Here is a 72,089-nt window from a genome sequence, read left to right as displayed (position 1 = left end):
TCTTTAAAACTAGCATGCAATCACTTTTAGGCCATACAAACTTAGTGTTTACCAAGATTATCTCACAAAAATCAATTTCCTTTCTTATTAACACAAAATTCGAACCTAAACTTAGCATGCAATAAAAATTTCATTCCTTTTTAATCTAATAACAATCCATCATCATTTTAAACAAGTTAACTCAAACCCACAACTTTTAAAGATTAACACCATTCGGGTTTTTCAAAAAAAAACAAAACATGCAACTTGATATCCTTAATCTTTAAATCACAAATCAACCTATATTTCAACATCAAATCAATAACTCATGCATTTCAATACAATCAACTTGATTTCCTAATATAGTAAGGGCCATTCGGCCTTTTAATCAAAACACCACATGCAAACACAAATACTTGATTTTAAGGTTCTAGAGCTCAGTTTTTAACATCATAGCTCACCACCGTTTCACCGGAGTTCATCACCGGTGGCAGTGGCATCTCGTGGTACCCTCATTCGAGGGTGTCCAACCACGAAGCCCCCGATTTCGTCAATTACGCAAGATCAACTAACATGCACATCTTTTCTATCATTGGTTTACAAAGAATCAAGCTTAACAAGATGACATCAATCAACAACAAGAAGGACCATGTGGTTCTCGGGTGAACACACACACCGAGCACACACAACATACACACATCGACATGCAAGCTTAATCACACACATGCACACGAATTAAAGCTCTTGTATGGAATAAGGATGAAGATTCATGGAGTGTTTCAAGGAATTAGAGAGGGGGAGGCAATATACCAAGATAAATCAAAGAGAGAGAGTTGCCGAGAGAGAGATAGAGAGTGAGAGTGAGAGAGAGTTCGGGAGAGAAAGAGAGAAAAGAAAGAAGAGAAAGTGAGTGCACAAAAGAAAGAAAAGAAAAGAAAGTGGGTTATATATACCACTTAGAAACAAGGGCAATCTGGTAATTTACTAACTCTCTTTTAACTCACTCATTTTTTTTCTTTTTACTCAAATACAACAAAATTCAAATATAAAATATATCTCTCTCGAAAAGTCGAGAATTATTGAAAATGACAATTTTAACACGTAGGTCTCAAAATTAGCTTTTTATCCATTACTCATAATGAATAATTTTTGAGCGAACGGTTGATTTTATATGAATTTTGCAAACTTGCTTTAATAAATACATTTTTCTCATAAAATCAATTTAAAAATGCAAAGATCAACAATTAAATTCACTCATCATTTTTAAAAAGTCTCTAGGACCTTTACGAAGATAACAGAACAAATCCCATGTTTTTATCTTACTCGAATGATTTTATAAAAATGCACGAAGGTTAATTAAACCTTTACTTAAATCACGTAATTCCTTTAAAATTCATAAAATTGACACAGAACACGCAGTCATGCATACAGTCAAGCAATCACACATATACAGTCACATAATGACTCAGGTCTGATCATAAAATTCATCCTTCCTTATTCTTTATCCTCTTTTACGCGTACCGGGTCACGTTCAGCCTGACGGCCCGACGCTCAGCGTTTTGATTACGCTTCTCAATATCTTTACCAATCAACACGTCACTTAGGACGAAATACTTTATTTACTCATTCATTCATTCATTCAATCACATAATTCATATTTTATATTCTTTAACTCCATATTAGGACGGGTTCCGTTCTACCTGACGGCCCGACACCACGGCTTATCTTTTAAGCTGACTCTTTGAATTGGAACGTTTTTATCCACGCTCCTAAACTCTAGTATACAGATAAGACAAATAATCATCACTTAATCACATAATTATAATCACATCACATAACACACTCTTTATTTACTTAATTACGACGCAAAATTCCTCAGTCGTCACAATCTACCCTCTTTAAAAGGATTCTGTCCCCAGAATCTAATCTAAGCAAACAGATGGGGATACTTTTCTTTCATTTCGCTTTCTAAATCCCAAGTCGATTCCTCGACTAGTGGATTTCTCCACAACACTCTGACTAGAGGTACAACTTTATTTCTAAGCGTCCTTTCTTTTCGATCCAAAATTCACACTGGTTGTTCCACATAGGACAAATCTGGTTGGATTTCCACTGGTTCCAACTCGATATCATGGCTCGCCTCAGCATTATATTTCTTCAGAAGAGATACATGAAACACATTGTGCCGATGTTGCATTTGCGGCGGCAGCGCCAATTCATATGCCACTTTACCGACTTGTCGCAATACTTCAAATGGTCCAATGTACCTTGGACTCAGCTTTCCTTTCTTTCCAAATCGAGTTAAGCCTTTCCAAGGAGATATCTTCAACAAGACTTTGTCTCCAGTTTCGAATTGCACATCTTTTCGTTCTTGATTCGCGTACTTTGCTTGTCGGTCTTGAGCTGCAATTAATCTCTTTCGTATCATTTCAACATTTTCTTTCATTTGCTGAACTAGCTCTGGGCCAATTAACTCGCGCTCACCAACTTCGTCCCAATAAGTAGGGGATCTACATTTTCTTCCATACAACGCTTTATAAGGCGGCATGCCAATACTCGCGTGATAACTATTGTTATAGGAAAACTCAATTAAGGGCAAATGATCGTCCCAATTTCCTTTGAAATCTATTGCACAGGTTCGCAACATGTCTTCAATCGTCTGGATTATCCTTTCACTTTGTCCGTCTGTCTGCGGATGATATGCCGTACTCATTTTCAATTTCGTTCCCAAATGATCATGGAATTGTCGCCAAAATCTCGAATTAAACCTTGGATCTCTATTAGACACGATAGATACAGGAACTCCATGACGCATCACGATCTCATCCAGATACAATTTGACCAACTTCTCTAATGAAAACCTTTCGTTTATCGGCAAGAAATGTGCTGACTTTGTCAACCGATCGATTACCACCCAAATCGCATCATGATTTGACTTGGTTTTAGGTAATCCTACCACCAAATGCATTGCGATATGTTCCCATTTCCATTTAGGTATGTCCAGTGGCTGAAGCAATCCGCTTGGCTTTTGATGTTCCGCTTTAACTCTTTGGCACGTGTAATGTAATAACCCCAAATTTTGGAAATTTTTGAAACCCTTATGAATAGTAATTTTGCAGATTATGCTGAATAAGAAAACTTTTCATGCCACACTATGTAGGGGTTCTTTTATGGATATTCTGAGATTTTATTGGTACTCTATGTGATATATAAGTGTATGGAAAGATCGTCAGAATCCAAATCTGAACACTTTGATTTTTCCCGGAAATCCACTAGATACGGAAAGAATTGAGTATAAGGTAACAGGATAAAAAGGATTTAAATTAAAGGATTATAAGAGAGGATCATAAAAGGATTACAATGTATTGAGAAAGGTTAAGGAAACCCAAGTAATAAGATCCCGGGTATGATTCCTCAAACGAGAAACGAGAACGAAAGTTAAGCGAACCGTATAACAGATCAGCGGTCATTAGGCAAACAATTAGGAAGTTAATCAAGGAGGTTAGGGATGATGAGGTCATCCAACCAATAAGAAGAGGGCAAGTAAGGGATGATGACATCACAAGGTGACATAAGCATGACATAGGGGGGAAGGAGGTGTGGATGAATGATAACCACACAAAGTTCAAGGTTAATAAGGTAATTAACCAAAATCTAATCAAAAACAACCAAGCTAAGCTAAACAAATCACAAACACAAAATCATTTCATTTCTTCAACCATTGCTCTAGGCTTTTCTCTCCATTTCAAGAAGAAGAATTTCAAAATTCAAGTTCCAAGCTTCCTTAATTGGTAAGATAATTATCTAGTACTCCTTATGCATAGATATAGCTATCCTATAAGTTTAAGCCTCAAATCATTCACAATCTTCTCCAAGAAATCAATGAAGAAGATAATGAATAGTGATTTCAAGATTTTTAACATGATTTTCTTTGTTTTCCCTTTAAGATCCAAGCATCCCTAAGATATCTCAAGGCTTCTTAAGGCTTCCTAGCTACTCAAATCACTTCAAGGAAGGTATAACATCTCCAAACCCTAACTTTACTTTGTATATTAGGATGTTTTTGATTGTTATGGTAAAAGAGAAGCTTGATGCTTGTATGTTTAGAGTTTGGGAGGGAGTTGTAGTGAATTGGATGTTGAAATCTTGTTGATTAGTTAAAAGACTTAAGTATAGTTTTAAATTCAAGTTTAAGATAAGTAAAAATTGTTAATGTTGAGTTGTTGGGGCTGTTATGATGTAGTATGGATGGAGTTTTGATTGGGTTGTGATTGTGGATTGATTGTGGGTTGAATTGGAGTGTTTTAAATTTGGGAAATCGCGTAAACATAGTCGTCATAATGTCCGATTTACTTTAGGCTGTTTTGTTCTTAACATTAGGACCCGAGAACTCCCTGCTAGGTTTTGACCATTTCCATGATTAGATATTTCATGTTACGAGCTTCGTTTTGATATGTGGTTCGTTTGATTCCGATGTACGGTTTAGGAGAAACGGCCATTTTAAGTAACGACATTTCGCGAACGAACCATTACCCCTCGCCTTACTTTGAAACATAGGTTAAAGACCTTAAAGGACTAATTGGAGTATGAAACATTTAATTAAAGTGTAATAGGCAGTTGGTAAGACACTCGTGATAGAATCGCCTTAAAAATCGTAATGGTTAATTTATTAAAAATGGTGGAACCGAGGGTACTCGAGTGACTTAAGTGAATCGTTAAGCGCAAAGCGAGCGTTAGAGTCCAAATTAGTTAAAGTATAGATTTATAAGTGACTTTGGTTTAATTCTAACTTATATGTTGTTTATAGGTTACCAGACTCGTCCCAAGCCATTTGTAACCCCCAGTTGCTCAGACAAGTTTTCAACCCGTTATACTGTTGTTGTGATGTAAATATATGTACATGCATTATCTTGTGATAAGTGCATGTTTGTTAGTAGCAAATCTTGCGATATATTGGAGCATGTGATATGGTATATATGCATGTCTGTTTCGTAATCTTGTTATATATTGTTGATACAATTGCTTATAATTGCATAATACCTATGCTAGAGATAAGCAGTAGTTGCGTATACCCTTAGTATAGGGGACCTAAAGGTGAACATTTTCTAAAACCGGGAGTCGATGTTCCCGAGTATATTATATATATGTTTTTATATATATATATTAATATAGTTTTCAAAACTATTAATCGAATAAGTTTTATTCGATAACTTTATTTTATTTAATGAATATTACTTTGAATATTCATTCGAGGACTTATGACTCGCTTTATTTTATTTAATGAATATTATTTTGAATATTCATTTGAGGACTTATGACTCCGCTTATCTATTAAATAATATTCTTTATTTTATTAAAGAATAATATTTCGATAATCAAACTTATTTTCGATTATTCAAATAAAGATCGTACTTTCGTATAAGTATATCTTTGGTTATTTATTATTCATTTCAAGTATAAGTTTTTAAAACTTTTACTTCAATTGTTTTTATAAGGATTATCCTTATGGGAATATTATTTAAATAATAATATTCTGATATTTTTCTAATATATTGGGACTGATTTATTTTATTAAATCAGCATTACTCCAAACATTCTTAAAAATGTTTTCAAGTCTTAAAAATAATTTTTAAAGGTTAGAGCGGATCCCAAAACTCATTTTTATATTTAAGATCTTCCTTTCAAGGGGATTTAAATACTCGCTCAAAACCTGAGGGATCCGGCTCTGTGGTGTATTTTATATTCGCAACGTGGTTGCTGTTTTGAGACAACAATTTGATTACTTGCCCAATGTTCGGGAAGTAAGTCCATCTAATTGAGTCGGCGTAAGCGACAGGCCGGGGTACGGTCTATGAAGGTGTAAGTGGCTGGGTAACAGTCCATCCACGCGTGAGTGGCCGGGTAACGGTCTAGCGCGAGGTCCGAATGCGACCAGGGTGATGACCGGCGAGGAATTCATCCATCTACAGTAGAAAAGGTTACTTATTGGTATCTTTGCCTGATCAACAAGATATCGGGTTTATGCCAAAATTCTTTTCTTTCCAAATTCATTGGACATTACAACTCTGTTCATACTTTACATGACAGAGGTTTTCAGGAAATGTATGAGAGATATATATGGATATATATATATATATCGGGACTTAATGAAGTATCTCGTAACTTCATTTCTTTTGAATGATATTTCAAAGATTGAATCTATTCAAATCTTACCTTGTAGTCTCATCTATGTGATGAACTTTTGAAACTGATTATAACTTGAACGGTGGTAGTTCAAGTAGTATTTGGAAAAGATATAAGTATATTGGAGTATCTTGCAACTTCATCTTTTCAACTTATATCTAGTTAATGATTATCTTATGCATGACAAAGATTTTCAGAAAAACGTTGAGACAAGGTTAGATATATGAGATCACCTTGCAACGATATTTTTATACAAGTTATAAACTGGAACTCTATGTATATTATGCATGGAAGAGGATTCTAAGATTTTGAAAAGTATATATACTTATATACTGAATATTTTGCGACTTGGTCGCGTTAAGATATCAAACTTGGTTCATTTCTTCTTGACCAAGACTTTCATGAGTACTATGAGAATGCTCATATATTGTTAATTATTATACATATTATTTCGGTGGGCGTGTTGCTCACCCTTGCTTTCTTCTTTCATCACACAACAACAGATAGACAAGATGAACAGGATCAAGCTCCCAATTCGCAAGTGAATAGGAAACGTTCCGCAGTTTCCTGTAGGCGTTGATGTCGTTGTAGCTGAGGTAGGATCTACCAATAGGCTAGGCTTTCAACTTTTGATGTACCAGACTTATGTATATTTATGAATTGTAATAATAGCAAGGAAAATGTAAATTTATTCAGAAATCCTTTTAAGGTGTAATGGCAAATAATTGTGGAATAAAATGACTCATGTTATTTTTGGATATTCATCTCTGAGACTATAACTTGTGGTGTGTGTGTTTATTGTGGGGTCACAGTACGGAGTAGTTGATTGTTTATTAAGATTGGGTGTTATTAAGGGAAATGGAACTCGTGACAACCCGGATCCCCGACCCCGGATTTGGGGGTGTTACAGAAATGCAAAGCCAAGCGTTATAAACCTCAGAGATGATGTGACGTTAAGATAATAAGGTCACTAAGATAATAAGAACTCTTGCCAAGTTCATAGTCGGGCTACCTAACGTAGTACTGACAGTTAAAACCCTTATGGGAACCCTTTTAAATATCGTGATAGAAGCATAGTTCGTTATCGTATATGGTAGCGGGACTCCGAACCCTGAGGTTGAGGAGCAACAATGCGATGATGTTTTATTATTTATTGGAGATCAGATTATGGATCCGATAGAGCGTCCTAACGCGAGATTGGATGATGTTCATATTAAGGATGTAGCGGTTGAGGATGTTGTCCTAGAAGGGATAGTTGCTGAGGAGGATCCCATGGAGGATCCTGACAAGAATGAATAAAGGACCACTGATGAATTGATGACCATGGTTAGGTCGACTACCAGAGGTAGGATTGGTCGGTCACTACCGGAGGTTCGTTCAAGTTTGTAAAGATAGTAGCCCCTTTTAATGCGGCTTACTCGTAAGACTGAGAAGTTTGAATGGATAGAGAAATGCGAGAACAACTTTCAAGAACTGAAGCAAAGATTGGTGATGGCCCCTATGTTGGCATTGCCGGATGGAAAAAGGAGATTTTGTGATTTGTATTGATGCTTCGCATAAGGAATTAGGGTGCTTCTTATACAGCACATCAAGGTAATCGCGTACGCGTCAAGACAATTAAGGGAATATAAAATTCGATATCTCCACCCATGAGCTTGGGCTCGTGGCAATAGTTTTGTCCTAAAGATTGGAGGCACTACTTGTATGGAGAGAAGTGCGAGATTTACACAATCCATAAGTGCTCTAGTGCATTTTCACGCAGGAAGAGCTCAATATGCGCCAGAGGAGGTGATTAGAGCTAATCAAGGATTACGATTATGGGATTCTTTATCATCCAGGGAAAGCCAAAATGGTGGCTAATGCCCTTAGTGTAAAGGAGAGACTCAAGATGATAATGTCTTTGGGAGAGTTGATAAGAGATTTTGAGAAAATGGAAATAGAAGTAAAGGTAACCGGAGCCGGTACCGAAAAGCTGTTTGAGATTGCAATACAGACCGAATTATGGAAAAGAACATATTGTGCCAGAAAAAGTGATGAATGAATGCAGAGAGCCAACAAATAGATATGAGATTAATACCGAGAAAGATGATAAGGGAATAATGAGGTATTCCTACAGAATTTGGGTTCCAAATGTTCAAGAGCTTAAAGATGAGATCTTAGATGAAAGCTAGTTTGAGGAATAAGATTTATAGCAAACCCTGAACGTGATAGTCACGGAGGTCGCCATCAAGATAGAAGGAACCCATAACATAATGGAGTGGAAAATGAGGATTTAAAATATGTAGGATGACCCCGATTATGGGGAGAATGAAGGAATGTTCAGACTATGGAAACGGGAGTCGAGTAAGGAAAGGGGACCCGAGACGGTACTCCTATACGACAATTCATGGACCTGTCTAAACAGAACTTATACTTTTATTCCCAACCACCACCTTGAGGAAACAATGCGGTGAGAAATTCTTTCAGGTTCTTTAAGTCGCTAAGCTCTTAGAGTTCCAAGGAACAAGCTGACCCAGTCGAGTCAAGAGCTTGGCTAAAGGAAATATAGGAATCATTTGAGATTCTAAATGAGTTACGAATCATGAAAGACTGTTTTTGTCACTTACCCTCCTAAGAGAGAGGCCACCCGCAGGTGAAAGGCCAAGGAAGGCACGGAACAAGAGATTATGATAAACTGATTTAAGTTCAGCCAATTGTTTCAGGAAAGTACTTCCCAAGGTTATGGAGATAGTGTAAAAGCTTTAGAGCCAGAACAAAGGCAGACGAGTATGATGAATTATGAATCTAAGTTGTAAAAGTTATCAAGATTCGTTCTGAGGACACGAATCCAGAATGGCGGGATATTTGAAATCAATGCTTATGTTGTGTTGGTTCATGAAATAATGATAAGAGAAAGGAAAATAAAAAGAAACTGAAGTGGAAAGGAATATAAAGGCAATAGAGTTTGAGGTATGATAAGGGAATTGGGTATGAGGAAACCCTAAAGACTCGTAGCAATAGAAATAGAAAAGTATGTATTCATCAGGATGAGGGTGATTCACCATGAGTTAAAATTGATGGTTGAAGGCATAAGAGATACATATATTCTATCCCCTGTAAGTTGGGAGGATTCGAGGAAACCTTGAGATAATTCGAAGGATAAATAATGAGACGCGGATAGACTGAGGAGACAAGGAAGTAAGAAATTAGGAAAATTGGATGAAGGAAGTGACCTTCAAGAATGTGAAGTGTAAGACCGGTGGCTCGATACCCAGAAAGGGAGACGCCAGGTATGAAAGATATCCCAACATTGAGGTGACTGCTGAGATAAACAACAAAAGTAAATAAGGAATTATTAAGAAGAGGTTCACGATGAACACGACCAATATCTTCCAGAACATCCTTGTTATCATTACCAAATTAGGCAAGAAAAGCGGATAACCGTTGTTATCTTTTGGAGGCCATATTGATTGACCTCATTTTGAATACAGATGTTATTGTGAAATTAGGCATATACTATCGAGGTGGGAATGATTGAATAAGACACCCTTATCAGGGATATATGACTTGATTTATCCATGGAAGGATGCATGTACCTTTTTAAAGGTGGAATTAAGGATAGAACATCGGTAACTTAAAACGAATCCTAGGGGAATGCATAAAGGTTGGCATTTCACCCTTAATAGGGATAGTATGAGTTTTGACAGTATAAATTGGAAAGGATTAAGGTAATAAAAACCTTTAAGAATCAGTGGAGAAATTTTTTCAGAAGTATATAGACAATGATTCTGGTATTAATAAATGGTATCTTGATATGCCCTGTATCTAGGGAATACAGGAGGAACGATTCAAGGATAACCTTAGAGGTTTTACAAGGAGAAAGGTAATATTCAAAATTCTTAAGAAGAGAAATGTTGATAAAGAAAATATGACGTAATTAAAATGATGCCAAGTGGGGCACGTATTAAACCACGAGAAAGTATGGATCGAACCAGTAATGGTCGAAATTGTTTAGGGCAATTAGGACTTAAGATAGAAGATGTTCTAAGTATGATTGAGAGTCAGTCGTGACAGTGATTAACCTCTAAAGACTGAGGCAATAACTTATGAAAAAATGGTGATATTTTTTTTTACTCATCAGATTTTAAGGAAAACATCTTCACATAAGCTGTGATTGAAATGAGGTAGAAAATTTATTTGGAGGTGGTTAAAATGACATTGACTGTAAGGAAATTTTACTATCAGGAAAGGCCAAAGAGGTGGCCGACACTTTAAAGGTAAGAGGATAATTATAGGCGCTTGTGCCAAAGGAATACAGTGATGATGGTTAAAGCTATGAAGGTTGTATTATGGTTTGGAAGATTGACATTCCTTCTGATGACTGTGCAATACCCAACCGTAATAGTAGTTGGTAAAGGTTTAATTATGTAATCGCCATGAGCGGGCTATCTATCTCAGAAGATACTATCTTGAGATAAGCCAGGACCATGTTTCAAAAAGGACTAGACGAACCCTTGAGTTAAGTCTTCTATTTAAGGCATACGATTAAGAATGGTATTAACCTGCTATCGTTGCTTTGACTGAAACTCTTCTGCAATTTTATCTACTTCATGTCATGAAAGTACGTCAGAGTTTGGAGTGTTCTTCATGAATTATGATTGGTGATTATGTTAACTCCTTAGAAGTATTCTATACGACATGTATGGACTCCGTATGGTTAGATATTAAGATTTCATGGAAAGTGAATGATGACAGTAGGTCAGTGGTGGACCATAGTAATGCAGCAATGATTCTGTGAGTAAAGAGCTGATTACAACCGTGAGAGTTGTATTGGAATGGATGTCGAGATTGAGTACCACTAATCGGGTCGTGGTAGTGTATAAGTTATCATTGATAGACTAATTAAGTAGAGTATCTACCTATTGAATATTTATTCCCTCTTATGAAAAGAGAGTATAAGGAAGGTTGCGGTGCAAGCATAGAATTCTAGTAACGATGATGTCTAGAATGAGATCCCAGATTCGATTTTCGATATCGAGGGAGTTTCAAAGGTGATTGTGTATAAGCTCGAGGAAGAGCAAGGGTCCATAGAATGATGGACTGAATAACAAAAATATTTAAGCATGTGAAATGCGATGTTATAATACTTGATGTTGATATAAATACATTTATGTTTTGTTCTCCTATGACAAACCTCTATAGTTCAGAGGTAGATTCCAAGCCAGATATTTTATGGCAATATTTTTACATATATACAATTCTCTTCAGTTCGTTCTTTTCTCTTCTTTTCATTTCATGTAAGCTGAGAAGAACAACCCTTCCAAAAGGGGAGGTATTGCCGAATGACTATCTATCTGTGTGATAGAAGCCTAGTAGGATACCACATGTCGTTTAATTGCTTGTCAAGTGCTAAAGGTTGGCCACCTTCTGTACTAACGATGCAATATAACAAGTGTTCATGATCATAGTGATCTCTCAACAAATTCCTTTACTTCTATATGATTGATCAAACTTTGGAAATAGAAATAGCTGAAAAAGGAGTGGTAAAGTTATGGTGGTATTCGGAATGGAAACACATTCGTGATACTAAGGTTGACGTGGTTATTAAAAGGTTATAGAACGCTAACGAGCAAAAGTATAACCAGTATAATATTAGGAACGGAAGGTAGTAGCGATTATGAACTGGAAAAGAATGGGTATTAAGAAGCAAAAGCTCTAATGCTAAAAGCTATAATAAGATTCTGTGCAATAGACTTGAAAGAATTTGGAATGATCACTTAACATGGATTGAGTTTTTTTACGACAATAGATCATATGTCAGTATTGAGATATCGCCTTATGAGATCCTTGAGGGAAGACAATGTCGATCTCCCTTATGTTAGGATGAAGTTGTAGAGCGCAAGATGCTCGGACCCGCAGTAGCCCAAAGGGCCAGGGATATAATAGATCTAATCAGAGGACGTCTAGTAGTAACCCAAGATGGACATAAGAGGTATGTTGATTTGACTCGAAAGGACAAAGAGTATGAAATAGGGGACCTAGTAATGTTATAGGTATCCCTTGGAAATGATTGATGAGGTTCGGAAAGAAAGGAAAGCTAAGTCCACAAATTGTTGGACCCTTGGATATATTAAGACATTTTGGGAAGTTAGCATATGAGCTAGCCCTACCCCCGAACATGTAGCAAGTCATAACGTGTTCCACGTATCAATGTTAAGGAAGTATAATTCGGATGCCAGACAAATAGGGGCATATGAGCGCATAGGCATGCAACCAGACGTAACCTATATGGAGCAACTAGAAAGGGTTATAGATCGAAAAGGAACAAGTGCTTAGGAGAAAGGTTATCAAACTAGGCAGAGTTTGGTGGTAGGACCACAATGTGGGAAAATTTACTCGAGAGTTAGAAAGTGCAATGCTAAGAGAGTATCCCTATTCATTTTCTATCTGATTCCGGTACGGAATCCTTTTGAGGGGAGACTGTAATAACCCCAATTTTTGGAAATTTTTGAAACCCTTATGAATAGTGATTTTGCAGATTATGCTGAATAAGAAAACTTTTCATGCCACACTATGTAGGGGTTCTTTTATGGATATTCTGAGATTTTATTGGTACTCTATGTGATATATAAGTGTATGTAAAGATCGTCAGAATCCAAATCTGAACACTTTGATTTTTCCCGGAAATCCACTAGATACGGAAAGAATTGAGTATAAGGTAACAGGATAAAAAGGATTTAAATTAAAGGATTATAAGAGAGGATCATAAAAGGATTATAATGTATTGAGAAAGGTTAAGGAAACCCAAGTAATAAGATCCCGGGTATGATTCCTCAAACGAGAAACGAGAACGAAAGTTAAGCGAACCGTATAACAGATCAGCGGTCATTAGGCAAACAATTAGGAAGTTAATCAAGGAGGTTAGGGATGATGAGGTCATCCAACCAATAAGAAGAGGGCAAGTAAGGGATGATGACATCACAAGGTGACATAAGCATGACATAGGAGGGAAGGAGGTGTGGATGAATGATAACCACACAAAGTTCAAGGTTAATAAGGTAATTAACCAAAATCTAATCAAAAACAACCAAGCTAAGATAAACAAATCACAAACACAAAATCATTTCATTTCTTCAACCATTGCTCTCGGCTTTTCTCTCCATTTCAAGAAGAAGAATTTCAAAATTCAAGTTCCAAGCTTCCTTAATTGGTAAGATAATTATCTAGTACTCCTTATGCATAGATATAGCTATTCTATAAGCTTAAGCCTCAAATCATTCACAATCTTCTCCAAGAAATCAATGAAGAAGATAATGAATAGTGATTTCAAGATTTTTAACATGATTTTCTTTGTTTTTCCTTTAAGATCCAAGCATCCCTAAGATATCTCAAGGCTTCTTAAGGCTTCCTAGCTACTCAAATCACTTGAAGGAAGGTATAACATCTCCAAACCCTAACTTTACTTTGTATATTAGGATGGTTTTGATTGTTATGGTAAAAGAGAAGCTTGATGCTTGTATGTTTAGAGTTTGGGAGGGAGTTGTAGTGAATTGGATGTTGAAATCTTGTTAATTAGTTAAAAGACTTAAGTATAGTTTTAAATTCAAGTTTAAGATAAGTAAAAATTGTTAATGTTGAGTTGTTGGGGCTGTTATGATGTAGTATGGATGGAGTTTTGATTGGGTTGTGATTGTGGATTGATTGTGGGTTGAATTGGAGTGTTTTAAATTTGGGAAATCGCGTAAACATAGTCGTCGTAATGTCCGATTTACTTTAGGCTATTTTGTTCTTAACATTAGGACCCGAGAACTCCCTGCTAGGTTTTGACCATTGCCATGATTATATAGTTCATGTTACGAGCTTCGTTTTGATATGTGGTTCGTTTGATTCTGATGTACGGTTTAGGAGAAACGGCCGTTTTAAGTAACGACGTTTCGCGAACGAACCATTACCCCTCGCCTTACTTTGAAACATAGGTTAAACACCTTAAAGGACTAATTGGAGTATGAAACATTTAATTAAAGTCTAATAGGCAGTTGGTAAGACACTCGCGAAAGAATCGCCTTAAAACTCGTAATGGTTAATTTATTAAAAATGGTGGAGCCGAGGGTACTCGAGTGACTTAAGTGAATCGTTAAGCGCAAAGCGAGCGTTAGAGTCTAAATTGGTTAAAGTATAGATTTATAAGTGACTTTGCTTTAATTCCAACTTATATATTGTTTATAGGTTACCAGACTCGTCCCAAGCCATTTGTAACCCCCAGTTGCTCAGGCAAGTTTTCTACCCGTTATACTGTTGTTGTGATGTAAATATATATATATATGCATTATCTTGTGATAAGTGCATGTTTGTTAGTAGCAAATCTTGCGATATATTGGAGCATGTGATATGGTATATATGTATGTCTGTTTCGTAATCTTGTTATATATTGTTGATACAATTGCTTATAATTGCATAATACCTATGCTAGAGATAAGCAGTAGTTGCGTATACCCTTAGTATAGGGGACCTAAAGGTGAACATTTTCTAAAACCGGGAGTCGATGTTCCCGAGTATATATATATATATGTTTATATATATATATATATTAATATAGTTTTCAAAACTATTAATCGAATAAGTTTTATTCGATAACTTTATTTTATTTAATGAATATTACTTTGAATATTCATTCGAGGACTTATGACTCGCTTTATTTTATTTAATTAATATTATTTTGAATATTCATTTAAGGACTTATGACTCCGCTTATCTATTAAATAATATTCTTTATTTTATTAAAGAATAATGTTTCGATAATCAAACTTATTTTCGATTATTCAAATAAAGATCGTACTTTCGTATAAGTATATCTTTGGTTATTTATTATTCATTTCAAGTATGAGTTTTTAAAACTTTTACTTCAATTGTTTTTATAAGGATTATCCTTATGGGAATATTATTTAAATAATAATATTCTGATATTTTTCTAATATATTGGGACTGGTTTATTTTATTAAATCGGCATTACTCCAAACATTCTTAAAAATGTTTTCGAGTCTTCAAAATGTTTTTTAAAGGTTAGAGCGGATCCCAAAACTCATTTTTATATTTAAGATCTTCCTTTCAAGGGGATTTAAATACTCGCTCAAAACCTGAGGGATCCGGCTCTGTGGTGTATTTTATATTCGCAACGTGGTTGCTGTTTTGAGACAACAATTTGATTACTTGCCCAATGTTCGGGAAGTAAGTCCATCTAATTGAGTCGGCATAAGCGACAGGCCGGGGTACGGTCTATGAAGGTGTAAGTGGCTGGGTAACAGTCCATCCACGCGTGAGTGGCCGGGTAACGGTCTAGCGCGAGATCCGAATGCGACCAGGGTGATGATCGGCGAGGAATTCATCCATCTACAGTAGAAAAGGTTACTTATTGGTATCTTTGCCTGATCAGCAAGATATCGGGTTTATGCCAAAATTCTTTTCTTTCCAAATTCATTGGATATTACAACTCTGTTCATACTTTACATGACAGAGGTTTTCAGGAAATGTATGAGAGAGATATATATGGATATATATATCGGGACTTAATGAAGTATCTCGTAACTTCATTTCTTTTGAATGATATTTCAAAGATTGAATCTATTCAAATCTTACCTTGTAGTCTCATCTATGTGATGAACTTTTGAAACTGATTATAACTTGAACGTTGGTAGTTCAAGTAGAATTTTGAAAAGATATAAGTATATTGGAGTATCTTGCAACTTCATCTTTTCAACTTATATCTAGTTAATGATTATCTTATGCATGACAAAGATTTTCAGAAAAACGTTGAGACAAGGTTAGATATATGAGATCACCTTGCAACGATATTTTTATACAAGTTATAAACTGGAACTCTATGTATATTATGCATGGAAGAGGATTCTAAGATTTTGAAAAGTATATATACTTATATACTGAATATTTTGCGACTTGGTCGCGTTAAGATATCAAACTTGGTTCATTTCTTCTTGACCAAGACTTTCATGAGTACTATGAGAATGCTCATATATTGTTAATTATTATACATATTATTTCGGTGGGCGTGTTGCTCACCCTTGCTTTCTTCTTTCATTACACAACAACAAATAGACAAGATGAACAGGATCAAGCTCCCAATTCGCGAGCGAATAGGAAATGTTCCGCAGTTTCCTGTAGGCGTTGATGCCATTGTAGCTAAGGTAGGATCTACCAATAGGCTAGGCTTTCAACTTTTGATGTACCAGACTTATGTATATTTATGAATTGTAATAATGGCAAGGAAAATGTAAATTTATTCAGAAATCCTTTTAAGGTGTAATGGCAAATAATTATGGAATAAAATGACTCGTGTTATTTTTGGATATTCATCTCTGAGACTATAACTTGTGGTGTGTGTGTTTATTGTGGGGTCACAGTACGGAGTAGTTGATTATTTATTAAGATTGGGTGTTATTAAGGGAAATGGAACTCGTGACAACCCGGATCCCCGACCCCGGATTTGGGGGTGTTACATGTAACATTTACTTATCCATTCCGCAATTTCATTTTTCATGTTTGGCCACCAATAATTTCCTTTTAAATCCTGGTACATCTTCGTGCTTCCAGGGTGAATTGAAAATCTCGAGTAATGCGCTTCTTGCAAAATCTCATGCTTTAGTTCTACGACATTAGATATCCAAATACGTGAGTTAACACGGTATATCCCTTTTCCATCCTTTTGAGCTTTAATTTCTTCTCCCGTCAACTTATCCTTTTCGCGACTCATCATTTGCTCACAGCATCGAATCTTTTCCAAAATTTCATGTTGAAACAGCATTGCATAAATAGCTTCACCTCCACATTCTGGAGTCTGCACCTCTATTTCCATCTTGTCAAAGTCCTTGATTAATTCTTCCGATGACGTTAACAGATTCAATCTTTCCTTTCGACTCAAGGCATCAGCTACCACATTGGCCTTTCCAGGATGATAGTTTATCGCACAATCATAATCTTTGATCAATTCCAACCACCTTCTTTGTCGTATATTCAATTTTTTCTGAGTAAAGATATACTTTAAGCTCTTATGGTCCGTATAAATCTTGCACTTTTCCCCGTATAAATAATGCCTCCAAATCTTAAGGGCAAACACAATTGCTGCCAATTCCAAATCGTGCGTTGGATACTTCTGCTCATGCGGCTTAAGTTGCCTTGACACATATGCTATTACTTTCCTGTGTTGCATTAACATGCATCCAAGTCCTTTATATGAAGCATCACTGAATATCACAAATTCCCCTTTATGATCTGGTAATACCAACACTGGGGCGGTTACCAGTCTCTTCTTTAACTCCTGAAAATTTTCCTCGCACTTTTCTGTCCAAACAAACCTCTCGTTCTTCTTCGTCGACTTTGTCAACGGAACAATATTCTTTGAGAAATCTTGCACAAATCTTCTATAGCATCCGGCTAATTTCAGAAAACTTCTAACTTCCGTCAGAGTCTTTGGTCTTTCCCAATTCATTACAGCTTCTATCTTGGCTGGGTCCACTTTAATTCCTTCTTTATTAACTACATGACCAAGAAATTGCACTTCCTTTAGCCAAAATTCACACTTTGAAAACTTCGCATACAGCTTCTCTTTTCGCAGAATATCCAAGGAAACTCTCAAATGCTCCTTATAATCTTCTTCCGTCTTGGAGTAAATCAGTATATTGTCGATAAACACAATAACGAACTTATCCAAATACTGCTTGAACACTCTGTTCCTAAGATCCATAAATGCAGCTGGCGCATTCGTTAAGCCAAATGCCATTACCAAAAACTCATAATGTCCGTATCTCGTTCGAAAGGCTGTCTTGGGTATATCTTCCGCTTTAATCTTTAACTGATGATACCCAGATCTTAAATCAATCTTTGAGAAACACAAAGCTCCTTTTAATTGGTCAAACAAGTCATCGATCCACGATAGAGGATACTTATTCTTGATTTTCAACTTATTCTGCTCACGGTAATCGATGCACAATCGCATACTTCCATCCTTTTTCTTTATAAACAACATCGGTGCGCCCCATGGGGATACACTCGGTCGGATTACTCCTTTGTCCAACAACTCTTGCAACTGAGCTGCCAATTCCTTCATTTCGACCGGCGCCATGCGATAGGGAGCTTTTGACACTGGTTCCGTACCAGGAGCCAAGTCAATCGTAAACTCGATCTCTCTATCTGGAGGTAGTCCAGGCAATTCATCAGGAAATACATCCGGAAAATCTCTTACTACCGGAATATCATCGATCTTTACAGATTCTTTCTCAATATCCATGACATGAGCCAAATAAACTTCGCATCCTTGATGTATTAATCTTCTTGCCTCAATAGCCGTTAGAAATTTCTTCTCTTGCCTCTTTCCTTTAAATATCACTTCCTCACCATCCTCGGTTCTTAACTTTACCTTCTTACTTTTACATTCTATTTGCACCTCATGGTTTGACAACCAATCCATTCCTAGTATAACCTCAAATTCTCCTAACTGAAAAGGAATTAAGTCAGCAGAAAAGTGCCGACCTTCTATAGACACATCACAATCGGGATAAATCTTATTAATAACAACTTTCTCTTGATTTGCTACCTCTATAATCAAATTAGGCTCTAGAGGGTACGCAACACAATTTAACTTATCAAGAATACTTTCAGAGATAAAAGATCTAGTTGCTCCAGAATCCATCAAAACTTTTACTTTTACTGAGTTTATAACAAGCATACCTGCTACCACGTCCACCTCTTGCACCGCATCTTTCATTGTCATGTTAAAGGTTCTAGCTCTGGGTTGAGCTGATGGTGCTGGGAGAGACGGCAGTCCAGCAATTCTGAGAACATTAGCCTTCTACACAGGCTTCTTGCAATTTCTGGCCATATGGCCCACTTTGCCACGCTTGAAACAAGCCAAATCAGGTTTCCTTACTCCATTTGAACATTCTGAAGAATAATGCCCCTTCTGGTTGCACTTAAAACATGTTATGTCCAGCTTATTACACCTCCCCGGGTGTCTCTTTCCACAGTTCATGCATTCTTGCATCTGGGGCCTGCTATCCTTTCCCGGTTGTCCAGCTTTCTGGAAACGGTTCTTTTGAGCTCTATTCCCGGGTCTAAACTTCTGGAACTTTTGGTTCTGACCTCCACCATTCTTCCCAAACTTCCCTCTGAACTTTGAGCTTCCTTGCTCTTGCTCAGAGCTTTCAAACTTCCTCTTTCTTCCTTCATTTTCTCTTCGAGCAGCTTCCCGCTCACCTTCCACTATCATTGCTTTCTGAACCAAGGCAGCATAGTTCTTAATCTCCAACATTTCTATCTGACTCCTAATCCACAGCTTGAGTCCCTGCTGGAACCTCTTAGCCTTCTTCACTTCAGTATTCACGTACTCAGGTACGAACCTTGCCAATTCTGAAAACTTTACCTCATATTCTGCTACTGACATTTCCTCCTGTCTAAGATCCAGAAATTTCATCTCCAACTGATCTTGCATGTAACTTGGCAAATACTTTTCCAGAAACATCTCAATGAACTTCTCCCAAGATAAGTCTTTGCCTTCCAACAATGCCTTAGAAGACTCCCACCAGAAACTTGCTTCATCTTTCAGATAATAACTCGCGTACTGAGCTTTCTTATCATCCTTAACTTCGGCTAATTCAAAAGCTTTTTTCATCTCTCTCAACCACGACTGCGCTTTAATTGGGTCTGGCAAACCTAAGAACTCTGGGGGATGAACGGATTGAAAGTGCTTGAAATTTCCAACTTTTGGGGCCACAGGTTGTTGCAAAAGCTGAGCAAATCTACTCATCATGGTGGTTTCTGGGTTTATTTCTGGGTCTTGGGTGGGAATTTCTTCTTCTTGGTGATCTGGTGAGTTGGCCATTTCTTACAAACCTGATTGAGCAATTATTTAGCAATACGATAGCATGGCATGTATATATTTAACAACAGTTTCTATGAAATCTGTTTTGTGGGTTTTAAGTTTTACCCAATTTGCACATGCAATCCTATTACTACATAATTCTCATATCAGTGTTGTTTTATCATGGCACGGAATAGGGTTTTATGATCTTTAAACATGGTTATACGAAAACATGGTTGTATTAAAACATGGCATTGAGAACAGTTTATAAGATAATCAAGGTGCACAATGGAATTATTTAAACAAAGGTTACATAGAAAATATTTTGGATATTAAGGTTCTGAAACAAGGTACAATAAATAGCAGGGTTAAACAGAGGAAAAACTGGAAAACATCCCCCTATCTACCCCTAACTTCCAACTACTACTACTACACTGGTCTGAAATACAACAAGATAAATGAAAAAGGGATCCCGGCATCTGACCAAGTATCCCAAAGCCTACCGGTGCTGAAAACAACAATCTACGGGCTCAACCAACAGTCCCGTCTAATCATCTAGAATCTCTCTCAACACAACCAACATCCAACGAATGATCTTATGCAGCCTCCGGGCCTCGACATCAGCATCACTAGTGGATGGTCCCTCATCCAATCTCCTCCTGGCAACCTGCTCCACCAACTGAATCCTAGCTCTCCACTCCTCCATCACCACTGAAGTCAACTGCCTAGAATCCCGAATCAACCTATCTACCAAAGCTCCCAACTCAAGAATGCGGGAGTACACAAAGTCTCGATCATGGGCTAACTTGCCACCAACACTGACATGAACAGTCTTAGGCATCTCCGACTCTGGCTCAGGGGCAGGGGTCTCTGAATCAGGCCTCAAGGGTAAAATCTGCATGGGGATTTCACTACTCTCAGAAGGGTCCTCCTCTGGGTCTGAACTAACATACACAGGCTCCTCTGGAGAGGGTAGAATAGGGTCCACAGGGGTACCAGTCAAACTAATCTCTGAGTCTGAGTCACTACCACTACTAGGATCCTGAGAGAAAATATAAAACAGCAACCAAGAAATAATGTTAGGATTAAATAAAGCTTCCAGCTAACTCACACCCTAACTCTAGTTTCCGCTTTACTAATCAACAATTTCCTTAGACTATACCTAATAGTCTAACTCAACTCTATATGAGTCGAACTCTCTCGCGATATAGATATATTCCCAAAATACCCCTTTTTTTAAAACATAACTTGTCTCAGGGACTAGATTGTGGCGCCCTCCAAACCCGGGTCAGAAGTTTGGGGTCCACACAAACACCTTAATTATAACCTGCTTATAACAATAATAAAGATAATAATAATATATGCAATGACCCTACTTACCGATCACCACGGACCGCAACAGGTTAAAGTATGCACACAAGCCAAACACACTATATATTATAAACCGTTCAAATCCCAACTATTTCAAATTCAAACTGAGTATTAAACATTATTACAAACTTTTACAAACTTAAAGTATTCCAAAAGAAGCCTACTAGCTCAGCTTTCTCAACATGAACCCCTAGCTCTCGCGCTGGACTGGGGATCCTCTTTACCAACTGGTTCCTTTTTAACTGGAAAGAATATAAACAACATCGCACGAATGAGTTAACTAGCTCAGCAAGTCACAATGACAAAACTGAGAATAATGATCATCAGGTGAATATGTTTATGATATCAAGTGAACAATGGATTATGATTTAGAATTGGATATTATACTTTTAATTTAAAAATCAAGGTTAGGCTGCTGATCAGTCACGCACTAACCCCGAGCAAGGCACACAGCATTGCCCTAACTACTGGATCCAAGGCACACATTGGCCTAACTTGACCATTATATGGTCTGACCACGAATCTGGTCCACAATTTTATAAAAATAATCCAATTCTAACATAATAACAGAATATGCAATAATAAACAATAACCGAAATCATTAACAACAATAAATGTTTAACAATGAAAGGGTTTCAATCCTTGTAAAGATCAACAAGGTACTTTCAAAGCTTGAATGCTAGGTAATGAAAGAATTGGATAACAAAGGAAACAACGTTTCAGGGTTTCAAGGATTTGGTCTTTCAAAGCATAAAATATTATGGATTGAGTATATAGTAATTCAGTTCAGTGTCTGGTATTTAGTTTGTATGTATTTGTGGAGTAGTATCGTAGATTTGTGGTTCTTGTTTGGGTATACAATAATCAATGGATTAGAAAGAATATGGTTCATAGCTCAAGAACAATAACTGAAATCAGGATTTAGGTTTCTGTGCTTCAAAGCACTTGCAATGTCAACAAGACTATCAAGAATTACAATATCTCGAGAAAGTTCAGAACATTTGCCTGATATTAGCTTACTATCCTGCACTTGCTTTCAATCTCAATCGTCTTACTCCTCAACTACCTGTTTCCCTTTCCTACGTCTTGCCTCTTCTGCTCACATATCATAAGCATCTATCAATCATCAACTCACAGGATTCTATTCAACACATACTTCTATGTACCCTTCGTTTTACCCAAATCCAATTAACGGATTGAAATCTATGCAATAACCAAGTAAACACCGAATATATAGACCGATAGTCAAACAACAGGTCACGTATAACACATAATACATCACGTAATCAATGACATATCATCTATAAAGAAGTCTCAGGTCATAAATATGCTTTCGGGTATTTAAAATGATTTTTAAAACATTTTTCGGAATTAAAACGGGTCATTGGATCAATTTCGGAATAATAAACAGGGTTCGGTTGGCCCATTCTGGCTCCGAAATAATTTTAGAATAATTATCGAGCCTTGGAAATAATTTAAAATAATATTTTAAAGCTCGAAACTATTTTTCAGAATTTTTTTAAATCATTTTTAAATAATTAAATCTAATTAAATAACTAATTAAAATCAATTAATAATTAATTAAATCAGTTAATCAATTAATTTTCGAATTAATTGACCAATTAATCAATTATAAATTAACTAATTAATTCAGATTTATTTGTGAATTAAAAATAATTTTCGGAATTAAAATAATAATTTTCAGAATTTTCAGAAATTAAAAATGAATTTTTTTATAATAAAAATAAATAGGAAATATGATTTTTAAACATTTTATAAACATGAATCCTATTTTTGAAAACTTTGCAAACTACAGGGACTAAACTTCACCATCTTCAAAAATACAGGGACTAAACTGCAATTTTGCAGTTTCAGTCGCCGGAAAATCGGGGGTGGCCGGAGAAGACGATCCCGGCGTCCTCACCCCACCAACACCTCCAGATCAACACTACACAACACCAGGAACTTGTTCATGCATTCAAAACATTCTAATTATCCCTGTTCTGGCCGGAAATTGGCCAAGAACATCGCCGGTTTCCGGCGAACATCGCAAATCTTTAAAATACAACTCCCTTCGATTCAAGCATCCTCTGTTAACGAGCTATATATCAATCGATTGCAAATTTTATAAGGAACACAACCCACTATAAATCAACAGTTAATAACCCCTGAATCAAAAACCCCCAAATTTCAATTGAAAACATTCATACGGGTTATAAACCCTAATTTTGAAATTCGAAAATTAAACCCACTTTTGAGCATGTTATTGAACTCCAAATCAGACGTATGACATATGAAAATCATCAGGAAAACAAGCTCTACAACATGCAATCATCAAATCATACAAACAATCATCCGAACAAAAATTCATATTTTTAATAAAATAAATTCGAAAATAAATAAATTTTTAGAAAAATAACCTTGATTTCTACAGTGAAACAAAGCTCAGAATCTGATAGAACACCTCAAATCCTTCATTTTGGTTACTCAAGCTTTAAAAACAGAGATCAGTAACGCCTTCGTTTTGCTGTTTGATTATTAGAACAGTTTTAAGAAATTAGGGCTTTTCTCTGAAAATTATATAATTAACTATCTGCAAATGATTTTGATACGAAATAAAATACGGAAAAAGGCTATTTATAATTATGGAAAATTTGTATCTCGTTGGATCATTCCGGATATAAAACGGTACGTTTATTTGTAAAGACTGATCCAAACGGTATCGGTTTTCGGGATAATTATCCAAATCAGTACAATGTGTACTGCGGTCTTGGTCTCAGCGCCTGGTTACACGTATTACGAAGTGATAATTGGGATAGTTTAATAAAAAGCTCCCGTTTATCGAAAATACGGGTTTTATTGATTTATCGAAACGAATATTGTATCGAAAATGTTGCGCCGGGACCCGCGCAGGACAAACCGTAAGCCGGATCGAAAAAGTCGAAACATGGAATATGCTCGGAATATTACAATTAGGTTAGGAAGGAGTTCTCGAACGAGTTTCGGGTTCCAAAAACGTAACAACGGTTGACGTCGGTTGGTTCCCGTTTTTATAAAATAGATTTTAATTACCTGGAAAAAGATTTTAGAAATTTCATATGATTCTTATAAATCCATAAACCAACATAAAAATAATTAAGAAGATATGACAATTATCTATATTTTATTTTGGATATAAAAATTAAAATACTCATTTAATATTATTTTTGAATATTCAAGTGCAGATAACACTTAACAATTAACTCACAGAATAGATACTGAACATACATAATAATTATATAATAGCAAAAATAATTACACGATATATCCCGAATATTACATCCTTCCCCCCTTAAAAGGATTCTGTCCTCAGAATCTCTAAGAAAACAAATGAGGGTACTTTTCTCTCATATCACTTTCTAACTCCCAGGTTGACTCTTCAACCTTTGGGTTTCTCCACAATACTCTTACTAACTTTACCACTTTATTTCTCAATACTTTCTCTCTTGCCTCTAGAATCTCTATCGGACTCTCTACATATGATAAATCTGCCTGAAGCTCTATTGGCTCATATTCTATTACATGCCTGGAGTCTGGATTATATTTCTTGAGCATCGATACATGAAAAACATTATGAATGTGCTCCATGTGCGGAGGTAACGCCAATTCGTAAGCTACTTTGCCAACGCGCTTTAGGATCTCAAAAGGTCCGACATATCTTGGGCTTAGCTTCCCTTTCTTTCCAAACCTCGTTAGTCCTTTCCATGGTGATACTTTCAGTAATACCAAGCTTCCTTCTTCAAATTCCATGTATTTCCTTGATTGGTCTGCATATTTCCTCTGACGATTTTGAGCGGCTATTAATCTTTTCTGGATAAGTTCAACAACTTCCTTTGTCTGCTGTACTAGTTCAGGTCCAAGTATCTTGCGTTCTCCTACTTCGTCCTAATATATTGGAGATCTACATTTGCGTCCATAAAGGGCTTCATAGGGTGGCATTCCAATGCTGGCATGATAACTGTTGTTGTAAGCAAACTCTACCAGAGGTAAATGTTCGTCCCAACTTCCTTTGAAATCAATCGCACAAACACGTAACATATCCTCGATTGTCTGGATCGTTCTTTCACTTTGGCCATCCGTTTGGGGGTGATAAGCTGTACTCATATTCAGTCTTGTTCCCAAACATTCTTGAAAACTCTTCCAGAATCTTGAATTAAACCTTGGATCTCGATCAGATACGATAGACACTGGAACTCCATGACGAACTACAATTTCTTTTAGGTACATATGGACCAACTTGTCGAGCGAAAATCTTTCATTTATAGGAAGAAAATGAGCTGACTTGGTAAGTCTATCCACTATAACCCAAATGGTATCATGATTAGCCCTTGTCCTTGGTAATCCAACTATGAAATCCATGGTAATATGTTCCCACTTCCACTCTGGAATCTCCAATGGCTGTAGCAATCCGCTTGGTCTTTGATGCTCTGCTTTAACTCTCTGACAGGTATAACATTTGCTAACCCATTCCGCAATTTCCCTCTTCATATCTGGCCACCAATAATTCTTCTTTAAATCTCTGTACATTTTGGTACTCCCTGGATGGATGGAATATCTTGAACTATGTGCTTCTTGTAAAATTTCATTCTTTAACTCCGTCACTGGTGGAATCCAGATTCTAGATGAAAATCTCAAAATGCTTTGATCATCCTTCTGCGTGCATAATTCTTCACCTACCAAACAATTTATATCTTGATCCATTACATCTTTCTGACATTTCTTTATTTTCTCCAACAACTCTGGCTGGAAAGTCATACTGTACACTTTCGCTTCCTCAGGTTCGCAAACTCTTATTTCCAATTCCAATTTCTGAAATTCCTTATATATATCTTCAGGTACTGATAACTCATTTAACTTTTCCTTCCGACTTAATGCGTCTGCCACCACGTTCGCCTTACCGGGATGATAATTAATCGAGCAATCATAATCCTTGATCAATTCTAACCATCTCCTTTGCCTCATATTAAGTTCCTTCTGGGTAAATATATATTTCAAACTTTTGTGATCCGTGAAAATCTCACACTTTTCTCCATACAAATAATGTCTCCAAATCTTCAAAGCAAAAACTATAGCTGCTAGCTCCAAGTCATGAGTAGGATACTTTTGTTCGTGTGGTTTCAATAGCCTTGACGCATACGCAATAACCTTGTCGTGCTGCATAAGAACACATCTTAATCCTTTGTAGGAAGCATCGCTATAAATTACGAAATTCCCTTGATCGTCTGGAAGTGACAACACAGGTGTTGTGATTAATCTCCGCTTCAATTCCTGAAAACTTTCTTCGCACTTGTCATTCCATATAAACTTTTCATTCTTTCGTGTAAGCTTTGTTAATGGTGTGGCAATCCTTGAGAAATTCTGAACGAATCGTCGATAATATCCTGCCAATCCCAAGAAACTTCTTACCTCAGTGGGTGTTCTCGGTCTCTCCCAATTCGTAATTGCTTCGATCTTTGCCGGGTCCACTTTGATCCCTTCGTTACTGACTATGTGTCCTAAGAACTGAACTTCTTGTAGCCAAAACTCACACTTCGACAATTTAGCATATAACTTCTTTTTCCTTAAAATCTCCAAAGTTGTCCTTAAATGTTCCGCATGATCCTCCTCCATCTTTGAATAAATTAAAATATCGTCTATAAATACTATAACGAACTTGTCCAAATATTCCTTGAAAATTATGTTCATCAGGTCCATAAACGCTGCTGGGGCATTGGTCAATCCAAAAGATATCACTAAAAACTCGTAATGTCCATACCTTGTTCTGAAAGCTGTCTTTGGTATATCTTCTGGTTTGATCTTCAGTTGATGATATCCCGATCTTAAATTGATCTTGGAGAAATACTTGGCTTCCTTCAATTGGTCAAACAAATCATCAATTCTGGGTAACTGATACTTATTCTTGATTGTCAACTTGTTGAGCTCCCTATAGTCGATGCACAGTCTCATGCTTCCATCTTTCTTCTTAACAAATAATACCGGTGCACCCCACGGGGATACGCTGGGTCTGATTACTCCTTTCTCTAACAATTCCTGCAATTGCTTTGCTAGCTCTTTCATCTCAACAGGCGCCATTCTGTACGGGGTCTTGGATACTGGTTCTGTTCCAGGTGCTAAGTCGATCGCAAATTCAATTTCTCTATCTGGAGGAAGTCCTGGCAATTCATCGGGAAATACGTCTGGAAATTCATTCACTACTGGGATATCTTCATGTTTTGCTGGCTCCTGACTTTTATCAATCACGTATGCTACGAAATGCTCGCATCCTTGCCGTAGTAACTTCTTGGCTTGAATCATCGTTAAGAACTTCTTTACTTGTTTCTGACCTTTGAACGTTACTATTCTTTCGTCTGGCGTTTTCACCAATACTTTCTTATTTCGACAATCTATCTGAGCATCATGCTTAGATAACCAATCCATCCCTAATATCACATCAAATTCTCCTAACTTAAATGGTATCAAATCTACACAAAACTTACTACCAAAAATCTCAACCTCACAATTCTCACAAACTTGATTCACAGCTACACGTTCTTGATTTGCTAACTCCACAGTCATTATTTCATTTAAGCACTCAACTGGACAATTTAATTTACTAACAAAATCTTGTGAAACAAACGATCGAGTTGCTCCCGAATCTATTAACACTTTGGCACATAAAGAGTTCATATTAAGCGTACCTGCCACGACATCCGTATCCTGGATCGCATCCTTCACCGACATGTCAAAAACTCTAGCCCTCGGAGTCTCATTCACTGTTGGGGTAGATCCCATAATTATCAATGCATTACTGACTGGGGCTGGTGTCTTGCAATCCCTGGCCATATGTCCTGGCTTCCCACATTTAAAACATGTAAATCCAATGACTGGAACTTTCACTGCTGGATTCCGGATAGGTTGATCTTTATTTGCTGGCTCTCTTGCTGGCTGATTTCGGCACTCCCTCGAGTAGTGCCCTTTCTGGTTGTATTTAAAACATACCACATTCAACTTGTTACAAACTCCTCCATGCTTCTTTCCACATATTTGACAATCTGGAAAAGTTAATCTCAACTGATTCGGCGGATTCACATTAGCTGGACGATTGCCCTGGCCTCCGTCTCCTGTATTTTGTCTCCTGAAATTAAAATTTCTCCCTGGCTGAAACTTGCCCTTCTTAAAATTTGGAAACTTCCCTGTTTGTGACTGACCCTCACTTCCCTCAACTTTCCTTTTCTTGTTTTCCTTATCTTTCTGGAACATCTCACTCTCTGTCTCTACGATCATAGCCTTCTGTACAACCCCGGCATAGGTATCCAATTCAAAAATAGCTACCTTCCCCCTGATCCATGGCTTCAAGCCTTGCTGGAATCTCTTAGCTTTCTTTCTATCAGTATCAACATACGATGACACATACCTTGATAATTCCTCAAACTTCCCCTCATAATCTGTTATTGACATATTCCCTTGCTTTAACTCTAAAAACTTCAGCTCCATTTGATCCTGAACAAACTGAGGAAAATACTTTTCTAAAAACAATTCCTTGAACCTTTCCCAACTAATAACATCTGTGCCTTCCAATGTCTTCACCATTTTCCACCAATAGGTGGCCTCATTCTTCAGATAGTAACTTGCAAACTCAACCTTCTGTTCCTCTTTCACTTTCACTAAGGCAAATGCCTTTTCTATTTCCTTTAACCAAACATTTGCTTCAATTGGCTCTAAGGAACCCTTGAATTCTGGTGGGTTTATTGCCTGAAAAGTTTTGAAAGTTACCTGGGGATTGGTCTGTCTTTGTTGTTGTTGTGCCAGGTGAACTGTTTGTTGGGCCAAGATTTGAAGAATCTGGGCTATTGGTGGGTCCATGGGTCCTGGGTTCACATTCTGGGTTGTATCATCTTGGTTATTATTGTTGTTGGTTTCTTCATTCTGGGTGTTGGTGCGGGTATTTCTTCTGGGAGGCATTTTCTGTAAAGAATCAATCAACTTATTTAGCTTTTGAATCAATCTTTTACATAAAAGAATAGTTTTGCAAAACAGAAATATTTCTTTTTGAAAACAGTTGTGACTAAATAAATTGCATGCTTCTTTACAGAATATAAACAGTTATGGAAAACAGGGCACATGGTATCACAGGGTATAACTGGTGTAATAAATAAGGTAAGGTAAAACAGGTGCGATAAAATAAATGACAGTGTTGGAAAGGAAAAAGGTACTGATATATATAGATCAAAAGTTTTAGGGTAGTACAAGCGTAAAGACGCTTCGAAAGTCAAAGCAAAAAGGGTACAACAACCTACTCACTAGTCAGCATCACTAGTCTATAAATACAACTCAAAAGTCTTCTGATACACACTACACACTACTGTCCATACTACATAACCATACAACACTGCTCAGTATCTCCATCTCTGAATCTCTAACTCAGCTCCAAGGAAACTCTGGTCCTGCCAGCCTCTCAAAGTCCTCCATCACCTCAGTAGCCCAGCCCATCAATGCATCAGGGCCTCGGCCAGGTAGTGTAGCTCCATGTAGCCTAGCCTCAAGAACCCTCCGTGTCACATGAATCTCCTCTCGAAGCTCCCTCACACCACGATCAACATCTGTAGTCCTGATGATATGCTGTAACTCTCTGATCTGAGCCAACAAGGAATCACGCTCCAATAGAAGAGCCTCATACCGGTAATAAGGAACTGGGGGCAATGTAGACTGGAATGGGGCACTCGCTACTGAATGCCCAGTGGAGTCTGAATCAGCTGGTGGGGGTCCTCTGACAGGTGGCCTCATGCCTGGAGGTGGAATAGCCTGCAATGGTACGGGCTGCAATACCGGTGGAGGTAGAATAGCCAATGCTGGTGGAATGACAGGATGTGGATCCGATGCTGGTGCTCCAACTGAAGGCTCTGAGTGATCAGCTGATACGGGAATAAAAGAGTCGGCCATCTCTGCTATCTGAAATCATATCGTAATATAAGAATCTCGTACCATAACGCAATTTACACTAATACCTGATATACCGAAACACTCAACCTCTCAACGTTCTATCATCCTATGCCTTACTTCTAATCCTAACCCTCTACCCATTCCCGTTAACCTAGGCTTGTGTCAGTGACTTATAACCTATAGCTCTGATACCAAACCTGTGGCGCCCTCCAAACCCGGGTCAGAAGTTTGGGGTCCACACAAACACCTTAATTATAACCTGCTTATAACAATAATAAAGATAATAATAATATATGCAATGACCCTACTTACCGATCACCACGGACCGCAACAGGTTAAAGTATGCACACAAGCCAAACACACTATATATTACAAACCGTTCAAATCCCAACTATTTCAAATTCAAACTGAGTATTAAACATTATTACAAACTTTTACAAACTTAAAGTATTCCAAAAGAAGCCTACTAACTCAGCTTTCTCAACATGAACCCCTAGCTCTCGCGCTGGACTGGGGATCCTCTTTACCAACTGGTTCCTTTTTAACTGGAAAGAATATAAACAACATCGCACGAATGAGCTAACTAGCTCAGCAAGTCACAATGACAAAACTGAGAATAATGATCATCAGGTGAATATGTTTATGATATCAAGTGAACAATGGATTATGATTTAGAATTGGATATTATACTTTTAATTTAAAAATCAAGGTTAGGCTGCTGATCAGTCACGCACTAACCCCGAGCAAGGCACACAGCATTGCCCTAACTACTGGATCCAAGGCACACATTGGCCTAACTTGACCATTATATGGTCTGACCACGAATCTGGTCCACAATTTTATAAAAATAATCCAATTCTAACATAATAACAGAATATGCAATAATAAACAATAACCGAAATCATTAATAACAATAAATGTTTAACAATGAAAGGGTTTCAATCCTTGTAAAGATCAACAAGGTACTTTCAAAGCTTGAATGCTGGGTAATGAAAGAATTGGATAACAAAGGAAACAACGTTTCAGGGTTTCAAGGATTTGGTCTTTCAAAGCATAAAATATCATGGATTGAGTATATAGTAATTCAGTTCAGTGTCTGGTATTTAGTTTGTATGTATTTGTGGAGTAGTATCGTAGATTTGTGGTTCTTGTTTGGGTATACAATAATCAATGGATTAGAAAGAATATGGTTCATAGCTCAAGAACAATAACTGAAATCAGGATTTAGGTTTCCGTGCTTCAAAGCACTTGCAATGTCAACAAGACTATCAAGAATTACAATATCTCGAGAAAGTTCAGAACACTTGCCTGATATTAGCTTACTATCCTGCACTTGCTTTCAATCTCAATCGTCTTGCTCCTCAACTACCTGTTTCCCTTTCCTACGCCTTGCCTCTTCTGCTCACATATCATAAGCATCTATCAATCATCAACTCACAGGATTCTATTCAACACATACTTCTATCTACCCTTCGTTTTACCCAAATCCGATTAACGGATTGAAATCTATGCAATAACCAAGTAAACACCGAATATATAGACCGATAGTCAAACAACAGGTCACATATAACACATAATACATCACGTAATCAATGACATATCATCTATAAAGAAGTCTCGGGTCATAAATATGCTTTCGGGTATTTAAAATGATTTTTAAAACATTTTTCGGAATTAAAACGGGTCGTTGGATCAATTTCGGGATAATAAACAGGGTTCGGTTGGCCCATTCTGGCTTCGAAATAATTTTAGAATAATTATCGAGCCTTGGAAATAATTTAGAATAATATTTTAAAGCTCGAAACTATTTTTCAGAATTTTTTTAAATCATTTTTAAATAATTAAATCTAATTAAATAACTAATTAAAATCAATTAATAATTAATTAAATCAATTAATCAATTAATTTTTGAATTAATTGACCAATTAATCAATTATAAATTATTTGAAATTAATTAACTAATTAATTCAGATTTATTTGTGAATTAAAGATAATTTTCGGAATTAAAATAATAATTTTCAGAATTTTCAGAAATTAAAAATGAATTTTTTTAAAATAAAAATAAATAGGAAATATGATTTTTAAACATTTTATAAACATGAACCCTATTTTTGAAAACTTTGCAAACTACAGGGACTAAACTTCACCATCTTAAAAAATACAGGGACTAAACTGCAATTTTGCAGTTTCAGTCGCCGGAAAATCGGGGGTGGCCGGAGAAGACGATCCCAGCATCCTCACCCCACCAACACCTCCAGATCAACACTACACAACACCAGGAACTTGTTCATGCATTCAAAACATTCTAATCATCCCTGTTCTGGCCGGAAATTGGCCAAGAACATCGCCGGTTTCCGGCGAACATCGCAAATCTTTAAAACACAACTCCCTTCGATTCAAGCATCCTCTGTTAACGAGCTATATATCAATCGATTGCAAATTTTATAAGGAACACAACCCACTATAAATCAACAGTTAATAACCCCTGAATCAAAAACCCCCAAATTTCAATTGAAAACATTCATACGGGTTATAAACCCTAATTTTGAAATTCGAAAATTAAACCCACTTTTGAGCATGTTATTGAACTCCAAATCAGACGTATGACATATGCAAATCATCAGGAAAATAAGCTCTACAACATGCAATCATCAAATCATACAAAAAATCATCCGAACAAAAATTCATATTTTTAATAAAATAAATAAACTTTTAGAAAAATAACCTTGATTTCTGCAGTGAAACAAAGCTCAGAATCTGATAGAACACCTCAAATCCTTCGTTTTGGTTACTCAAGCTTTAAAAACAGAGATCGGTAACGCCTTCGTTTTGCTGTTTGATTCTTATAACAGTTTTAAGAAATTAGGGCTTTTCTCTGAAAATTATATAATTAACTATCTGCAAATGATTTTGATACGAAATAAAATACGGAAAAAGGCTATTTATAATTATGGAAAATTTGTATCCCATTGGATCATTCCGGATATAAAACGGTACGTTTATTTGTAAAAACTGATCCAAACGGTATCGGTTTTTGAGATAATTATCCAAATCAGTACAATTTGTACTGCGGTCTTGGTCTCAGCGCCTGGTTACACGTATTACGAAGTGATAATTGGGATAGTTTAATAAAAAACTCCCGTTTATTGAAAATACGGGTTTTATTGATTTATCGAAACGAATATTGTATCGAAAATGTTGCGCCGGGACCCGCGCAGGACAAACCGTAAGCCGGATCGAAAAAGTCGAAACATGGAATATGCTCGGAATATTACAATTGGGTTAGGAAGGAGTTCTCGAACGAGTTTCGGGTTCCAAAAACGTAACAACGGTTGACGTCGGTTGGTTCCCGTTTTTATAAAATAGATTTTAATTACCTGAAAAAAGATTTTAGAAATTTCATATGATTCAGCGCCTGGTTACACGTATTACGAAGTGATAATTGGGATAGTTTAATAAAAAACTCCCGTTTATTGAAAATACGGGTTTTATTGATTTATCGAAACGAATATTGTATCGAAAATGTTGCGCCGGGACCCGCGCAGGACAAACCGTAAGCCGGATCGAAAAAGTCGAAACATGGAATATGCTCGGAATATTACAATTGGGTTAGGAAGGAGTTCTCGAACGAGTTTCGGGTTCCAAAAACGTAACAACGGTTGACGTCGGTTGGTTCCCGTTTTTATAAGACAAAACAAATGAGTATAAAACTCAGCAAGTAACTAAATAGCAGTTCTATAATATAAAAATCACAATATGCTTGAACAAACTAGGGCATTCTACTTTAATTAATCTAGGTGGCAGATTTCTATCTTTTTAGGATAAGGAAAGGTATCTGAAGAATAGTATGAGTTTTCAAGGAACAAGGCTCGAAACAGGACGAAAGCCGACATTCATCACAAATCATTATAGGATCCAAAATAGATCTTTCGATAGAGGAAAGCAACAGTATTTCAAGATATATAATCAATCATATAATCAACAATTTCAAGAATCAGGGTTCTCGAGCTTTAAGCTCCACAATGACATATCAACTCTTTTCAAAGCAATATAAACCATTTTCAATTTCAAAAATCAATTTACTGAACAAAAGTTTCAGTTCCCTTTTTTAAATAATTACTTAGAACCCTTGATTGGATCACTTTATCTTTCCATTTCATTATATACGGGTGATCAGCTCGAATCGACCTCCATTCTGGTCTTTAAGGTACCAATCAGTATAATTTCAGCCTTAAGTTGGACTAGTCCTACTAGCCTCTTACCATGACTGGACTAGTCCCACTAGCCTCTTACGTCCCAATCCAATCCATCAGGAATTCATTTGGAAAACCTTGAGTTGGAAAAAAAATAGGTTTTCTAAAATCCATTTTATCATTACCAAGCATTTGAAATCATTCGGACTCTTTCAAGTCGAAACTCATTCTTAAATCAGATTTTAAGGAAATAAAGTTCAGGGAGTGATTCAAAAGTACACAAGGAATATTTCACAAGAATACTGTATCGAGGATAACAAGGCACTAAATTAGAAGGATCAACATTGGTTTAGGGATCAATAGGGTGATCAAGAGAAACAGGGTATCATTAAACAGGGTTAACAAGGATAATCAAAAGGCACAATATAATCCATGGCTTAATAGGTACTTGAACAGAAAGACAGATTATCAAAGGGTGAAATCAATAGGATTATCAATAACAGGTTATCAAGAACAAGGGTACTTCAAATCAATATCAGGGTTTCATCAAGCAAGGGTTTCATATTTTAACAGTTCAATACTCTACATGGTATGAACAACATTCTCTTTATAACCGTTTACACAAGTAATCAAGAGTTACTTGCCTGGATTTGCTTTCCTGAAAGTTGAACTACTGCCACCTAGTAAATCCTTTCATTTCCTAGCCTGAATGCACTCACGCTCTGAATCTACAATAAAACCAAAAATCTTAATCAGATTCTCAACTCTCGTTCCCGGAACGATCACTCTATACGGTAACTCGATTATATCTTTGACTCGAGCATACGAATATAGCTTATACATATAAGCACATAGCACAAAGCACATAGCATATCCCTTTCTCGTAGTTTTTATATCCTTATATACTTAACCATCAAAGCGCACTCGCTTGACCTTAGCTATTTCTCAAATCACACTAACACGACTCTATTACGAGTACAAGACCTAATCACAACCAAACAATTACGTTCACAACTTTCACTTATATTCTTCAAAATCAATCAACTTAGTTCCCTTTTCTTTTGTTCCTTAATTCCAACCATATATTATAATCAAGCAAACAAATTCATAGATATTCACTTATACATCTTTAATCATCCTTTCGATCATAAAAACCAAGTTTTCGACTTTTAATCCCTATGGCCTATTCGGCCTTATCACATAAAATCAACCAAATACTAACTTTAATTCACATACGCACGCAACTCATTCAAAACTTATTAAAGAATCATCCTCCTTTCCTTTAATCATAAAAATTCAAACCAAATTATACATACATGCTCGCATGCAATTCAATTTCAACTTATCATTATATCAAACACTTCATTTTCATCAAGTAAGCCAACTAAGTTTCTTAACACAATCCTAAATCACAACATGCATCCATTTATTCATCAAATTAGTCCCCTTTAACTCAATTCCCATTCGGCAAAACTCAAATTTGCACCTCAAAGACAAATCAATGACATGCACATCTTGATCCTCTTTAAAACTAGCATGCAATCACTTTTAGGCCATACAAACTTAGTGTTTACCAAGATTATCTCACAAAAATCAATTTCCTTTCTTATTAACACAAAATTTGAACCTAAACTTAGCATGCAACAACAATTTCATTCCTTTTTAATCTAATAACAATCCATCATCATTTTAAACAAGTTAACTCAAACCCACAACTTTTAAAGATTAACACCATTCGGGTTTTTCAAAAAAAACAAAACATGCAACTTGATATCCTTAATCTTTAAATCACAAATCAACCTATATTTCAACATCAAATCAATAACTCAAGCATTTCAATACAATCAACTTGATTTCCTAAAATAGTAAGGGCCATTCGGCCTTTTAATCAAAACACCACATGCAAACACAAATACTTGATTTTAAGGTTCTAGAGCTCAGTTTTTAACATCATAGCTCACCACGGTTTCACCGGAGTTCATCACCGGTGGCGGTGGCATCTCGGTGGTGCCCTCATTCGAGGGTGTCCAACCACGAAGCCCCCAATTTCGTCAATTACGCAAGATAAACTAACATGCACATCTTTTCTATCATTGGTTTGCAAAGAATCAAGCTTAACAAGATGACATCAATCAACAACAAGAAGGACCATGTGGTTCTCGGGTGAACACACACACCGAGCACACACAACACACACACATCGACATGAAAGCTTAATCACAAACATGCACACGAATTAAAGCTCTTGTATGGAATAAGGATGAAGATTCATGGAGTGTTTCAAGGAATTAGAGAGGGAGAGGCAATATACCGAGAGAAATCAAAGAGAGAGTTGCCGAGAGAGAGAGAGAGTGTGAGAGAGAGTTCGGGAGAGAAAGAGAGAAAAGAAAGAAGAGAAAGTGAGTGCACAAAAGAAAGAAAATAAAAGAAAGTGGGTTATATATACCACTTAGAAACAAGGGCAATCTGGTAATTTACTAACTCTCTTTTAACTCACTCATTCCTTTTCTTTTTACTCAAATGCAACAAAATTCAAATATATAAAATATATCTCTCTCGGAAAGTCGAGAATTATTGAAAATGACAATTTTAACACGTAGGTCTCGAAATTAGCTTTTTATCCATTACTTATAATGAATTTTTGAGCGAACGGTTGATTTTATATGAATTTCGCAAACTTGCTTTAATAAATACATTTTTCTCATAAAATCAATTTAAAAATACAAAGATCAACAATTAAATTCACTCATCATTTTTAAAAAGTCTCTAGGACCTTTACGAAGATAATAGAACAAATCCCATGTTTTTATCTTACTCGAATGATTTTATAAAAATGCACGAAGGTTAATTAAACCTTTACTTAAATCACGTAATTCCTTTAAAATTCACAAAATTGACACAGAACACGCAGTCATGCATACAGTCAAGCAATCACACATATACAGTCACATAATGACTTAGGTCTGATCATAAAAGTCATCCTTCCTTATTCTTTATCCTCTTTTACGCGTACCGGGTCACGTTCAGCCTGACGGCCTGACGCTCAGCGTTTTGATTACGCTTCTCAATATCTTTACCAATCAACACGTCACTTAGGACGAAATACTTTATTTACTCATTCATTCATTCAATCACATAATTCATATTTTATATTCTTTAACTCCAAATTAGGACGGGTTCCGTTCTACCTGACGGCCTGACACCACATCTTATCTTTTAAGATGACTCTTTAAATTGGAACGTTTTTATCCACGCTCCTAAACTCTAGTATACAGATAAGACAAATAATCATTACTTAATCACATAATTATAATCACATCACATAACACACTCTTTATTTACTTAATTACGACGCAAAATTCCTCAGTCGTCACAGGAGCATCGGAAAATGTTGATGAAGATAGCATGGATCATGGGGGAGCATCCAGTTCTAGAGAAAACCTTCCATCTGCAAGGAAGTGGACTAAATCACATACACCTGACTTAATTATTGGAAATCCTGATGCAGGTGTCAGAACTAGAACAGCTACTTCAATTGAATGTCTCTATAATTCTTTTCTTTCTCAGACTGAACCAAAGAAAGTGGAAGAAGCTCTTCAAGATGCTGATTGGGTGCAAGCAATGCAGGAAGAGTTAAATGAATTTGAAAGAACAAAGTCTGGACCCTAGTGCCAAGACCAAAGAACAGATCTATTGTTGGTACAAAGTGGGTGTTCAGAAATAAAACTGATAGTGATGGCATGATTACAAGGAATAAAGCAAGGCTGGTTGCAAAAGGATATTCTCAACATGAGGGAATTGATTATGATGAAACATTTGCACCAGTTGCTAGATTGGAACCCATAAGGATATTTTTGGCTTATGCTGCTCACAAAAAGTTTACTGTCTTTCAAATGGATGTGAAAAGTGCTTTTCTCTATGGAGAGTTGGAAGAGGAAGTATATGTTGAATAACCTCCAGGCTTTGTAGATTCGAAATTCCCAAATCATGTCTACAGGCTTGATAAAGCACTTTATGGCTTTAAGCAAGCTCCAAGAGCATGGTATGAGACTTTAGCTCAGTTTCTTCTGGAAAGTGGATTTAACAGAGGAACTAATGACAAAAACTTTGTTCTACCTCAACCATGTAAAGGACTTACTTTTGGTTCAGATATATGTTGATGATATCATCTTTTGTTCTACAAATGACAGACTTTGTAAGAAGTTTGCCAAACTGATGCAGTCAAGATATCAAATGAGTATGATGGTGGAACTTAGCTATTTTCTGGGCCTTCAAGTCAAGCAGAATGAAGAAGGCACTTTTATTTGTCAAACCAAGTACACCAGAAATTTGCTGAAGAAATTTGGAATGCAAGATTGTTCAAGTGCATCCACTCCCATGGCCACTGCAACAAAATTGGATAAGGATACTGGTAAATCAGTAGATATTACTGATAACAGAGGTATGATTGGCTCTCTACTCTATCTAACTGCTAGTAGACCTGATATCATGTATGCTACCTATCTTTGTGCAAGATTTCAAGCAGATCCAAGAGAACCTCACTTAACAGCTGTGAAAAGAATTTTCAAGTATCTTAAGGGAACAGCTGATCTGGGATTGTGGTATCCTAGAGAATCAGACTTTAAGCTAATAGGTTACTCAGATGCAGATTTTGCAGGTTGCAAAATTGACAGGAAAAGCACAAGTGGAAGCTGCTAATTTCTTGGAGGCAGATTGGTTTCTTGGTTTAGTAAGAAACAAAAGTCAATTTCCACATTAACTGCAGAAGTAGAGTACATTGTTGCAGGAAGCTGTTGTGCACAGATTCTTTGGATGAAGAATCAGTTACTGGATTATGGGTTAACATATTTTAAAATCCCTATTTACTGTGATAATCAAAGTGCTATTGCTATGACAGGTAATCCAGTTCAACACTCAATGACAAAGCACATCAGCATAAGGTACCACTTCATAAGGGAACATGTGGATGAAGGTACAGCGGAATTGCACTTTGTTCCAACAGATCAACAACTAGCAGATATCTTCACAAAACCACTGTGTGAAGTTACTTTTACAAGATTGGTAAATGAACTTGGAATGGTTTCAGGTTTTTTCTCTAAATCTGCTTAGTTTTTGTTCTTATGCATCAGACTTTATGATCAGTATTTACAGATATTACTATCTTTGTGTATTCAGTGCTTAATTAAAAATTGCTTAAGTACTGATTATTGTCTGATGTGAATTTCTAAACTCTGATAGTGATATGAATGTTTATGTGATTATTCAATCCAATGAGGATAAATATGCTAGATACTGACCTAGTAGTCGTTAATATACTAACAAATCCCATATTTGAAGTAATTGTTTATGTGGAAATCTTTTAACATAAGCAAATTCTGATATTGAGCTTAGTTGAAGTTCACTTTGTGTATCTTATTACTAAGTCAAAAACTAGAATAGTGCTTCTTATCTGTTAAGTTCTGATGTTAGTAAATCTGGTGGATGTACTAAGTGCTGATAAGCCTCACTTATCAAAAGAAAAAGAAGAAAAAAACAGTAATAAAAATCAGGTACTCCTTTGAGATCTAGAGCAAAAATGTGGAAGGGAAGACCCAAGTGCATTGCTGGTATTAAGTAATATGCATCAGAAAAGCAAAATAAATATTTTCTTGGTGACTTTTCACACTCTATGATTACTGGAGAAATACTCTGATAATAGCATAAATTCTGATAAGCAGTCATGACTCACTTACACTGAGAAACCACTGTAAAATGGAATTTCAAAAGATGCATAAAATGAGCACAAAACAGTTGAGGTGGACTCATGCATGAACTCATTCGAAAGTAGACTTCAGAATCATGACAGATTTTGAGCAAAGTTCTGAGTTATGCCTTATTTCTAAGATATACTGAAGTGAATCAGACTTTAATATTTATCTGATATTTAGCTTACTGCACACACATACACTCCATATGAATGATGAAAATTACTGTGGTGATAAATGTTCTTTTAGACGAACAGTTTAAGTGTCAGTTGCATAATTTTTGAGGACATATTCTGATGGAAGTTCTGATGATTAAGTTCTGAAGAGACGAAATCAGAATTTGTGTGAAGAATTACAGAAATAGGCATTCATTTTTCGAGTTAAGAAATCATGTTCTGATGACTGTTAAGTTCTGATATAAGTCTAAGTTCTGATATTACACTCTGATTCTTTACTTGACTTATTTGTGGTTAAAATCTGAAACATTCTTATTTAAAATCAGAATATGTTTGGGTGAGATATTAACAGTCAATATAATTTGGGTTAGTGGTACACGTCCATGCACAGTAATTTTTACTTGTTTCATGTGCGCATTAAATCCTGTTTTACACTTCCAATGGCTGTTTTTATTCTCATCGGTCTAGGGAGACGAGGTAGAATTATTTCTACCTATAACTATTCAATTTTCCTTGCGTCTTTTGGCATTCTATTGGCTATATAAACCAACACCTCTTTCCAGCCATCACATCTCTCATTTTCTCTAAAACCCTCCAACTCATTTCTTTTTCACTCATCACAACCATGGTTCATTACAACTTAGTTCTGAACTATGACACCTTCACTGTCAATATGAGGTGTATAGAATGGCAGCAGGAATGGCATGTTACTGCCATTCCTGATGAAATTTGGGACTCAGTTCCCCAAGAGGTCCTCACAGACCTCTTGTTCTTCTACATGGACTACCATCGCCATCTTGAGCGACTAAAAGAGGAAAGGTTGGAAGCTCTCCGATAGCAGGAGCGTATTATTTGTCTTGCTGTTCTTTTTGTTGAGAGTAGGAAGAAGAAATAATTTCTCCTACCTGTTTCTCTTCACCGTCAGCTTTATCTGGCTTCTTAGCTTAGGACAAAAGCTGTTGATGTTAGGATTTGTAGCTCTTGTACTTTTCAGCATGTAATTTGAATTTCATGAAATGTATTTTCTAAATATATTAATGAAATTTTATATTTATGCAAGATTTTATCTCTGAGTCGTTTGGTATTCTAATAACATGTTAAATCCTGATACTAACCATATTCTGATGACCTTCAAGCTCTGATACAAATCAAGTTCTGATTCTGACGTGGCAGGATTTATTTACTTGATTTATTTTTGGTTATTCTCTCATTTGTCATATTTTTACAGAATATTGGTCACGCAGTGATAAAAATTTATTAAGTGGGAACAGTTTTAAATTTTAAAAATAAAACTGAACTACCTTGATTAATGGGATTACTTGGTAAGTGGAATGGTTTTTCCTTGAAAAAATATATGTGATAAGTAATGATTACTGAATACACGTGCCCATTAATTATCTTTTACTGCTGCATGTCTGACAGGTGTCCCAACGGTTACTTTTTCTACCGTGTATAAGTAAAAGAGAGAAAAGATTGTAAAATCTTTTATTTACTTTCACATTTTATCTCTCTCTCTCTTTACTTCTATTCTCTCTCATCTACTGACGATTTTTCATACAGACATTTTCTCAAACACCTTACAGGCAATCTTCTTTCTCACGAATTCACATGGCACCAAAGGACATAATCTTCGATGGAGCAACGTTTGTTCCCAATAACTTCTCTGTTATTCTTAGCAAGTCAGAAGCACCCTCTGAACTTCATTTCATTCAGGACTTTCTTGCTAGTTCTGATATTGGGTATGCTCTGACTCAACCCGAAGCAGTTTCTAGTACTCAAGTACTAGAGTTCTGAAGAAGCGGTGTGTATGATGATGGTGGTGCTCAAGGGTCCCCAAGTATTATTTTTTCATCTGGGGAGGATGAGTATGTTGTGACTTTGTCTACGGTTCGACAAGCACTGCAGCTACCTGAGAACTGTGTTTACTCTATTATTGACGAGCTAGTTCTTCAAAACATGATGGCCAACCTGGGATATGAAAGAACATTGGAAAAGCTGGGCCAGTTGAAGAGATCTTTCATAAGGAGGGAATGGAGTTTCTTCTTTGATTGCATAACTAAAGCTTTTGCAAACAAATGTTCCAATTTTGATGCAATTCCCATATTCAGCCAACAAATCGGGTATGTTCTTATAAATCGAACTGATTTTGACTATGCACGTGCTGTTTTAGGTTTTATTGGGGACAGAATGAATGAAGATAGATCTACTATTTATTTTGCTAGATTCTGTCAGCTCATTTATAGTTTCTGTTGTGATAATAAGCCCCAAGGTTATGGTGAATTAATTTCATCATTCAGAATAGCTAAAAGAGCTTTTACTGACTTATTATCTACTGATAATAAGAAGGCTGTGTTAAGACCCCTCTTAATTCCTTTATTTGTCAAACAAGCCTTAATAACCTATGATCCTGTTAAGTACACTACATTATATCCTGATGTTCAACCATCTGAACCTCATCCATCAGCACCTACCACCTCTACTCAACCACCACAAACTTCTTAACCTCAACCATCAGAACCTACAGTGCAGCCTTCATCTTCCAAACCTAAGAGGACTAAGAAAGTACCTCAGACACAACAGAAGAGAAGGAGATTCATTCTGCGAGATGAATCAGATGCTGAGGAATAGGTTCCTGTAACGGAACCTGTTGTTAAAGAAGCTGAGAAGGTCTCTTTTTAGAAGGATGATGATATTGGGAGTTCTAGGCCTCTAAAAAGTCTTAGAAAGCATAATTCTGATGATACAGCTCCTAAAGTCACCTTAAAAGCTAAAAGATTCAAAACATTGGCAAAAAGGCCTGAAGATTCTGGTAAAGGAATGGAAGCAGCAGCTAAGGAAGGGGATCAGGAATCTCTGATCTCACAAGACCCAGTTGAAGATCACAATTCTCCTAGTGCTGATTCAGACCCTCATGCTACTCATCACTCACCACTACATGAGCCAGAATCTACTCCCATTCCTACACCTCCAGTATCTCCAATAAATGCTGATACCCAGGGGCCAAGTGATGAAATTGACATTCATAACTTGGAAGTGCCTCAAGTTTTGCATCTAGAAGCTCCAATAACTCAAGTCACTCCACCAACACCACCAATTCCTGATGCTGATTTTTATCCAGACTTGCCTACAACACCTTCTCTGCATCTAGATATTGAAGATCAGATTTTAGGTGAGCATCAGCATATGGATGTTGATTAGAACCTAGTTGGAGATCAGCCCTTAGAGGATGATGTGGAAGCCTCCATAGCTTCTCATACTGTTCTTTTATCAGAATATGCTGAAGCTGTTGACTCTGTAAGTTATCATGCTGCACGTGTTGATGCTACTGGTAATCCTGCTTCAAATGTAGATGCCGATGCAGCTGATCCATCAGGACATGCACCTCAACAAACTGTTCATAAAGCTGAGATAGTCAAGAAGTTTGTTACAGGGGAAGCACCAGTACCTTGGAGTGAAACTCCTAGAGGACAGGAGTGGACTAAGGAGTGGAACACAGTTACCTTTGTTCCTTCTGAAAAGATTCTTGTTGAGCATCTTGCAAAAGCTGATGAAATGCTGATCAATGATGATTTCAAGACACAGCTGAGAGTTACTGCATTGAGTACAAGGCACCTTCAAGGTCAACAGTCTGTAACTCAGGCCAAAGTGGACAAGATTCAAGAATCCTTAATGCAGTAAGATACACTTGTCAAGCTGGACAAGAAAAGGTTTTTCAAACCTTCCTTTGACCAAATTACCAACATTGAGAAAACCCAAGAGAAGTAACAGTCTCAGATTGATGAAATTTTGAAAAATCAAGCTTCTCAGCAAATTCAACTCAATGAGATCCAATCCTCAGTGGAATTGCTTATCTCTCTTCTTTTACCTGCTGATGCCAAAAAGGGGGAGAAAGTAATTAAGTCCAAATGCAAATCTGTTAAGACTCTGAAGAAAAAGGATGATGGTAATGATCCGGGAAACTCTGGAATGGGTGGAGGTCGTGGTCAAGGTGGAGGTCTCTCATCAAGTAGAGCTGGAACTACAAGTCATAGAACAAGTTCTGATACTGGGAGAAGAATAACTTCTGATACTGGTAAAAGGATAAGTTCTGATGATTTTTGGATCTTGATGAAGAAATTTCAAGACAGTTATTTCTGAAAGAAAATCCAGGAATGGACTTTGAGAGTCTAATGGAAGAAGAAGCTAGACTTAAGTTAGAAAAGGTCAACTCCAAATCTGAAGCTTCTGTTGTTAAAAAGAAACTTCCTACGGCTAAAGGCATTGTAATAAAAGAAAGGACAAATCCTGTGGCAACCAAGGCCAAATCACAATTGCAGATAGATCCAAGGTCCAAGGGCAAAGAAAAAGTTGGTGAACCTGTAAAGGTTTATGTACCTCCTATGGATGAAGAAATTTATGTTGAAGATGCTGATCTTACTCTGACTTCAAGGAAGATTTCTAAGACAACCTCTGATGTAGCTCAAGTTGTTCAGAGTCAAGATATAGTTAGTTCTGATATAATAATGAAGCAAGCAACCTATAACATCTTTCAAGTTGGCTTGATATTAGAAGATAAGTCAAAGGAAACCTCTGATATTGCTCATGTTAAATCCTCAAAGTTACTCCTACCAGGATTCACTAAAGCCAAACAAACTCAACCTTTGAAGACTACAGCAAGTGGTTTTGAAGCAAGAGTGGTTACTGGAAAGGAAGCAAGAGATAAATCTGGATTGGGTAGTGCTGATGAAAGAAGAGTGTAGAACACAACCAATGATCCAACTTCCTTAAGTGAACCAGGTGTTGGAGCAACTCCTGAAAGATTGAATCAACTAGAATCTGTACAGATGGTCTACCATACCTTCTTGAAAGAACATATCTTGTTATATTTCATGACAGATGGAAGGGTTTACCATATAAGGGAAAATGTTATACCACTGAAGTATTTTGAGGAACTAGAACATGTTTTTTTCTTACTTCAAGTGAATGACAGAATAATAGAAAGTGCTGCAAACTATTTGAAGACTCAAATTCAGAGACAGAAAAGGCCTTATTCTGTAAAGTCTGACAGCACATATTGTCCCAAGTACAGAGATCACAAGGGTGATATTGTTGATATGAAGCCTACTACTGCAACGATCAAAACATATCTTGGTATTAAGGGACTTGAATTCAATCTAGAGTCTGACAAAGCCTATGTCATAAGACTAGATCAGGAGTTGAGAAAAGCAAAAATTAATGATCTCAGATATGCTATCTTCCAAACTGGTGAAGATACTGCAAAACTCAAAGATGCAAAAAGGAGGATGATTGATGAACTCAGATATGCTGAGAGATGTTTGTTAAAGAACTATCTCAGAACAACTCCTGACATCAAAGAGATCAGAAAGTGAAGCCAAGTCAAGATCTACAACTGCTCAAATTCTGATATGTATACAGACTGAAGTTATTATCAGAAGTTAAAGTTGGTAAAACTGTAAGGACTGTAAGTTGTAGTTATCTAGTCAAATTCTCATGCATTTGTACTTAATGTTTTTGACATCATCAAATATCTGTTAAAGTTGTATATTATGCTAATTTACATGTTGGGGGAGATTGTTAGATATATTTGATAATATCATGTCTAATATGATTTATGTTTAGTTTTCAGATCTTACTTAAACAGGACAAATCAGTACTTAACTGAAATCAACACTTATACTGAAGTCAGAACTTAAGTTATCAGTACTTAAGGTTCAGGAGATATTTATCAGGAGATAATATCAGGACTTAAAGGAAACTTTCAAATAAGGAAGGCGGCTGATTGAAAGGAAAGAAGATCAAGAAAAACGTAAGAAGAGATATGCATGAAGAAGGAATTCTATGAAGAATGGAATACTTGGAAGAAAAGATAACTGATTGATATATTTTAGGAAGCAGAATTATATTCCATATCAATTAGCGATTATCTTGTAACTGTGTGATATATACACACAGACATAGAGTTTACACTATAAGTGTTATCATTATCGAGAATATTATTCATTGTAACCCTAGCAGTTCTCGTGATATTTGTTCATCACTGAGAGAGGACAGTTCTACATTGTAACAGAGTTTAATAAAGTTTGTTTTCTGTTACTTGTGTTCTTTGAATTCGATTTGATTGTGCTATACACTGTATTCAACTCTAATAACCCCAATTTTTGGAAATTTTTGAAACCGGATGAATAGTAACATTTGCTGATAATGCTGATTAAGAAAAATTATCAGACCACGATATATAGGAGTACTGTTATGGAAATTCTAAGATCGTATTAGTATTCCATAAAGAAAATATGTGTATGTAAAAGCCGTCGGATTTCGAAAACGAGCACTTTTATTTTTTCCCGAGATTTCCACCAGACATTAAGGGATTTAAGAAATTAATATTAAGATGAAGGATTTTAAATTCAAGGATTATAAAGGAGAATTAATTTAGGTATTAAAAATACCAAGAAGATTTTATCAATAAAACCATTAAGGTATTTAACCAAACGATCAACGAGATTGAGTGATAACCGGACAAAGAAATGAATAACGACTCTTATAAATACCTTTGCAAGTGGCAAGGCAAGTGGATGGTTGATCAAACAAGAAACCAAGTGATAGTTAGGAAGGAATGGCTAGTTAATTATATAGTTAACTAGGGATGATCTCATCTCACCACAAATCACCAACACATGGCAAATGGTGAGATCATCTTCCACTAACTCCTTTGTTTATTATTAACCTAGCAAAATATCAAGACAACCCATCATTATGCACCACATTATTCCAACAACACAAGAAAGCAAAAGCATTTCCTCCCCCATTTCCATTGCTCTCGGCCAAAACAGAACCAGCACATTAAAACTGTTGTATCTCCTTTATTTCTCACTAAAATATTGTGTTCTATAGCTCATTGGAAAGGTATTGAGATGGCCTACAACTCTTGTTCACAAGTCTTGTCCAAATAAGCAAGGTAAGACCCTCATTTTTATAGTTATTTCAATCGGACTTTTAGAAACTTCAAAGCCTAACTTTGTGTTCTTGATTTCTTTGGAAAGATCAAGCTTGTAGGAGGCTCCCTAAGGCTTCCTAGCAACTTAACACCTCCCAAGGAAGGTATAAACTTCAAAACCTAGCCTTTAATTTATTTGTTATTAAGTTTAATGGTTGGTTTTGTGAAATGAGAAGCATGGATTGTGATTATTAGTAGTTTGGTTTGATTTGGAAGTGTTTTGGTAATTGAAGCTTGATTATTGTTCATAGGTCTTGATTGTGGTTGTTTGAGTTGAAAACCTTGGAGGTTATGGACTGATATGGTATGGTTTAGGTGAAGTTTTGTTGTATTGATGGTTATTAGTTGGTTGGTGGTTAATTGGAGTAGTTTAAACATTGGTAATCGCGTAAACATAGCCGTCGTAATGCCCATTTTTATTCAACTGCTTGTTCTTAGTGTTCAGGAAATAAAACTTAACAAACAATCTGTAACATTGCCATTTTTAGCTAGAGCGTGTCGTAAGCTTCATTTTGATATGTGGATCGCTTGGTTCCGATGTACGGTTTAGGAGAAACGACCGTTTTAAGTAACGGCGTTTCGTGAACGAATCTTTACCCCTCGCTTTACTTTGAGACCTTGTTTAAGTCCCCTAAAAGACTAATTGGATTACGAAACAATAATGTAAGGTATATTAGGAAGTTGGTAGAGTACTCACGAAAGATTCGCCTTAAAATTCGTAACGATTAATTTATTAAAATTGGTGGAGCCGAGGGTGTGCGAACGATTAACGTAAATCGTTAAGCGTATAAGCGAACGTTAGGGTCTAAGTGGATAAAGTCTAGTTTCTTGAGAGACCGTGGTTTAATTCCGGATTATGTTGTTGTTCATAGGTTACTGGACCCACTCTAAGCTTAAGTCCACCCCGGAGCACTCAGGCAAGTTTTCTACCCGTTATACTGTTGTTGTGATGTATATATGTATATGCATTATCTTGTGATAAGTGCATGATTGTTATTAGCAAATCTTGCGATATATTGGAGCATGCTGATATGGTATATATGCATGTCTGTTTTGTAATCTTGATATCTAATTGTTGATTCAATTGCTTATAAGTTGCATAATACCTATGCTAGAGATAAGCAGTAGTTGCGTATAACCTTAGTATAGGGGACCCAAAGGTGAACATATTTCTAAACCGGGAGTCGATGTTCCTGAGTATAATATATATATATACATAGATAGTTTTCAAAACTATTAATCGAATAAGGTTTATTCGATAACTTTATTTTATTTAATGAATATTATTTTGAGTATTCATTCGAGGACTTATGACTCCGCTTATTTTATCTAATGAATATTATTTTGAATATTCATTTGAGGACTTATGACTCTGCTTATTTTATTTAATGAACATTATTTTAAATATTCATTCAGGACTTATGACTCCGCTTATTTTATTCAATGAATATTATTTTTGAATATTCATTCGAGGACTTATGACTCCGCTTATTTTATTAAATAATATTCTTTATTTTATTAAAGAATAATGTTTCGATAATCAAACTTATTTTCGATTATTCAAATAAAGATCGTGTTTTCGTATAAGTATATCTTTGGTTATTTATTATTCATTTCAAGTATGAGTTTTAAAACTTCTACTTCAATTATTTTTATAGAGAATATCCTTTATGGGAATATTATTTAAATGATAATATTCAGATATTTTCTAATATATCGGGACTGATTTATTTTATTAAATCAGCATTACTCCAAACATTCTTAAAAATGTTTTTGAGTCTTCAAAATGATTTTAAAGGTTAGAGCGGATCCCAAAACTCATTTTTATATTTAAGATCTTCCTTTAAAAGGGGATTTAAATACTCGCTCAAAACCTGAGGGATCCGGCTCTGTGGTGTATTTTATATTCGCAACGAGGTTGCTGCTTTGATAAATGAATTGATTACTTACCCAACGTTCGGGAAGTAAGTCCATCTATTGAGTCGGCATAAGCAATATGGGCTCAGTGGGCGTCCATGAAAGTGTAAGTGGCTCAGTGGGAGTCCATCAATGCGAAAGTGGCTGAGTGGCAGTCCAGCATAAGGCCCTAATGGGGCCAGGGTGATGACCGGTGGGGGATTCATCCATCTACTTGTAGAAAAGGTGACTTAATTGGTATCTTTTCTTGATCAACAAGATATCAGGTTTATGCCAAAATTCTTTTTTTCCAAATTCATTAGATATTGCAACTCTGTTTATAATTTTCATAACAGAGGTTTTCAAGGAATGTATGAAATGTATATATATAGGTGTATATATATATATATATATATATATATATATATATATATATATATCGGGACTTAATGAAGTATCTCGTAACTTCATTTCTTTCAAATGATATTTCAAAGATTGAATCTATTCAAGTCTTATCTTGTAATCTCATCAGTGTGATGAACTTTTAAAACTGATTATAACTTGAACGGTGGTAGTTCAAGTAGTATTTAGGAAAGATATAAGTATATTGGGGTATCTTATAACTTCATCTTTTCAACTTATATCTGGTTATTCATTATCTTATGCATGACAAAGATTTTCAGAAAAACGTTGAGACAAGGTTAGATATATGAGATCACCTTGTAACGATATTTTTATACAGTTATAAACTGGAACTCTGTGTATATTATACAGGTCAGAGGATTTCAAAGATTGTGAAAAGTATATATGTATATATACTGAATATTTTGCGACTTGGTCGCATAAGAGATCAAACTTGGTTCATTTCTTTTGACCAAGATTTTCACGAGTACTATGAGAATGCTCATATAATGTTAATTATTCTACATATTATTTTGGTGGGCTTGTTGCTCACCCTTGCTTTCTTCTTTCATCACACAACAACAGATAGACAAGATGAATAGGATCAAGCTCCCAATTCATGAGCGGTTAGGAAACGTTCCGCAGTTTCCTGTAGGCATTGATGCCGTTGTAGCTGAGGTAGGAGCTACCAGTAGGCTAGGCTTTCAACTTTTGTTGTGCTAGACTTATGTATATTTATGAATTGTAATAATGGCAAAGAATATGTAAATTATTCAGAAACCCTTTTTATGGTGAAATGGTTTATAATTGTGGAATAAAATGACTTGTGTTATTTTTGGTATTCATCTCTGAGACTATAACTTGTGGTGTGTGTTTATATTGTGGGGTCACAGTACGCAGTAGTTGGTTGAATATTAAGATTAAGTATTGATAAGGGAAATGGAACTCGTGACAACCCGAATCCCCGACCTCGGATTTGGGGGTGTTATAGAAATGGTATCAGAGCCAAGCGTTATAAACCTCAGAGATGATGTGACGTTAAAATAATTTCACTAAGATAATAAGAACTCTTGCCAAGTTCATAGTCGGACTACCTAACGTAGTACTGACAGTTAAAACCCTTATGGGAACCCTTATAAATATCGTGATAGAAGCGTAGTTCGTTATTGTATATGGTAGCGGGACTCCGAACCCTGAAGTTGAGGAGCAACAACGCGATGATGTTTTATTATGTATTGGAGATCAGATTATGGATCCGATAGAGCATCCTAACACGAGACCGGATGATGTTCATATTGAGGATGTAGTGGTTAAGGATCTTGTCCTAGAAGGGATTGTTGCTGAGGAGGACCCCGTGGAGGATCCTGACAAGAATGAATAAAGGACCACTGAGGAATTGATGACCATGGTAGGGTGACTACCAGAGGTAGGATTGGCCGGTCACTACCGGAGGTTCGTTCATGTTTATAAAGATAGTAGCCCCTTTAACGTGGCTTACTTGTAAGACTGAGAAGTTCAAATGGACAGAGAAATGCGAGAACAACTTTCAAGAACTGAAGCAAAGGTTGGTGACGGCTCCTATGTTGGCGTTTCCGGATGGAAAAGGAGATTTTGTGATTTGTAGTGACGCTTGGCATAAGGAATTAGGGTGCTTCTTATACAGCACAACAAGGTAATCGCGTACGCGTCAAGACAATTAAGGGAATATAAAATTCGATATCCCCACCCATGAGCTTGGGCTCGTGGCAATAGTTTTGCCCTAAAGATTGAAGGCACTACTTGTATGGAGAGAAGTGCGAGATTTACACAAACCATAAGAGTTCTAGTACATTTTCACGCAGATAGAGCTCAACATGCAACAGAGAAGGTAGTTAGATCTAATCAAGGATTACGATTATGAGATTCTTTATCATCCAGGGAAAGCCAAAATGGTGGCTAATGCCCTTAGTATAAAGGAGAGACTCGAGATGAAAATGTCTTTGGGAGAGTTGATAAGAGATTTTGAGAAAATGGAAATAGAAGTGAAGGTAACCGGAGCCGGTACCGAAACGTTGTTTGAGATTGAAATACAGCCCGAATTATCGAAAAAGAACATATTGTGCCAAGAAAAAGTGATGAATGAAGGCAGAGAGTCAATGACTGGAGAAGAGATTAATACCAAGAAAGATGATAAGGGAATAATGAGGTATTCCTACAGAATTTGGGTTCCAAACGTTTAAGAGCGTAAGGACTGGATCTTAGATTAAAACCATAGTTCGAGGAATAAGATTTAAGACAAAACCTGAATGTGATAGTCAGGGAGGTCGCCAAAAAAAAAGGGAACTCATAACATAATAAAGTGGAAATCAAGGATTTTAACGTATAAAATAACCCCGATTATGGGAGAAGGATGAAAATTTTCATAATGAGAAAACAGAAGTCGAGCAAGTTAAGAAGAACTAGGATGGTACTCCTATTGGGCAATCCATGGATCTTCCTAAACAAAACTTATACTATTATCCCCAACCACCACCTTGAGGAAACAATGCGGTGAGAAATTCTTTCAGGACCTTTAAGTCGCTAAGCTCTCAGAGTTCCAAGGAACAAGCTGACCCAGTCGAGCTAAGAGCCTGGCTAAAGGAAATATAGGAATCATTTGAGATTTTAAATGATTGAAGAATCACAAAAGACTGTTTTTGTCACTTACCCTCCTAAGAGAGAGGCCACCCGCTGGTGAAAGGCCAAGGAAGGCACGGAGCAAGAGATTATAATAAACTGATTTAAGTTCAGTCAACTGTTTTCGGGAGAGTAATTCCCAAGGCTATGGAGATAGTGTAAAAGCTTTAGAGCCAGAACAAAAGCGGACGAGTATGATGAATTAGGAATCTAAGTTGTAAAAGTTGTCAAGATTCGTTCTGAGGACACGAATCCAGAATGACGGGATGTTTGAAATCAATGCTTATGTTGTGTTGGTTCATGTAATGGTTGTAATGGAAACGAAAATAAAAGACTGAAAAGGGAAGGAGTATAAAGGGATATAAAAGACAATAGAGTTTGAGGAATGATAAGGGAGTTGGGTATGAGGAAACCCTAAAGACTCGTAGCAATAAAAATAGAAAAGTATGTATTCGTCAGGATGAGGGTGATTCACCATAAGTTAAAGTTGATGGTTGAAGGCATAAGAGATACATATATTTTATCCCCTGTAAGTTGGGAGGATTCGAGGAAACCTTGAGATAGTTCAAAGGATAAATAATGAGACGCGGATAGACTGAGGAGACAAGAAAGTAAGAAATTAGGAAAATTGGATGAAGGAAGTGACCTTCAAGAATGTGAAGTGTAAGACCGGTGGCATGATACCCGGAAAGGGAGACGCCATGTATGAAAGATATCCCAACATTGAGATGACTGTTGAGATAAACAATAAAAGTAAATGAGGAATTATTAAGAAGAAGTTCACGTTGAACACGACCAATATCTTCCAGAACATCCCTGTTATCATTAACAAATCAGGAAAGAAAAGTGGATAACCGTTGTTATCTTTTGGAGGCCATATGGATTGACCTCAGTTTGAATAAGGATGCTATTGTGAAATTAAGTATAGACTATCGAAGTGAGAATGATTGAATAAGGTAATCTATCAAGTATATATGACTTGATTTATCCATGGAAGAGTGTAAGTATCTTTTAAAGGTGGAATTAAGGATAAAACCCCGATAACTTGAAATGAATCCTAAGGGAATGCATAAAGGTTGGCATTTCACCCTTAATAGGGACAGCATGAGTTTTGACAATATGAATTGGAAAAGATTAAGGTAACAACAACCTTTAAGGATCAGTGGAGAAATTTTAGAAGTATATAGACAATGATTCTGGTATTAGTAAATGGTATCTTGATATGCCCTGTGCCTAGGGTGTACCTGCTGAAGGATTTAAGGATAACCTTAGAGGTTTTACAAGGAGAAAGGTAATATTCAAAGTTCTCAAGAATAGAGATTCTGATGAAGGAAATATGACGTAATTATAATAATGACAAGTGGGCACGTGTTGAACCATGAGAAAGTATAGATCAACCCAATGAAGGTCAAGATTGGTGAAAACAAGAAGGACCCAAAATAAGAGACGTCCTAAGTATGATCGAGAGTCAGCCGTGACAATGTTCACATCTAAAGACTAAGGCAATGACTTATGGAAAAATGGTGATTTTTTTTCTTTTCTCACCAGGACTTAAGAAAAGCATTTTCACATAAGCAGTGATTGAAATGAGGTAGAAAATTTAGTTGGAGGTGGTTAAAATGAGATTGATTGTAAGGAAATTTTACTATCAGGAAAGGGCAAAGAGATGGCCGACACTTTAAGTATAAGAGGACAATTATAGGCGCTCGTGCGAGAGGAATACAGTGATGATGGTTGAAGCCGGGAAGGTTGTATTACGGTTCGGAAGATTGACATTCCTTCTGATGACTGTGCAATACTCAACCGTAATAGTAGTTGGGTAAAGGTTTAATTCGTGTAATTGCCATGAGCGGGCTATCTATCTTAGAAGGTCCTATCTTTAGAATAATCCAGGACCATATTTCAAAAAGGACTAAACAAACCTTTGAGTTAAGTCTTCTATTGAAGGCATATGATTAAGAATGGTATTAACCTGCTATCGTTGCTTTGATTGAAACTCTTCTATAATTTTATCTGCTTCATATCATGTATGTATGTCAGGATCAGGAGTGTTCTTCATGAATCATGAATGGTGATTATGTTACCTCCTTAGAACGATTTGATACGATATGTATGGACTCTGTATGGTTAGCTATTAAGACTTCATGGAAAATAAATGACTACAGTAGGTCAACGATGGACCATAGTAATACAGGAATGATTCTGCGAGTAATGAGCCGATTAATTACAACCGTGAGAGTTGTATTGGAATGGATGTTGAGATTGAGTACCACTAATCGGGTTGTGGTGATGTATAAGTTATCATTGATAGACTAATTGAGTCGATTATCTACCTATTGAATATTTATTCCTTCTTATGAATAGAGAACTATATTACTATACGAGGAAGGTTGCAGTGCAATCATAGAATTCTAGTGACGATGATGTCTAGAATGAAATCCCAGATTCGATTTTCGATGTCGAGGGAGTTTCAAAGGTGATTGTGTATAAGCTCAAGCAAGAGCATGGGTCCATAGAATGATGGACGGAATAGCAAAAATATTTAGGCATGTGAAATACGATGTTATAATACTTGATGTTGATATATATATATATATACGTATATGTTTTGTTCTCCTATGACAAACCTCTATAGTTCAGAGGTAGTTTCCAAGCCAGATATTTTGTGGCAGTATATTTATAATATATACAATTTTCTTCAATTCGTTCTTTTCTTTTCATTTTGTATAAGCTGAGAAAAACAACCCTTCTAGAAGGGGAGGTATTGCCGAATGACTATCTATCTGTGTGATAGAAGCCTAGTAGGATACCACATGTTGTTTAATTGCTTGTCAAGTACTAAAGGCTGGCCACCTTCTGTACTAACTATGCAATAGAACAAGTGTTCATGATCATAGTGATCTCTCAATAAATTCTTTTACTTCTACACGAAGGACCAAGCTTTCGAAGATGGAGGCATCTAGAGATGAAGTGGTACCAAGTATGGTGGTATTCGGAATGGAAACGCATTCGTGATACTAAGGTTGACGCATTTATTAAAAGGTTATAAAACTCTAGCGAGTAAAGGTATATCTAGAATAGTATTTTATACGGAAGATAGTAATGACTATGAACAAGAAAAGAAGGAGTATTGAGAATCAAAAGTTATAGTGCTAGAAGCTATTATGAGAGTCTGTGTAATAGACTTGAAAGAATTTGGAATGATCATTTATCGCGGATTGAGTTTTCTTACGACAATAGATCATATGTCATTATCCAGGTGTCGCCTTATGAGATCCTTGATGGAAGACAATGTCGATCTCCCTTATGTTAGGATGAAGTTGTAGAGCGCAAGATGCTCGGACCCGCAGTAGTCCAAAGGACCAAGGATAGAATAGATCTAATCAGAGAACGGCTGGTAGTAGCCCAAGATGACCAACGAAGTATGTTGATTTGACATGAAATGACAAAGAGTAGGAAGTAGGGGACCTAGTGATGTTATAGGTATTCCCTTGGAAAGCATGAATGAGGTTCAAAAAGAAAGGAAAGCTAATCCTACGAATTGTTGGACCCTTTGAGGTATTAAGACGTATTGGGAAGTTAGCATATGAGCTAGCCCTACCCCGGAACATGTAGCAAGTTCATAACGTGTTCCACGTATCAATGTTAAGGAAGTGTAATCCGGATTCCAGACAAATTGGGGCATATGAGCGCATAGACATGCAACCAGACGTAACCTATATGGAGCAACCAGGAAGGGTTATAGATCAAAAAGGGACAAGTGCTTAGGAGAAGGGTTATCAAACTAGTCAGAGTTGGTGGTAGAACCACAATGTAGGAAAATTGACTTGAGAGTTAGAAAGTGCAATGCTAAGAAAGTATCCCTATTCATTTTTATCTGATTCCGGGACGGAATCCTTTTAAGGAGGGGAGACTGTAATAACCCCAATTTTTGGAAATTTTTGAAACCGGATGAATAGTAACGTTTGCTGATAATGCTGATTAAGAAAAATTATCAGACCACGATATATAGGAGTACTGTTATGGAAATTCTAAGATCGTATTAGTATTCCATAAAGAAAATATGTGTATGTAAAAGCCGTCGGATTTCGAAAATGAGCACTTTTATTTTTCCCCAAGATTTCCACCTGTTATGGATAAAAAACTAAGGTTATTACTTGCTGTATTTAATACTAAGATTCGGGAGCTCAAGGCCTTTAATGGCTGCTCTCGTGTTTCGTGACTCAATCTGCCTTTACGAGATGCCTACGTATCTCTGTGAATTAGAGAATCAAGCCAAAAAACGTAGTTCTGATTGGTGGGGGTGAGACCCCTTATATAGATGTTGGGAGTCCTTGAATTGGACTTGGTATAGGAGACTTGGTGGGCAAGTCTCATAATTAGAATGGACTTTGGAGTCCTAGATAGTAGGAAACTGATTCCTTATCCTTTTAGGTCCCCTTGAGGCTAATCTCCAAGGATTTATATCCTTATCGGGACTCTTTTCAACATCTGATTTGTCCCTTATTAATTAATTACGAAATTAATTAATAATCAGGGCTTTTGGGCCTTTTTTATTCCATCAGGCCTGATCTGGTCCACCAGGCTTAACCTTTCTGGTATGAGTATCATATATCTTTTTATTGGGCCTAGCAGCCCACAGCTTGTACAATTAATGCAGTATTTAATTATACAAGCATAATTTATTTATCCCTATCATTTGCCCCCCAACTTTTGGGAAACATTGATTAGGTTTCGCAGAAGTTAAGTCTATTCGTTCCCTTACAGGGTTTCGTTTTTCCGTAAAGTGTGGAGCGACCTACACATTTACAATGAATTTTTCCTTTTATTCAGGAATTATCTTAATTTCCAGGAATTTTTCCCTTATTTCCGGGATTTTTTCCTTATTTTCTGGATTTTTCCCTAATTTTCTGGGATTTTCCCTAATTTTCTGGGATTTTTCCCTAATTTTCTGGGATTTTCCCTAATTTTCTGAGATTTTCCCTAATTTTCTTGGATTTTTCCCTAATTTTCTGGGATTTTCCCTAATTTTCTGGGATTTTTCCCTAATTTTATGGGATTTTCCCTAATTTTCTGGGATTTTCCCTAATTTTCTGGGATTTTTCCCTAATTTTCTGGGATTTTCCCTAATTTTCTCTAATTTTCTGATTTCCAGCCCTTTTTCGACCAGGATCCTAGTCGAAATTTCGACCTGGTTCCTAGTCGAAAATAGGGGTCAGCCTTGCCATCCTGGTCGAAAGAATTCGACTAGGATCCACGACCTGGAATTCGACCAGGATCCTAGTCGAAATTTCGACCTGGATCTAGGACCTGGAATTCGACCAGGATCCTAGTCGAAAATTCGACCTGGATCTAGGTCGAAAATTCCACCCTTTTTTTTAGCTTCTTGCCATGAGACTATCGACTAGGATTTTGACTAGGATTCTAGTCGATATTTCGACCTGAATCATGTTCGAAAATTCTTTGATATTCTTGCTTCCTGGTCGAAGGATTTCGACTAGGATTCACGACCTGGAATTCGACCAGGATCCTAGTCGAACTTCGACCTCATTCCTGGTCGAAGTTTCGACCTCAATTCAGTCCCATTATTCCAGCTTCTTGCCATGAGCCTATCGACTAGGATTTCGACTAGGATTCTAGTCGATATTTCGACCTGAATCCTGTTCGAAAATTCTTTGATTTTCTTGCTTCCTGGTCGATCGATTTCGACTAGGATTCACGACCTGGAATTCGACCTGGATTCTGGTCTTTTTTACCCGTTATTTTCGGGTGTCTGCTCGAAAGATTTCGGGCAGGATTCACGACCTGGAATTCGACCTGGATTCTGGTCTTTTTTACCCGTTATTTTCGGGTGTCTGCTCGAAAGATTTCGGGCAGGATTCACGACCTGGATTTCGACCTGGTTCCTGGTCTTCCACTAGCCTTCTTTATTTAGCTTTAATTTAGGGTATTGTATTTTCCAAATCCTAATTGGATTTGGGCCTGGCCTTTTTTGTTGGGCCTTATTAAAATCTTATTGGTCCTCTTTTATTGGGCCTTTTCAAAATCTTATTGGGCCTCTTTTATTGATCTGGGCTTAATACACCCTGTTTAGAATGCTCTAGAATTCCTAGGAATATTCTGGAATATTCTTTTTTCTGGGCTTTTTCCTATGGGCTTTTGTCCTCAATGGGCTTTTCGTCCCTTCAACTTCCTTTTCCTCTTATATAAAGGAATGAGGAAAGGCTATTACTCCTCACTTTCTCATTTCTTAGTTTTCTTCTTCATCTTCCTGCTAAGATTTTCAGAGGAATAACAGCAAGTCGGAGCTCAAAGCCTTTTCCAGGAGCGCTTCTTCAGGTAAGATTCCTCCCTTTGCTTTTCGTGTCTATTTTTCCATTGTGTGCCACTTTAAGATAGCCTATTTACGTGCCCCTTACTTTTTTTCAGATGGCTGACAAAAGAATGACCCGTTTGGCCAAGATGAACGTGGCTAGAAAGTCCAACGATTTTCCTATTCGATCGAGGTATACTTCCTTAATCGACATGATCAACACTCGAGGGGACGAGTATCCGTCTGATGCGCATCTGGACGCGCACGATCATATCAGTGCTTTACGGGATCCCAAGGAGCTGGAAAAGTTGAGCAGCTGCTTCAAAATCAAGGAGCCTTTTAAGCTGGTTCTTGCGGGTCCGGCCGACAGGGCCTGTCAGTGGAAGAACGACGCGCTATGCGTCTATAGGGATACTCTAAGGGCAGGTATTAGACTCCCTTTTCATCCATTCATTCCTTTGCTACTGGCTGATGTGGGCATCAGCCCTTGCCAACTTCCCCCTAATTCCTGGAGGTTGATTCTGTGCTATCTGTCGCAATGCGCCAAGCACAACGTCCCCACATCTGTTGCTGTCTTCAGGAAGATTTTTCAGTTCAAAAACAGCCCTGATAAAAGTCCGGGTTGGGTTTCTATCAACCAGCGCCCCACTATCCCCCATATCGTGAATGGGAAGTCCATCCCTGACAACAACTTGGGGTGGAAGAAAGATTTTTTGTTTGTTATTTGGGAAGGTGGAGATTGGGGCTCCCTGTTTCGATCATCCTTTGGGCTGGCCGTGGACGGGAGCCCAAATAACATAACTTTGTCTGAGGAGGAGGCTAGAGGTTTCAACCTCCTTACGCAAGACAACGGCACTTCCCATTGTTGGGACCTTATCCGGGAGACCGTCCTGGTAGAACGCGGCCTTTCGCCCGTTAATAAGAAAAGTAAGTTCCCTTTCTTATCTCCTTTATTTCCTGCACTTTTATTTCATTGATTTTCAACTGACTTTGTTTGTTGTAGTGGCTGAGAAGATTGAGGAGGCTACCAAGCCGAAGGACCTGGAGACAACCAGGATGAAGAGGGCTGGGAAGGTCTTTAAAGACCCTCGACTTGGTGATCGCTTCCCTGAGTTCCTCCTTCAGGCAATGGAGCCAAGCGAGGAAGGCCCCAGCCAAGTTTTGCGCACCAAGCAGAGGCCAGGGGCCTATTTTCAACCTGCCTGGGGGATCCGGGGCAAGGACTCTATCGTGGGCAGCATGGCGCTGTCCAAGGAATGGTCTAAGCATTCCATCTCCCCGGTGGACTATCAAGATTTTGTCCTTCAACAGGACTTAGAGGGGAATGAGCTATTTGGAGCCCAGGCTCTGGCGACGGTACGTCCTTTACTTATGCTCTTCTTACTTATTTTTCCACATTTCTTTTCTAAACTTTCGCTGTTTCTCTTGCAGGCTAACGCCCATTTCCAGGGGGCAATCCACCAAGCTAAAGCTTGGAAGGTTGGCCTGGAAGATGCCAACAAGAAGTTGGAAGAGGCCAACCAAAAAATAGAGGCCCTTGAAGCTCAACTGGCCTCTTCCACTTCTGACCTAGAGACGGTCCGGGCTGAAAATGTCATTCTAAAGGCGCAGAAGGACAAAGCCTTTGATGGCTGGATGGACACCCAAGAATTCAAGGACTTGATGGTGGAGCATGATGCCCTTCTTCACCCAGTTAGCTATAAAGAGGGCTGGGATGCTGCTGTGGAGGCCATCCAGGATGAGTTTCCCGAGGTCCTTGAGCAGTCTCCCTTTCCTTTCCCTGTGCGGGTTCCAGAGCTTGGAGGGGTTACTGAGAAGCTTGCTGTTATGATCAAGGACGGAGAGGAGGAAGATTCTTCCGAAGAGGAGTTTGAGCCTGTCGCTAAGAAGGCCAGGGTGGAAGAGCCTCCAAAAGCAACGCCTCAACAGCCAGCATCTCCTACAGAGGGAACTTCTACAGGGACTTCGGAGGGGACAACCGAGACGTCCGAAGGAACGACCGAGACTTCTGAGGAGACTTCAGATAGTGGTTCTGAGGAATCTCAGCCTTCCAAGGCCTAACTTTTGTATGTCTTCTATTTGAACTTCATTCATATCTAAACTTGTCACCCTTCGGGGTTATATTTCATATGTTGCTTTTCTTCTTTCTGTTTTAACTTTATAATCTTAATACGCATTTGAACTTTAAACATCCTTAGATAGAAATAATTTCAAACTCTTTAATATGAAGTCTGGTTTTCCAAAAACTTACACAGCATGGGTTCGACCCTAATCAACAATAACTAGACAATGTAAATTCTACTGGAATATAAAATCCTACGCAAGCAAAGCTTCATGGTGCTTTTAAACCTACTTGTCAATGACAAGTGAGAATCATACTTCACCTATCTTACACGTAGTAAACCTTCAGGTTTTGTGCGTGCCAGGTCCTCGGGACTTCAAAACCTTTCATAGTTTCCAGCTTGTAGGTTCCTCTACCCTGAACGCTCTTGACTCTGTACGGCCCTTCCCAATTCGGGGCAAGCTTTCCTTTCTGTCCAACACCAGAAGCCTCTATTTTTCTCAAGACTAGATCTCCTTGTTTAAAAAATCTCTCTTTAACCCTTAGGTTGTAATAGAATGAAGCCTTTTTCTAATATTCTACTATCTTTGCATGTGCCTCATCTCGCACTTCATCAATTAGATCCAGGGCTAACCTCTGCCCTTCCTCATTTTCTACAGCATTAAAAGTCTGAATCCTTGGAGAGGAATGCGATATCTCCACGGGAACTACTGCTTCTGCCCCATATGCCAACATGAAAGGAGTTGCTCCTGTCGTGACTCTGCAGGTAGTCCTATAGGCCCATAATATTGGAAGTATCTCATCCACCCAATTATTTCTTGACTTCTCGATCCTCTTTTTTAGTCCATCCAGGATTATCCGATTTGCTACCTCTGCTTGCCCATTGGCTTGCGGGTGAGCCACAGAGGTGAATCGTAACTCAATTTCATTTTCTTCACAATACTTCTTGAATTCCTCATTGTTGAATTGTGTTCCATTGTCAGTGACGAGGATACGGGGAATTCCATATCGGCACATAATGTTTTCCCACAGGAATTGTGTAACCTGCTTAGTTGTGATTTTGGCCAAGGGTTTGGCTTCGATCCACTTGGTGAAATAATCAATGGCTACAATCAGAAATTTCCTTTATACCGTGGCCATAGGAAAAGGCCCTAGAATATCCATCCCCCACATGGAAAAGGGAATAGGCGAGTTGATAGAGGTCAGCATCTCGGGGGGTTGTCTAACAACTGGTGCATGCTTCTGACAGCGATCACACTTCTTCACATATTCTTTGGCATCAGCCATCATTTCTGGCCAATAGAAGCCTAAACGAGTTATCTTATGAGCCAAGGCCCTGCCCCCCAAGTGTTGTCCACAAATACCTTCATGCACTTCTTCAAGAGCCAAGCGTGCCTCATCGGGCCTGAGACACCTCAAGTAGGGATCCACGAAAGATTTTTTGTAAAGAATCCCATCTATCAAAGAGTACCTTAGTGCCCGAACAGTTAACTTCCGTGCTTCAGTTGCATCACTTGGCAACCAACCGGTCTGAATGTGAGCCTTGATGGGATCAATCCATGACGTCCCCAAGCCTATGGGAGCCAGCAGCTTAACATTTATGCTTCGTGTCTTCAAAACACGGAAGTACACACTTCCTGAACTTTCTTCAATCTCAGACGAAGCGAACTTTGATAGCGCATCTGCCTTAACATTTTCTTCCCTTGGAATGTGTTCAACATTGTACTCATTAAATTGGGTCATCACAGCCCTTACTAGGCGGACATACTTAGCCATCGTATCATCCCTTGCCTCAAATTCTCCCTTTACCTGGGATATGATCAGCTTCGAGTCTCCACGGACCTTTAAGTTTTTGACTCTAAGTATCCCAGCTAGACCAAGGCCAGCTATCAGGGCTTCATACTCTGCCTCATTGTTTGTGGTTAGAAAATCTAGCTTCATCGCATACTCAATTAAGAACCCATCAGGGCTTTGCAAAACTAACCCTGCTCCACTGGAATTTGTTTTTGATGCTCCATCAAAATAGAGAACCCAATATTCTTTCTCCTTGTCATTCTTCTTCCTGTCCCCATTGTCGACTCCCTTGTCTTGAGGTATGGTATCTTCCTGTCCCCCGACTTCTTGGTTGGGTATGGTACATTCCACCACGAAGTCAGCTAGTGCCTGGGCTTTTATAGCCGTACGTGGCTTATACTTGAGATCAAACTCTCCTAACTCTATTGCCCACTTAATCAGTCTCCCACTTGCCTTGGGACTGTGAATGATATTTCTCAGTGGCTGATTTGTTAGCACTTCAATCTGGTGAGCTTGAAAATAAGGACGCAGCTTTCTTGAAGCCATTACCAAGGCTAAAGCAAATTTCTCTATAGTTGAATAATTCAACTCAGCACCATGCAAAATTTTGCTGACATAGTATACGGGTTTCTGGACTTTCAGTTCTTCCTTAACCAAAACCGCGCTCAAGGCGCTCTCTGAAACAGCCAAGTACAAGAATAAAATTTCACTCAGAACTGGCTTGGCCAACAACGGGGCCTGGGCCATATACTTCTTTAACTCTTCAAATGCCTTCTGGTTTTCCTCATTCCATACAAAGTCTTTGATGCTCTTTAGCGATTTGAAGAATGACAAACACTTTTCCCCCGACTTGGAGATGAATCGTCCTAGCGCAGCAACCCTTCCTGTAAGCTTCTGAACATCCTTAACAGTTTTTGGTGGTTCCATGTCCAGGATCACCTTTATCTTATCTGGGTTAGCCTCAATTCCCCTCTTTGAGACCATCAGTCCCAAGAATTTTCCAAATCCTACTCCGAAAGCACACTTCGTCGGATTCAACATCATCTTGTGGTACCTCAGGACCTCAAAAGCTTCCCTTAAATGGGCTATATGATCAGTCTTTACTAGACTCTTGACTAACATGTCATCAACATAGACTTCCATAGTCTTACCAATAAGATCCTTAAAAATTCTATTCACCAACCTTTGATAGGTGGCTCCTGCATTCTTGAGACCAAACGCCATAACAAGATAACAATAAACACCAAAGTCAGTGATAAATGATACCTTTGGAATGTCATCCTTATGCATTTTGATCTGGTTGTATCCGCTAAACCCATCCATGAAACTCAGCATCTCATGTCCAGCGGTGGCATCAATCAAAGTATCAATTCTAGGCAGCGGAAAACAGTCTTTGGGGCATGCATCATTCAGATCGGTGAAGTCTATACACATCCTCCACTTTCCATTAGCCTTCTTCACCATTACAGGGTTTGCTAACCACTCCGGAAATTGAATCTCCTCAATGAAACCAGCCTCTAAGAGCTTTTCCACTTCCTGCTTTATAGCCTCTTGTCTTTCCGGGGCAAAATTTCTTTTCTTTTATTTCACTGTCTTCCGGCTTGGATCTACGTTTAGCTTGTGAGTAATTAACTCCGGGTCTATGCCTGGCATATCAGCTGCTGACCATGCAAACACATCACTATTTTCTTGCAAAAATTTCACTAACTTCCCTCTAAGGGGCTCCTCTAATGTGGCTCCAATGAAAGTCGTCCTCTCAGGATTCTCGGGGTCTAAAGGAACCGAAACTAATTCTTCTGCTGGCCTTCCTCTATTCTCATCATTTTCTCGAACATCCATATCTTCAATAGGAAGAACCTGCCCCCCGACTCCATCTGCCCTTAAAGAGGCCACATAACAGCTTCTAGCCATTTTTTGATCTCCCCTCTCTTCTCCAATCCCGTTTCGGGTGGGAAACTTCATGACTGAATGGTAGGAAGAGGGGATAGCCTTGAAGGCATGTATCCCTGTTCTCCCCATGATAGCATTATAAGTTGAACTAGCCTTTACCACCACGAAATCCAGCATCTGTGTTGCTTGCCTTGGCTCCGTACCTATGGTGGTTGGCAATTTGATTATCCCTTCCACAGGACATTCTACTCCAGCAAATCCATATATCGGCATGTCGGTTGGTGTTAACTGGGAGTCGTTATACCCCATCCTTAGAAAGGTGTCGTGGAGCAAGATATCCACAGAAGCACCATTATCCACAAGGACCCTCTTAACCGGGCTATTTCCTATTATTGGTGTTATGACCAGCGGGTCGTCATGGGGAAACTTCACACCCTCTAGGTCGGAATCATCAAAAGCCAATGTTACTTCTGTCCTGGCCCTCTTCGGGGATTCTCCAACAATATGCATAACCTCTCTAGTATATGCCTTTCTGGAATTTTTGGATAATCCAGCAGCAGTTGGACCTCCAAAGATTGTGTTTATCACAGGCCCTCGAGGTCTCGGCCCTCCATAAATGGTGTTTATAACTGGTCCTCTAGGCTGGGGGTTTCGCCCCTGATCGTCTTGGTCCCTCCTACGATCCTCAAAGTTCTTCCTTCCATTATTATTCCTATCCCCTCCTTCTCCAGTGTATTTGTTTAATCTTCCTTTTCGAATGAGGAACTCAATTTCATCTTTCAATTGCCTACACTCATCGGTGTCATGGCCAACATCTTTGTGAAACCTGCAATACTTGCTCTTATCTAGCTTGGCGGGATCAGCCTTCAAGGGCTTAGGCCAGCGAACATCTCTGTCTTTCTCAATCTCCATCAAAATCTGACTTCTAGGAGCATTAAGCTTAGCGTATTCAGTGAACTTTTGCCCAGGTCCTCCCTTCTTGGGGGTTAAATCAGGGTTTTGCTCGGTTCTAGGATATTTGTCCTTTGCAATATATTCCAAATCAGTTTTTCGCTTCTTGCCTCCAGTGGGCTCATTACTTACTATGGTCTTCCTCATGCTTTCTTCCACCTTGATATACTTCCCTGCCCTCTCTTGGAGTTGCAACATGTTTTCAGGGGGACGTTTGGCCAAGGACATCTTGAAAAACTCGTCCATGGTTCCTTGTTGTAGTGCTATCATGGCTACCTTATCATCAAGGTCCGGGACTTTTAAAGCCTCCTTTGTAAAACGATTCAGGTAATCTCTCAAGGATTCCTTAGCTCCCTGCACAAGACTCATAAGGGATGCTGAACTTTTCTTATGGACTCTTCCACTGATGAATTGCTTAATAAAAGCCTGACTTAATTCTCTGAACGATCCAATAGAATTTGGGGGCAGGCGACTGTACCATCTTTGAGCCATACCCGACAGGGTTTGAGGGAAGGCCCGACACTTTATAGAATCATTCACGGGTTGCAGCAGCAGTGCATTAGAGAATGTCCTAACATGATTTGCGGGGTCTCCCGTGCCATCATAGGCTTTGATAGTGGGCATCTTGAATTTCCTTGAGATATGGGCATTCATTATCTCTTCTGTGAAGGGTGGAGTTGGATCATCAGGATCTCCAAGGGGAAGGAGATTGCTTGGATCAATTCTTGGGACAACAGCCCTTCTTCTTACCGGACCATCCAGGTCTATGACAGGAGGAGGATTTCTCCCCCTAGGAGGTATCTGGGGTTTGGTGGCCTGGTGAGCCTCCAAATCACGCCTCAGCCTTTGGATTTCAGCCTCATGAGCCCTGATCCTTTCCTGCACTTCTTGGGGATTCGCCCCTGGGGTGCTTTGGGGGCGTTGCCTTCCATCGGCCATTGGCTCTTTTCCAGGACGCCTCCTTCTCGGGGCCACTTCATCATCCGAAGATTCGGAGTCTCTCTCAGTATAAGGACCAGAAAATTCCCGATCCTCAGGAATAGGACCCAAACCTCGTATATAGGGGGTGACTGCCCTCGTGCTTCGCCTCGCCCAGCATATCCGCTTCCTCCAACCTCAGGGCGAAGGGGCATCCCATAAGGGGGGTTAGTAGTAACAACAGTTGAATATTCATACCCGACGGGTCGAGAATTCATAGGTATATGTACTTGTTGAACTTGAGGATTCGTACCTTGAATAGTCGGGGGAGTTGTCCCTTGTGGCTGAGGTTGAGTTGCCCCTGTCTGGGCTTCCCCCTGAGTAGATGCATAAGTTGAATGGGGAGGAACCTCCACGGTTGATGAAATCACCCGGGTTGTCTCTGATGGTGTTCCTTCCTCTAGAGCTCCAATTGTTCTCCGTGTTCTCGCCATGGTTGTTGTTGCGTTTTCCCACAGACGGCGCCAAATGTTATGGATAAAAAACTAAGGTTATTACTTGCTGTATTTAATACTAAGATTCGGGAGCTCAAGGCCTTTAATGGCTGCTCTCGTGTTTCGTGACTCAATCTGCCTTTATGAGATGCCTACGTATCTCTGTGAATTAGAGAATCAAGCCAAAAAACGTAGTTCTGATTGGTGGGGGTGAGACCCCTTATATAGATGTTGGGAGTCCTTGAATTGGACTTGGTATAGGAGACTTGGTGGGCAAGTCTCATAATTAGAATGGACTTTGGAGTCCTAGATAGTAGGAAACTGATTCCTTATCCTTTTAGGTCCCCTTGAGGCTAATCTCCAAGGATTTATATCCTTATCGGGACTCTTTTCAACATCTGATTTATCCCTTATTAATTAATTATGAAATTAATTAATAATCAGGGCTTTTGGGCCTTTTTTATTCCATCAGGCCTGATCTGGTCCACCAGGCTTAACCTTTCTGGTCTGAGTATCATATATCTTTTTATTGGGCCTAGCAGCCCACAGCTTGTACAATTAATGCAGTATTTAATTATACAAGCATAATTTATTTATCCCTATCACCACCAGACATTAAGGGATTTAAGAAATTAATATTAAGATGAAGGATTTTAAATTCAAGGATTATAAAGGAGAATTAATTTAGGTATTAAAAATACCAAGAAGATTTTATCAATAAAACCATTAAGGTATTTAACCAAACGATCAACGAGATTGAGTGATAACCGGACAAAGAAATGAATAACGACTCTTATAAATACCTTTGCAAGTGGCAAGGCAAGTGGATGGTTGATCAAACAAGAAACCAAGTGATAGTTAGGAAGGAATGGCTAGTTAATTATATAGTTAACTAGGGATGATCTCATCTCACCACAAATCACCAACACATGGCAAATGGTGAGATCATCTTCCACTAACTCCTTTGTTTATTATTAACCTAGAAAAATATCAAGACAACCCATCATTATCCACCACATTATTCCAACAACACAAGAAAGCAAAAGCATTTCCTCCCCCATTTCCATTGCTCTCGGCCAAAACAGAACCAGCACATTAAAACTGCTGTATCTCCTTTATTTCTCACTCAAATAATGTGTTCTATAGCTCGTTGGAAAGGTATTGAGATGGCCTACAACTCCTGTTCACAAGTCTTGTACAAATAAGCAAGGTAAGACCCTCATTTTTATAGTTATTTCAATCGGACTTTTAGAAACTTCAAAGCCTAACTTTGTGTTCTTGATTTCTTTGGAAAGATCAAGCTTGTAGGAGGCTCCCTAAGGCTTCCTAGCAACTTAACACCTCCCAAGGAAGGTATAAACTTCAAAACCTAGCCTTTAATTTATTTGTTATTAAGTTTAATGGTTGGTTTTGTGAAATGAGAAGCATGGATTGTAATTATTAGTAGTTTGGTTTGATTTGGAAGTATTTTGGTAATTGAAGCTTGATTATAGTTCATAGGTCTTGATTGTGGTTGTTTGAGTTGAAAACCTTGGAGGTTATGGACTGATGTGGTATGATTTAGGTGAAGTTTTGTTGTATTGATGGTTATGAGTTGGTTGGTGGTTAATTGGAGTAGTTTAAACATTGGTAATCGCGTAAACATAGCCGTCGTAATGCCCATTTTTATTCAACTGCTTGTTCTTAGTGTTCAGGAAAGAAAACTTAACAAACAATCTGTAACATTGCCATTTTTAGCTAGAGCGTGTCGTAAGCTTCGTTTTGATATGTGGATCGCTTGGTTCCGATGTACGGTTTAGGAGAAACGACCGTTTTAAGTAACGGTGTTTCGCGAACGAATCTTTACCCCTCGCTTTACTTTGAGACCTTGTTTAAGTCCCCTAAAAGACTAATTGGATTACGAAACAATAATGTAAGGTAGATTAGGAAGTTGGTAGAGTACTCATGAAAGATTCGCCTTAAAATTCGTAATGATTAATTTATTAAAATTGGTGGAGCCGAGGGTGTGCGAACGATTAACGTAAATCGTTAAGCGTATAAGCGAACGTTAGGGTCTAAGTGGATAAAGTCTAGTTTCTTAAGCGACCGTGGTTTAATTCCGGCTTATGTTGTTGTTCATAGGTTACTGGACCCACTCTAAGCTTAAGTCTACCCCGGAGCACTCAGGCAAGTTTTCTACCCGTTATACTGTTGTTGTGATGTATATATATGTATATGCATTATCTTGTGATAAGTGCATGATTGTTATTAGCAAATCTTGCGATATATTGGAGCATGCTGATATGGTATATATGCATGTCTGTTTCATAATCTTGATATCTAATTGTTGATTCAATTACTTATAAGTTGCATAATACCTATGCTAGAGATAAGCAGTAGTTGCGTATAACCTTAGTATAGGGGACCCAAAGGTTAACATATTTCTAAACCGGAAGTCGATGTTCCCGAGTATAATATATATATATATATACATATATAGTTTTCAAAACTATTAATCGAATAAGGTTTATTCGATAACTTTATTTTATTTAATGAATATTATTTTGAATATTCATTCGAGGACTTATGACTCCGCTTATTTTATCTAATGAATATTATTTTGAATATTCATTCGAGGACTTATGACTCTGCTTATTTTATTTAATGAACATTATTTTGAATATTCATTCAGGACTTATGACTCCGCTTATTTTATTCAATGAATATTATTTTTGAATATTCATTCGAGGACTTATGACTCCGCTTATTTTATTAAATAATATTCTTTATTTTATTAAAGAATAATGTTTCGATAATCAAACTTATTTTCGATTATTCAAATAAAGATCGTACTTTCGTATAAGTATATCTTTGGTTATTTATTATTCATTTCAAGTATGAGTTTTAAAACTTCTACTTCAATTATTTTTATAGAGAATATCCTTTATGGGAATATTATTTAAATGATAATATTCAGATATTTTCTAATATATCGGGACTGATTTATTTCATTAAATCAGCATTACTCCAAACATTCTTAAAAATGTTTTCGAGTCTTCAAAATGATTTTAAAGGTTAGAGCGGATCCCAAAACTCATTTTTATATTTAAGATCTTCCTTTAAAAGGGGATTTAAATACTCGCTCAAAACCTGAGGGATCCGGCTCTGTGGTGTATTTTATATTCGCAACGAGGTTGCTGCTTTGATAAATGAATTGATTACTTACCCAACGTTCGGGAAGTAAGTCCATCTATTGAGTCGGCATAAGCAATATGGGCTCAGTGGGCGTCCATGAAAGTGTAAGTAGCTCAGTGGGAGTCCATCAATGCGAAAGTGGCTGAGTGGCAGTCCAGCATAAGGCCCTAATGGGGCCAGGGTGATGACCGGTGGGGGATTCATCCATCTACTTGTAGAAAAGGTGACTTAATTGGTATCTTTTCCTGATCAGCAAGATATCAGGTTTATGCCAAAATTCTGTTTTTCCAAATTCATTAGATATTGCAACTCTGTTTATAATTTTCATAACAGAGGTTTTCAAGGAGTGTATGAAATGTATATATATAGGTGTATATATATATATCGGGACTTAATGAAGTATCTCGTAACTTCATTTCTTTCAAATGATATTTCAAAGATTGAATCTATTCAAGTCTTATCTTGTAGTCTCATCAGTGTGATGAACTTTTGAAACTGATTATAACTTGAACGGTGGTAGTTCAAGTAGTATTTATGAAAGATATAAGTATATTGGGGTATCTTATAACTTCATCTTTTCAACTTATATCTGGTTTTTGATTATCTTATGCATGACAAGGATTTTCAGAAAAACGTTGAGACAAGGTTAGATATATGAGATCACCTTGCAACAATTTTTTTATACAGTTATAAACTGGAACTCTATGTATATTATACAGGTCAGAGGATTTCAAAGATTATGAAAAGTATATATGTATATATATTGAATATTTTGCGACTTGGTCGCATAAGAGATCAAACTTGATTCATTTCTTTTGACCAAGACTTTCACGAGTACTATGAGAATGCTCATATATTGTTAATTATTCTACATATTATTTTGGTGGGCTTGTTGCTCACCCTTGCTTTCTTCTTTCATCACACAATAATAGATAGACAAGATGAACAGGATCAAGCTCCCAATTCGTGAGCGGTTAGGAAACGTTCCGCAGTTTCCTGTAGGCGTTGATGTCGTTGTAGCTGAGGTAGGAGCTACCAGTAGGCTAGGCTTTCAACTTTTGTTGTGCTAGACTTATGTATATTTATGAATTGTAATAATGGCAAAGAATATGTAAATTATTCAGAAACCCTTTTTATGGTGAAATGGTTTATAATTGTGGAATAAAATGACTTGTGTTATTTTTGGTATTCATCTCTGAGACTATAACTTGTGGTGTGTGTGTGTATATTATGGGGTCACAGTACGCAGTAGTTGGTTGACTATTAAGATTAAGTATTGATAAGGGAAATGGAACTCGTGACAACCCGAATCCCCGACCCCGGATTTGGGGGTGTTACATCAACCCCCTTCTACAGTGTGTGTAACCTAACACAGATGCTAACCTTACTCTGATGCATAAGAAGATTTTTCAAATAAACTCTGACATGGCTCATGTTGTTCAGAGTCAAGATTTAGTAAGTTCTGATATGACAGTGAAGCAAGCAACCTCTAACATAGCTCAAGTTGGCTTGATATCAGAAGATAAGGAAAAGGAAACCTTTGACATTGCTCATGTTAAACCTTCAAAGATACTCCTACCAGGATTCATCAAAGCTAAATAGACTCAATCTTTGAAGACTGCAACAGGTGGTTTTGAAGCAAGAGTTGTTACAGGAAAGGAAGCAAGAGATAAATTTGGGTTGGGTAGTTCTGATGAAAGAAGAGTACATAACACTACAATTGATCCAACTTCCTTAAGTGAACCAGGTGTTGGAGCAACTCCTGAAAGATTGAATCGACTTGAATCTGTACAAATGGTTTACTATACCTTCTTGAAAGAACATATCTTGTTATATTTTATGACAGATGGAAGGGTATACCAGATTAAGAAAAATTCTATACCACTGAAGTATTTTGAGGAACTGGAACATGTTCTATACCTACTTCAAGTGAAAGACATATTAACAGATAGTGTTGCAGGGTATTTAAAGTCTCAAATTCAAAGACAGAAGAAGCTTTATTCTGTAAACTCTGATAGCACATAATGTCCCAAGTACAGAGATCACAAGGGTGATATTGTCGATATGAAGCCTAACTCTGCTAGGATTATAACTAC

This window comes from Apium graveolens, chromosome 5 (assembly GCF_009905375.1).
Source record: "Apium graveolens cultivar Ventura chromosome 5, ASM990537v1, whole genome shotgun sequence".
Classification (NCBI taxonomy): domain Eukaryota; kingdom Viridiplantae; phylum Streptophyta; class Magnoliopsida; order Apiales; family Apiaceae; genus Apium; species Apium graveolens.
The sequence above is the reverse complement of the archived record's forward strand: the minus strand, read 5'-3'. Positions refer to the sequence as shown.